This window comes from Salvelinus fontinalis, chromosome 18 (assembly GCF_029448725.1).
Source record: "Salvelinus fontinalis isolate EN_2023a chromosome 18, ASM2944872v1, whole genome shotgun sequence".
Taxonomy (NCBI): Eukaryota; Metazoa; Chordata; class Actinopteri; order Salmoniformes; family Salmonidae; genus Salvelinus; species Salvelinus fontinalis.
In genome coordinates, this window is record NC_074682.1 from 11,465,640 (window position 1) to 11,537,728 (window position 72,089).

General features: G+C 44.4%; 3 protein-coding genes across 8 annotated transcripts in view; all 3 read right to left on the minus strand.

The window, feature by feature from the left end:
- Positions 1-487: 487 nt before the first annotated feature.
- Positions 488-38,024, minus strand: skib (v-ski avian sarcoma viral oncogene homolog b). The gene is made up of 7 exons (XM_055868158.1): positions 36,619-38,024; positions 4,427-4,540; positions 4,232-4,335; positions 3,737-3,996; positions 3,121-3,404; positions 2,751-2,981; positions 488-2,621 (listed from the first exon to the last, which is right to left on the minus strand). The coding sequence occupies exons 1-7, from the start codon at positions 37,516-37,518 to the stop codon at positions 2,409-2,411; spliced, it is 2,106 nt and encodes a 701-aa protein (XP_055724133.1). The 5' UTR covers positions 37,519-38,024; the 3' UTR covers positions 488-2,408.
- A 6,896-nt stretch (positions 38,025-44,920) lies between these two features.
- Positions 44,921-47,744, minus strand: LOC129815953 (transmembrane protein 51-like). The gene is made up of 2 exons (XM_055870164.1): positions 47,296-47,744; positions 44,921-45,944 (listed from the first exon to the last, which is right to left on the minus strand). The coding sequence occupies exons 1-2, from the start codon at positions 47,694-47,696 to the stop codon at positions 45,533-45,535; spliced, it is 813 nt and encodes a 270-aa protein (XP_055726139.1). The 5' UTR covers positions 47,697-47,744; the 3' UTR covers positions 44,921-45,532.
- A 13,370-nt stretch (positions 47,745-61,114) lies between these two features.
- kaznb (kazrin, periplakin interacting protein b) overlaps positions 61,115-72,089 on the minus strand; it is a 158,472-nt gene continuing 147,497 nt past the window's right edge. For 4 of the 6 annotated variants that reach the window (XM_055868160.1, XM_055868159.1, XM_055868161.1 and 1 more), the window contains 11 exons: positions 67,977-68,147; positions 67,191-67,371; positions 66,933-67,066; positions 66,400-66,526; positions 62,995-63,200; positions 62,586-62,704; positions 62,274-62,505; positions 62,008-62,109; positions 61,657-61,823; positions 61,422-61,539; positions 61,115-61,290 (listed from right to left, as the gene is read on the minus strand). In XM_055868160.1, the coding sequence (XP_055724135.1) occupies positions 61,132-61,290; positions 61,422-61,539; positions 61,657-61,823; positions 62,008-62,109; positions 62,274-62,505; positions 62,586-62,704; positions 62,995-63,200; positions 66,400-66,526; positions 66,933-67,066; positions 67,191-67,371; positions 67,977-68,147 (1,716 nt within the window). In that variant the 3' untranslated portion in view covers positions 61,115-61,131. Of the gene's footprint in view, positions 61,291-61,421; positions 61,540-61,656; positions 61,824-62,007; positions 62,110-62,273; positions 62,506-62,585; positions 62,705-62,994; positions 63,201-64,331; positions 66,527-66,904; positions 67,067-67,190; positions 67,372-67,976; positions 68,148-72,089 lie in introns of those variants that run through there. The other 2 variants (XM_055868163.1, XM_055868164.1) reach the window with 2 other exon arrangements.

The window sequence follows — 72,089 nt, forward strand, 5'->3', positions numbered from 1 at the left end:
GACAAGGCACACCTGTTAATTGAAATGCATTCCAGGTGACTACATCATGAAGCTGGTTGAGAGAATGCCAACAGTGTGCAAAGCTGTCATCAAGGCAAAGGGTGGCTATTTTGAAGAATCTCAAATATAAAATATATTTTGATTTGTTTAACACTTTTTTGGTTACTACATCATTGCATATGTCTTCACTACGTAAACTTCCGACTTCAACTGTATTTCATAGTTTTGATGTCTTCACTACTATTCTAGAATGTAGAAAAGAGTAAAAAAAAAAAAAAAAAACTTGAATGAGCAGGTGTCTAAACTTTTGACTGGTACTGTATATAGTTTTAATTCATTTGAATTCAGGCTGAAAAACAACCGTGTGGAATAAGTCAAAGGATATGAATACTTGCTGAAGGCACAGTACATACAACTAACACAACTTGAAACGTGATAACAGTGTTACACTTTGTGACTGTAATAAAATATAAAACACACTCATGAATATGGTTGATTTGATTTTAATGGCTATTATACAGTTTTTCCAAAGAAAAAAGAAACATTGAAACAAGCGGCAAAAACAAACCCCACTTCCAAACCAAAACTACAATAAAGAGCATAAACACAATGTATATTGCTAGTACATTGTACCCAACAGGTATTCAGTGGGAGAGAAAAAACGGAACTGATACATAAGACATAAAAGTATTTTCTTCTACAATACATAAGAGGGCACCTAGGAATGAAACCCAAAGAAGGGGTAATATTTATCCTAATAGGAGCTTTAGCATTGTCTGATAAGTCGGATAAAGAGGTTGATGGTGAGAAATTGTCTTCAGGTAAAATTTTTGGTCTGGGTTTTGGGAGACACCTTACAATACATCAAATAAGATAACCATAATCCATTCTATTAAATGCCCATTGATTTCAGATGATATCGAAGGGAAACAATAATGAAACTATAATATTAACATTTCAAATATAGAGTTTCTATTGGTTTCAAGTAAGAGCCAAAATAATATTCTTATGCAAGTTAAGTGTGAAGCAAGCAAACGTATTGACAAATATCTTATTTACAATATCATCCTTGAACATTGTATTTACATAAGAGTTCATTGAATGAAAGTGTTCTATGTTCATGTTCATTTGTGAGTTGAAAAACATGAGGGAGTTAAATGCACAATGCACATTTTATTTTTAAAAAGTGCAATTCCTTTTCGTAAAGTACAAAAATATATATCCATATTTTGTATATATATGTAGAAATGTTGTTCATTGAAACTGCACATGTTGCTTTTTCAAAGAGCCCGAAAACCAGTGACTAAAAATGTATGCTTATAGTTGACAAGCAGCAAATTATTTCGGAATATAAATTATTTTACTGTACTCGATACAAAATCGGAAATACCTCAATTCACCAAAGAGAAAGCGATATCAAAGGTGTTTTATGTGGGTAACATTAGATTTACCGGGCAGAACTCCATTCTAGCATGGGCAAGCACATTTAAACATTTGTCACATAGTTTGGTTTCATACACAATATACTGTATCTCAAAAAACTCTTTTCAAAAAGACTAATTAAGTGTAAGGAATACGAATTGTAAAAAGTAGCACTTTCATAAAAGATTTAAGATGGGAACAAAAGGTGGGTGGAACTGATTCCAGGCCACACAATCCCCAATACTTCAGGCTTTAAATACAAGAACACAAATACACACGGTAGAGAAGCTGGCGCATACATGTATATGTTGGTATGTGAATGTGTAAATATGTACGTATGTGAGCGTTGCCTGAAGGATAGCAGTGCTGCTGATGCAACATGTCCTGTACATCCTCAAAAGAAAAGAGAAAACATTTGAATTAAGCAAACTGACTGATTGAAAAAAAAGCCAATAGTGGTATACTGGTGTCCGTTGTTTCCAGTGGCTTTGTAATACCTTAAAGTGTACCGAGATTCCGTGGCACTAGCAAGAGTTACACCTGCTACTGTCATTTCATGAAAACAAGCACTTCTCTTTCCCCTACATATTCAAGTAACACTATGTAGCTATATTCGTACATTTTAAATAGCTTATACCAAAATACAATCCTTGAACAGCTTCAGGGATCTGACTGAGGGCTCTAGTCACTTGCGAGGTGTCTTCCATAGACTTTCTTTCTTAGCTTCTGTAGGCTGTACAACAATGTGTATTCATGCTTCTATCCAGTTCCATTTTATAAAGGTCATATATTATTATAATAACGTCCATCATATCAGTAACCGGAAGATGTATTTTAAATTCTATGAAAACCTCGTCTTTGTCTCCCACAAACATCTTTCAATTTGGTGAATTTCGTTTCCTTAACAAGAGGCGCAGTGCATTCTGGGTCCGCCCTCTTGCATTAAGTCTCTAGTTCCAACCACACACTGTCTAGCGCACGCATCTTTAGGATCCATTGGGATGTTGTGTCTGTCTGTGTGTCTCTGCGTTAGTGTGTTGGGGGGTCATGGGGGTGTCCTGTGGGCCTCCCAGCTGAGCCTGCAGGTCCTTCACCACCCTCTCCAGGCTCTGCCGCGCCTCCCTCTCCTGCTGTAGCTCCTCTCTCAGCTGCTCTCGGTCCGCCTCCGCCTGCTGCAGCTGAACCTGCAGCTCCTCAATCTGGAAAGGTACACATCAGTCAGGATGCACATGCTGTGATTCAACTATTCTTGATTAGGTATGTGTGTATGTGATTCTTTCTGTATGATAACCTGTGTGCAGGCTATATCAGAAGGATCTTGGTCCTACCTGTGTGGAGTACTTGGCTCGCAGGCGTTCAGCCTCACAGCCTTTGTCGCAGACTCGTGTCTGTCTCTCTCTCTCCAGCTCTTTTTTCAGATGGCCACGAGACTCGTCCGCCTCCCTCATCTTCCTGTCCCACTCCATGCTCAGGCGTTCTATCTCTTTCCTCAGGTTGCGCTTGGCCTCGATGGCCTCTCGAAGACGCCCTTTCTTGGACACCCTCACAAAATCCAACTCCTGTGGGTGAAAAAAAAGAGGTGTATATTCTGTTGTGTCCTGAAGATTGTGTCACAAAAAACACATTGTACACATGAAGAAACGGTAAAAAATGTTGTGCCAAAAGGCGGCCATTTTGGATCGTGAGTGGGAGGTTTACCTGCTGAAGGCTGCGTTTGGCCTGCAGCGCTGCCCCCAGTTTCTCCTCCTGCTTCACTCTCATCTTAACAATCTCCTGCAGGAACTTCTCCCTGGCCTCCTTGGAGTCAAGACCTCCATACAGGGTCTGTCTCAGTGTGTCCAGCTCTGGACATGAAGGTGCCCCTGGTAACACCAGCCGGACTGGGCCCTCCAGGGGCCTCATGGTGGTCTGGGGCGTCAGGGTCCAGGTCATACTGGAGCAGGCAGATGGAGGGGATGCCAAGGATGGGACCGATGGTGGGTCTGAAAGACAGAAAAATAAAACAGTATGTTTATAGGGTGAAGCCTAAAAAAGTATTGGAACAGCAGTGACATCTGCTGCTGAGTAAAATCTTCTGACTTGAGACTGCCCTGTGTGCTCTGTGCTGCACAGACCAGCCACTAGATGGCACCCTCTCACAAGGATCAGGCAAACTAACCATAGCCTACTTCCAGTATGGTAAAGACTCTCATTTCCACAGAAAGTCTTACTACCGTATTAGCTCGGGTTAGGTTGCCTGTCCTTGAGTATTGGAGTGTGTCCTAGTGCCCTATTTCTCTTACAGAATGTCTGAACAATAGTGTGTCATACTCACAGTCATCATAGTCATCCACCTCAATCTCCCCGTCAGTCTCCATTTCCTCCACACCGTTGGCTGTGTTGGTGTTGATGTGAACAAGTCTGGGCACAGGCTGTGAGTCTCCACACTGTGATGCTGGTCCGGAGCTGATGTGCTGGTCTCCCCTGCCTGGAGCCTGGCTGTGGCCCACTGGGGCCTGCTCCCCACCTTGGTAGGCCAGCGGAGCTGGGGCCACATTGGGCACCACAGACGTGTCCACATTTTTGTGGTTTGATCTGTTATGATAAGAAAATCCAAGTTAGTTCAACAATATACAGTAAGACATCCTAGCAATGGGTTAAAAATGTGTTTATCATTGTTATATGATAATTCCATAGGAATGTGGTTATCATTGTTATATGATAATTCCTTAGGAATGTTACCTCAATGTGTTAAAGGCTGACAATCCATTACCGTGGTGTGGTGAAAAGGATGAGAGAAACCATGACAGCATGACTGTCTCTGACTCACCTCTCGTTGTGACTGGTAGACTTCTGCCTCTCAGCAGATGTACTTCTGGGGGACCAGGGGCGGAAGGCTGACGGCCTCTGTTTCAGCTGGACCGGTTTCAGATCCTGGAAACAGATAGGATTCTTAATGGCCCTGACCCTTAACCTTACAGCAAATCACATGTATCCCAATCAAGAGAGAACATGAGCTACAAACCTTGTTCCCTGACTTTGATAGAGATTGTAGCCAATCGGGTTGCTTCTCTTTGTCAGCAGATGGAGAGTTTATTTTCTCCAGTTTGAACTTCTTGGCTGGAACTGGGCTGTGCGGCTAAAGAGAGAAGAGAAAGAGATACGGAAGAGACTATTAATGATCACCATCTTCGTCTACCGGAGTAGTCTGTAACACACTTGTACTGCACAAGTCGTAGATAGATAGTTTAAATATCTTTACACAACGTCCCCTTCAGAGGTGTTCCATACTGTAATTGGCATCATTCACCTTGAGGTGTATTTCAGAGAAACATTCATGTGTCCAAATAGTCTCATTAATAAAAAAATCAGCTAGCGGCCCTAATCCAGTGTGTGAGGGGAACGGTAGACGTTTCTATCAGGGTGAGGTCTGGCTGTGAGCTGGGGGCTTGAGTACGGGAGGCGCCAGCAGGTACAGTGGAGCTACTCTCTGTTCTGTGTGGGAGAGAGGGCTGAGAATAGTGTTTCTGTAATCTGACGGACAACTGGAGTGAAACGTTCTGCCGGTGTCGCTGTACCTCGGCACGGACCGTAGAGTCACGCAACGTTTCGCCCAACTCGCTCCGCTGAGCAAGATTACGTTGAATTCTTTCGGCGTTTGAGTCATTTAGCAGACGCTCTTATCCAGAGCGAGTGAATACGTTTTCAGATGAAGACACGACTAGCTAACCTAACATCTCGCTCTCCTTTTCCTCACTGAGCTTCACATAGCAGCAGGTTTGGCCATGTAACAGTGATCCAGGAAGTGACGGTGTGTGCAGCTCTTCTGGCTTCAGTGGTGAGACAGAGCAATCTAGCCACTGCCCTCAGGTCTGCACTTGTCAGGATGCGCATAAGTTTACCTAGGCAGTGGGAGAGGCCTGCCCGGACCTGTGAGTTATCTTACTTATCTCACTACTATGACATTCTCCCTCAAAGAGTCCTCTTTTCAATGGATGATTCAATTGAAATCATGACTGAATATACTGTGGATGTATCATTTACATTTGAGTCATTTCGCAGATACTCTTATTCAGAGCGACTTAGAGGAGCATTTAGGGTTAAGTGCCTTGCTCAAGGGCATATCGTCAGATATTCAAACCGGCGCCCTTTCAGTTACTGGCCCAACAGTCTTAACCGCTAGGCTACCTGCCGCCCCATAAAAGTAACACAAAAGTATATACTAGACAGGTGTGAATGGAAAATATACTCCACTAAATCCTTCTGAAAGGTGTATCACTTGACATTGTAATAATGTTAAGGAGAGAAAGATAAATTGCCTTTGGTACTGACTGACACCCTTGGTGTAAATGAATCCTGTCTTACGGTTCTGATTAGCTTAGAAGCAGTGTGTGGTTCTGGCAATGTATCACAAGGGGGAGGTGTCAGTCAGTCAGGTCTCACACTGCACTGCCAGCCTCGGTCTGCCGTACGATGGCGCTCAGACTAAAACATGCCACGCAACCTTGTCATTTCTGCTGCGCCTCTGGCCCACAAAGCTACAATCAGACGAGGCCCTAGTGCAGAGGGCATGACTGTGGTTGTCTGGACACTCCTCTCATGTCTCCCTCCCTGACTCAAACATCTGTCTCCTCTCTAAGTGTCTAACCACACACACACAAACAGACACACACGCAGTTAGGCAGCAGACTGTGAGGTTAGTGCTCGGGACATTTAACCCCGACCTCCAGCTGACTCTACGATGACTCGAACACTCACCTGCCCCACTCAAGGCCAGAGTTTTTCTAAAAAGCGGAGAGTGGTCGAAACCCGGAGTCTGTAATTACTGCCATGCTGTTGTTTTCCCAACAAAGTCTGTCTGTCTGGTACTATTCCTACCCTGAGGTTTGCAGCTCCAGGAAAACGTGGAGCCCTAGACATAACAGAGTTGGAAAACAGAGCCTCCCAGACACCACAAGGGACCTGCTGGCTAAATCTGACACTGATCTCACAGGAGAGGAGCCACACGGGTTTTACTCAGCACCACATCACAGCCATAACAAGGCCACACAGACACAGCATCAGAGACATAACAGCCTCCTCCTGGATGCACACCACATCCCATGACTGCAATCCTCACTGCAATCCCCACTGCAATCCTAGCCCAAACTACCCGACATGGCCCCTCTAAGGATGGAGTGAGTGAGTGAAGGGAGAGAGAGGAGGGAAAGAGGGAGGTAGAGAAAAAGGGAGGGGGAGACTTCCTCGCAGGAGTTTGCTTTGGCCAGGGCCCCTGTGGGAACGGAGTGGTGAGTGCGAGGGAGGGGGCGGGCTGTGGGGGGGAGCGGGACCACAGAGGAAGCACTGAGCTGGAGGAATGTATACTTGAAGGCCAAGTACAGCCTCCTCTTAAAGAGTCCATTCAAGCAATGTCCTTTTCAACTCGCTATTGTAGGACATTTCTTTGAGGAGCCATAAAGGGGGGACCATTTCAAAGTAAACCTGTAGGCTAAACAGGAGCTAACAGTGCAGACATGCTTTGTCTGGAAACGACGGTCCTATAATAGTGTGGTAATACAGTGATAAGCAAATATCCACATGGCAAATCGTCCTAACACCACTATAACTGTCAACAGACACATAAACACCATCTATTCCAAGTGGACTATCTAACAGTTAGAATGGTCTTTCGCCAATAGATGCCAATTGGAGCGTGATAGAAGATGGGAATGTTGTTTTACTTCATTTGACATGATAAACAATGACTGACTGAGTTTATTGATCCATCTACAGGCCCAATCAACAAATTAGTATCATAGTCAAACGCAAACTGCTGGGTGAGAACTGCAAAATGCTAAATATACAGTGCATTCGGAAAGCATTCAGACCCCTTGACTTTTTCCAAATGTTGTTACGTTACAGCCTTCTTCTAAAATGGATGAAATTGTTAAATAACTGAAATATCACATTTACAGAAGTATTCAGACCCTTAACTCAGTACTTTGTTGAAGCATCTTTTAAACGTTTACAGCCTCAAGTCTTCTTGGGTAGGACGCTACAAGCTTGGCACACCAGTATTTGAGGAGTTTCTCCCATTTTTCTCTGCAGATCCTCTCAAGCTCTGTCAGGTTGGATGGGCGCGTCGCTGCACAGCTATTTTCAGGTCTCTCCAGAGATGTTTGATCGGATTCAGGTCCAGGCTCTGGCTGGGCCACTCAAGGACATTCAATAACTTGTCATGAAGCCACTCCTGCGTTGTCTTGGCTGTGTGCTTAGGGTCATTGTCCTGTTGGAAGGTGAACCTTCGCCCCAGTCTGAGGTCCTGAGCGCTCTGGAGCAGGTTTTCATCAAGGATCTCTCTGTACTTTGCTCCGTTCATCTTTTCCTCGATCCTGACTAGTCTTGCAGTCCCTTCCGCTGAAAAACATCCCCACAGCATGATGCTGCGATCACCATGCTTCACCGTAGGGATGGTGCCAGGTTTCCTCCAGACGTGATGCTTGGCGCTCAGGCTAAAAAGTTCAATCTTGGCTTCATCAGACCAGAGAATCTTGTTTCTCATGGTCGGAGAGTCCTTTCGGTGCCTTTTGACAAACTCCATGCGGGCTGTCATGTGCCTTTTACTGAGGATTTGCTTCCATCTGGCCACTCTACCATAAAGGCCTGATTGGTGGAGTGCTGCAGAGATGGTTGTCCTTCTGGAAGGTTCTCCCATCTCCACAGAGGAACTCTGGAGCTTTGTCAGAGTGACCATTGGGTGCTGTAGAAATGTTTTGGTACCCTTCCCCTGATCTGTGCCTCGCACAATCCTGTCTCGGAGCTCTACGAACAATTCCTTCAACCTCATGGCTTGGTTTTTGCTCTGACACGTACTGTCAACTGTGGGACGTTATATAGACAGGTGTGTGCCTTTCCAAATCATGTCCAATCAATAGAATTTACCACAGGTGGACTCCAATCAAGTTGTAGAAATATTTCAAGGATGATTAATGGAAACAGGATGCACCTGAGCTCAAAAGGCTCTGAATAGTTATGTAAATAAGGTATTATTTTGCAAAAAAATTATAAAAACCTGTTTTCGCTTTGTCATTATGGGGTATTGTGTGTAGATTGATGAGGGGGAAAAATTATTTAATACATTTTAGAATAAGGCTGTAACGTAACACAATTTAGAAAAAGTCAAGGGGTCTAAATACTTTCTGAATGCACTGTGTATCTAGGTTAAATTTAAAGTACAACGCGGGTACGATCAATTTAATTGAATCAGTCCCAGCTGCTCGTTGTTTGAATGTTTCATGTCTGTCACGCTATTGGCTGTGAAAGCAGTGCTAAAACGTCTAATCCTTTAGCATTTGCTGAAGCACAAACTAAAAACTCAAATGGAACGATCGAAAAACAAAACACAGGAGTGCACTCAGAAACGGACAAAAATAGTTTCCCCAGCTGAACTTCACCGGGCTTCCGTCACACAATACCACAGCATGCTGCATGATTGCATGGCATTAAATACACAGCAACAAGACACAACAGTTTCACATTTCAGACTCCTTCCCCCTACTAAAACCCGCACTGTAATCCCTAGATCTGAGTGTGCTTAGAAGGGCTCTGCCTCGCTCAAGGGCACACCAACTGGCAGAGCTCACCCGGGAAACAGCCTTAGTGGGACGTATGAGAGTGGGCAGAAGCCGAGATCTCTATTATAATATCCACAAGCTCATGTGTCCACCCTGGAGTCGTTGTCCCAAAGGCGGGAAGGCGGGCGACAAGCTCACGTCCAAAATAAGCCCATAGAAACGCATTGGATTTATTTTGGACAGATTTTGGCGAGAGTGGAACCTCTCGCATCCCCCCTTCCTCTCTGGCAGAGAGGTCTGAGGCAGGGCTGGGGTGGGCTGGGATGTCAGGGGGAAAGTCTATAGGCCTCTATTCAGTGCTCATGGCATCTGTGTGTAGGAAGGACAGTCCCATGATTCAGATTAAGCCTGGTGGTCACCTCCTAAATGACAGCTGGGCTGGGATTAACTGATTGGTGTCAGGCTTACATGTGCATGCACAACGCCTAAATACAATGCACTATGCTACCAAACCTCTGAGTGTCCTTTACAATTCTCCAATGTCTAGGCTACTTTCCTTCCTGATTCACACTGTCTGAGCTAAAGTGTGTCAGGGTGACACGGCTATGGAAGCGTGACAATAATAGGGGATCCTGGGAGAAGGTAACCTGAGCTGCAACAGCATGATAACACTGCGACATACGACATGGCCACGCCGTCAACGTGCCATAGAGACACAGAGAAAGGGATAAGGGCTGTCGTGAGAAGAGAACAGCACGGCAGCAAAGCGACCTTGATTTGTTTGTCCTAATTGTCTTTGGGATTTGAGACTCAGATAGGTCTGAGCTGCAGACTGGACAGACCGAGACCTGGTCTGTCCATTACATATCTGACATACTGTATCCAACAGCAGCAAGTGTGACACGTATAGCCAAGTTGGAGGATGAAAGGTTCTATCATATCCCCCAGCCTTTCCACACTCCCTAAGTGAGCTGCAGTTGACCCATCAACGCTGCCGAGTGTCTAGGTCTATAAACAGAGGAACCAGTCAGACTTCAGTATTTTATTAGGATCCCCATTAGCTGCTGCATTCGCAGCAGCTACTCTTCCTGGGGTTCACACAACACATGACAAAATACAGAGCATTAATAGACAAGAACAGCTCAAGGACTGAACTACACAAATGTAAAAACAATAGATGGGGGAAAAAAGATCACACTGACACCACGGAGAGAAGTAGAGAGAACAATTACTCTTACATCCAAATACATTCATATATCACATTTCCACGTTGATCAGGAATGAGCCGGACAACAGTGGACTCCTCTAATATCCCAGGCAGGCAACAGACAGTGTAACTAGGAGGAAGCAAATGCAATTCAGCTCAAATATAGCAACCAAAACAACATCACATGTCTGTACCCGCTTTCTCATTATGGCTAAAACAGCTGTCCTGCTAGATAAAACAGAGGGATTTGACTAAAGGAAGCGGGCTGGTTCATAATTCCACGTGCTGTAGGCCTCATCCAAACATGGCTAAAAATGACATGACAAAGATATCCTCACAGATGCCATGTTATTACTATGAGCATGTTTGGTATGGTTCTGAGTCCCAGATATCTTTGGACATGAAACGTGTTCTGTGCGTGGTGTATATTTAGACAGACATAGTGTCAAATTCCCAGAATGCCTGTTCGGAGCAGTCCATATGGACTGTGTCTGTTGCATTGGAAAATTAAACAGTACACTATTGGTTTGATGTGCTAGAACATACAGTACCGTGCTTGTGTGCAACTGAGAGCACGCGCGCGCACACACACACACGCGCGCGCGCGCGTTTATGCTTCTATTCACAGCTGCTGCAGTGCTAACCAGGAAGCCAAAGGGGATGATGGTTGGTTAATGAGATGAAGAAAGATGACCAACCCTTTATAACATTCATTTATAATACGCCATTAAGGCTCCTATAGGGCAAAAATGCACACAGTCAATGCAGACCTACTGAAAACGATGCATTGATGTTAGGATTGTGTTAGGATTCAACCCATACTATGCACGAACAACGATTTCTTAAAGCGCTACTGGCACATTTACTCCTACTTTGCAGACGATTTTAAAATCAGTCCAATATATCATATTGTATTTTATGCATATGATTAGCAGTCCAGATTAGTGAGCTCTTCTACCTATGACAATAATGCACATTCAGTCAGAGTAATATCTTTTCCATTGGTGATAATAATCCCACCCAGTTCTAGTGAGAAACTAGGCTAAATGATGCACATAAAGAACCCATCACCCCTCCCATCCCCTAACGTGTCCTGCCTGAGAACCTGCATTTCCACAGATTAGTCAATCTGGCCATTCAACATGAAAGACTGTAGCGGCAATAAGCACACAGCCACCATCATGAGCCAGTAAATCCAGTGTTGGACTGCCTAAATTTGAATCCCACAGATTAGTACTAATATCAACACGATTAAAATAGCACTGGATAACCAATCAAAAACGCATCTTTTTTTTTTACCAATGGGTAAAATAAATACTCCTCTAAGAAAACCAATGTCCCAAACCTCATGTCTCTATCATAATCCGTTCCAAAGTGATTGGTGTTTTTACCCTTGTAGGATGTCCAAAACTAGGGTGAATAATTACATCTGGTTAAAAATCGGGAAAATAGCGTGGCGTCAGCTAGGCTGGATACTATGCGAAGATTAAGATTTAAGGCTAATTGACCGTTGAACTCGTCATCTTTCTTCTCGAATCCGGAGAACATAAAACATGACATGTAGTGTTTTCATATTTTAGTATACGCTTTTCATATTAATGCGAAATCTTTTCTTTTTCGACGATTTCTCACAAAAACAAGCGTATCTCTGTGATAATAATAATATGTTCATTTGACTTTTTGCGACCCGCGGAAACAACTTTGCAGACGACCACCACAACATGTCAAATCCTCGAAAATCGCTGCGAGAAAGCGGTCGCCACTCTCTCACCAGAACTCGCCGCTTATTACCGGATGTATTAGCTTACGAAATCAAACTTCTTGGATATAATGTTTAATGATATGTTAGAGAAAGACCCCACCGAACGATTCAGAACACAAATAATCATATTTGCCTTGGTAAACTGTATTTTAATACATAAGGAAGAGGCATTTCACCACCGAAGCGTGTTTTCACCCACTCTAGGCAGAGTGGGTGGACACCCTACTGACTAACCTCTCCGCGAACCAAATAGTTACTGCTCGGAATACACAGACCATTATATCACATACCAGGTACCAGGCAATTCCATTAGGGAGTTAGAACTCCACCAAGCAGAGAGGCTACACTGGTTACACACTACAGTACAGTGTTTCAAGTGGAGGGCTGGATGATTGATGATAGGGAGACTGCTACTTAGTGGGGATTGGCCCTCTGTTGTCTGAGTGGTTGACAGGCCAAATGGACAGGCACAGAGTTAAGTGTGATAGTGGCACCCCTGTCTGACATCATCTGGCTGTTGGACTGAGGCGATGGGTTCTGCACTCACTCAAAATGAACTAAAACTCACTCTGACGACAACGGGAAAGGGACGGAGACGTTACATTGCGAGTGTCGAGTACGCCTCTTATATTGAATTTGTCTTGCCGAATTCATCACTCTTGTGTCAAGTCCCCGCTGTGAATGTTATGTGCGGACAAAGAGTCAACATGGGAAGCAACCTGCTTCCCAGAATCCATTGTGTCTGAAAAAGTCTGAAGGATTGCTTGTGCCCTACCCTCAGTCTCTATTTATCCTGCCATAATCTGGCTGTCTCCCCACCCAGTCGCCCATCGATCAGTCTAGTCTAGAGAGTAGACTCCAGAGCACTCTGCACAGATAGCTCCTGCAATTGGCCAACTGGCTGCTGGTGCAATCTATTAGATGTCCAAAATGTGCTATGCCATTTTATAGTAAATCATCGTTGTTACTGTCATCTAGCAAGTAGCTGTAATTCATCAAATGCCTGGATTAGAATTGGCCAACAAATGAAATCAACAAAATACAAATAGTAAACAGTGGTGAAACATGCGTTAGAGAAGGTAGAGAGAACAGTACTGGGACAGCTGACTTGAGGTTTGGCCTGAGCTGGTAAGCTGAGCCCCATGACCACATGGTCCCTGGCAGGCCAATGGGGAGCTGGGCAGGTGGCAGGTTTATTTGGGAGGATGAAAAAGGGGATGAATGCCAGAGAGAGGTTAAGAGGTATGAGGGGACGGGACAGGACGGGGGGATGGGGTAGAGGAGGTCATAAAAAACATGTAAGAGGGTGGGGTGAAGTTAGCGTCACTGCTCAGTGTCCCATATGATGTCATGTTTACTCCATGTGTAACTCTGTGTTGTTGTCTGTTCACACTGCTATGCTTCATCTTGGCCAGGTCGCAGTTGCAAATGAGAACTTGTTCTCAACTAGCCTACCTGGTTAAATAAAGGTGAAATAAAAAAATAAAAATAAAAATTTCACTGACACAGTGTCTGCACTGGGTACTGGGCTTGAGGTAATTGGCTGAACCAAGGTGATAAATCTTATTGAAATGTATAGAAGCCATTCAGGCTGTTCTGTTCCAGTGTCGGCTCCCCAACGGGTCCAAATACATGATATGCACTCTAGTGATGGTGGAAAAAATAGACAGTTACATATCGGTTTATTATTTATGACGATATGTATCGTATCGACAATATCGCAATATTATTTTTTGCGCTAGTTGGCTGTACCTTTACCAAAACTCCAGTATTTTTCCTCAAAGCTTGTTCTCCATCTTCTTTTTAAATAGGGAGCCAATTTGTTTAAAACACTTTTATTTCCATGACTGATCAAAACTCCTTTTCTCATGACTCTTGTCTCTCTGCAGCAGCCATATAGTGAGCATTATGTTAGGAACATCGAATCGCAATACATATAGAATCGTGATAATCACAATACATATCGTATCAGCCCAGAAGTATCGTGATAATACACTTTTGTGAGGTGCCTGGCAATTCCCTGCCCTAATGCACTCCAATGAGTTCTTAGTCTCTAATGTTGTGACTTTACAAGATGGGGCTGTATTTGTGTGATTGGCGACAGAGATGTGAGGGGGGACTTGGAAAACAGGAGCGGAATTGCTTAATTATTTTGTGCTTTGAGTATAACCTCTTAATCATTGTTTCCAGAAAACAAACAAAAGTGTGGAAGGGGTGCTAATGGCCCCATGCAGAATGACAGGAAACATTCTAAATGTGAAGGTCTCCACTTAGAGAACTAAGGAGCCCCAGCATGTGGCTGTGAGGCTGAGTGCCAGGAAAAAAATACTACTCCAAAATCACTGGGTTTATGTGTGTGTGTGTGTGTGTGTGTGTGTGTGTGTGTGTGTGTGTGTGTGTGTGTGTGTGTGTGTGTGTGTGTGTGTGTGTGTGTGTGTGTGTGTGTGTGTGTGCGTGTGTGTATGCGTGCACGTGCGTGCGAGCGCGTGCGTGTGTGTGTGTGTGCTACCAAGTAATTGCTGACCAATTTTCCAAAATACATGAAGGTTTCTAGTCTGTGTATGTCCTCCTCATTTATGCTCGACTTGCAGGATGACTTAAACGTAATAGGACAAACGCAGTGCTTCTTTGTGTGTATAGTAACATTCGACAGAGATCAAATAGCATTTCACTTGTTTCCACTTGCTCAAGGAATTGTCTCGGAGGGAAATAGGGGACAAAAACACCCACAACATCCGTTCCTCAGATGGCACATTCCATACTTAAACATTTGGCTTATCTCCCTCCTCCCCCCATTAACAGGAAGGCAAGATCTGCTTACAAGAAATGTGGGTGAGAGGGCCCGGTCTCGGAGCCTCCATAAAATAAATACGAGTGTTCTAAAATGGAAGGCTAGGGGAAGTGGGGGGAACGGACGGACCACAGCATCGCTCAATTCATAGTAATGCTTCGTCTGCTTCATGACCCTGAAAATACTTGGACATTTCTTTTTCCTGGATCATTTTATTACACTCTTCTGAATCTGGGGCCAGTGTTTTTCTCCATAGCAACCACAAAACAGTGGAGCCCAGCTAAACTCTGAGTTAACAAACAGAACTCGACAAAATCCCCATTTTCAACGCCAGGGTTTTCCCCAAGCAGAGCAGCAAACACTCCCAGACCCTGAATGAAGACAGCTTTAAAAAGCGGACTGTATGATTGCAGAAAGCATGAATAGAAACACATGTTGAGTAAACACATGCACATGGATACACTGGTACGTACTGCATATGAGATGGGGGAGGGGGGTAAATGTCGTCATATTGTTCCTGTGAGCCTCAGGTGCGTGATGTGATGTGGTGCAGTCTGCATTCAGTCTGTATTCCTGCCAACAGCACTGAACAGTAGGTCGGGGAGGGTCGGGGGCGGGAGGCAGCAGCTGGTCACTACAGCTGACCCTAGGGAACCTGGTCACTCAGACAGGCTAGCTGGAGCTTAGAGCTGCCCGGTCGGGCCTGGCCAGCAGGAGAACAGACAGGCCAGTACAGTCACAGCGTTATATAAATGTCTCCTGTCTCTCAGCTCAGCCCTGAGCCGTAGGGACACAGGCGCTTTGTGGCCTAATGCTGCCTGCAACCCAGCATGGGGATTACAGGCAACCAGCTAGGCAGGCACAGTCTGAGGAGAGGCCACGGTGTAAGTATGTCATCCCTCCACGGCCTCCCCGGGTCCTGGCCCCAAACTCTCTCGCAGCAAATCCACTCTGACCTCGTGGCTGAGCTCTGACCAGTGACCATAGACGGCTGCCAAGCGCCTGCAAACTCTATCACCACACAGCTACTACAGCTCTCACTGGTGTTAAGTACAAGGCAGAGGGAGAGAGACTGCTTGGTTTATTCTGTCGGTGATTTCTAAAAACACCCAGTTTACAATTTATTGGATTGAAAAAACATCGATACATTTTTGACTGCAAATTGAAATCTACCTTTTTGAATTTCTTAAGCCCTATTCGTTAAGCGCCCTGAATAGGAGGCGTTTTTGAAAACCGCTGTAAAAGACCGGAGAGTTTCTGTGCTGTCAGTACAGTGTTCCTCTTACTACCTAGCCATGAATCATACTCATCATTTAGCAAGCCAGCCAGCAGAGGATTTAGCTGAATGCTGATTGATGAGCAGTCAGCCTCCGTGTTCTTCTTGTCTTGACTGGTTAAGGCTGTTCCCAATGACAACAGGACAGGTCTACTACACTGTAACCCAAGACTGTAGTATGCTGGGCTGGGATTTTCAGCTGCTGCCCGGGCTGTAGGAGCAGCTGTGAGGCAGTTCATCTATTGTGTGGAGTTTTGGGACACTCACTTTTTTAGACTTTACAACACATAGTATCAAACTAAATTAATGCTTTATTTGCATGTTGGCCAAGGCCATTGCCATAATAAGCTTTTTCTTTCTTTCTTTCTTTCTTTCTTTCTTTCTTTCTTTCTTTCTTTCGTTCTTTCTTTCTTTCTGTCTGTCTGTCTGTCTGTCTGTCTCTCTCTAGTAGCGAGCAAAGAGGAGTATGCCACAGGGAGGGGAGGCCCAGCACAGGAACTCAATAATAACTTTCAGCAGTCTAGCCAAGAGGCTGGAGGCCCAGACTGCGGCTGTTCCCTCTTGCTCCTCTCCCTCCCTCCGCTGGACCCCACGCTCCTCCCTTCCACCCCCCTCTTCCTGGCCTGTGTCTGCTCCACAGGACTGATGCATTCTGCAGACAGGCCAGCGCTCTTAAAGAGACACAGGACACATTTTTCTCCCCTGATTCACTGCAGTGGATACACCCACTAACTCAGAGCAGAGCCCATTATTTCCAGACTCTTTTCTTTTCTCTCAATCTTTTGCTTGGAACTCAAGAGATCTCAACAAGACACAGAAAGTGAGGGAGAAACAGACTGAAATATGTTAAGAGGCTCTAAGTGGATCTCAGGCAGAATTATTTCACTGCAGCAGCTTGTGAGAGACCCTTTGATGCTTTTCTTTAAAAAGAAGGAGAAGGGCTTGTCGAGTGCAATCAACGGTCTTGGCCATGAAAGTGTATTTGAAGCCATTATTATGATAATCATTAGGGACAATCCAATAAACTTCATCAGACGGACCTCAAAGAGCAACTGCTGCCACCCTGGGGTTGGCTATAAGAGGTAGCTCGGCCCTCTCGTGAATCAACACAGATTACATTACTGCTGCCTGGCTATACAGGAAGAGCAGAATGTATCTCGTATTAAATGCAGTTACAGTCCACCATACAAAGTTTCACTCTGTATTAGAGGTCTTCTCGGGTCAAAATGTTGGACCCGAAGACAATCAGACCCGGACCCGAATGGACCCGATCATTTAAAAAAGGGGGGACCCGGACCTGAGAACAATCAGACCCGAACCCGAATTGACACAATGACAACCAGACCTAGACCAGACCCGATTGTACCCAAGTGACAAAAAAATTATGTTTATCAGTTATCAGCTCTTCTGGTTAACAAATAGGTATTTATATGTTGGCTAGGCCTTCTATACATTATTAGTGTAAAATGAATATGCTTTAGGCTATGCAGAGCTGTGGTTGGGTCCATTCGGGTCCACTCGGGTCTATCAGCTGATGACAATCAAGCAGGACCCAACCCGGACCCAAGGGAAAAAGTTGGACCCTGCTCGGGTCCCGGGTCTTGTCTAGGATAGACCCGTGAAGACCTCTACTATGCATCCAAAGTGGTGGGGTGAAGATCTGGCTACCACAGGAAATGCATCACTGCAGTACGGACAGAAGACACACGCAACTCATCAGACATACCCTATGCCTGCCTCAAATAGGTATGGTAGAACTTCGGTTTGAATGAGTTAAAAATGAACCGCATCAGTTTTATTAGCTAACTGTGTAAACCAGGGCACTACATATGTTGTATAAGCAGTGTGACTCTGTGGAGTGCTGTATGTAGAGATGTAAACGATCAAACATTTCATGTGGTCGAGTGAAACAAAAACCTACAAGGGTGTGCCTGCCAAACACAGTTTCATTATTTTGCTGTCAGCACTTTTCTTCTCTGGATAAACTGTGTGGGAAGTCATGGGTCTGAAAACTCAACCCATGACAGACAAGGAAAGAGGTCAACCTGCCTACTAACTAATTCAAATAACATCAATGTTGACTTAAATTTTTTCAATTTTCCTGTGAGGAGGACTGACTGGAGGACATATGTGAATTTATTTTGAAACATAAATCTGGAAATACAGGAAACCTCATCGCCATCCCATTTTTTTTTTACTAGAATAGCAGAAAGAACCAGCATCCCGACATGAACTGAATAGGTTGTGCTTCGATATAAGCCACATGTCTTGGAGGGGCTAAGGGATTGACATATCTGAGCTGCAGCGTTACAAAAGATGAAGTCTCTATGGGAGGTATCAGTACCAGAGTCAGCACAGAACCCCAGCATTCTGAAACGATAACCCCAATCTGGGAAACCAATAAGCAAAGCATCCAGCTACGGACGGGCCAAAGAGTTCCACTTCAGTCTCTTAAAGAGACATCCAGGAGCACATAACTGAGAATCTCAAGATGGTCCTCGTCTCAGAAAAATATCGATGGGAGAATCTCACCGACCCGTTTTCACGTTCAACCAAGCTGTGATTTCATCTCAGGCTGATGTTTCAAGAAAACAGCTGGACATCTATTACATTGTCTTTATGATAAAGATGACTGGACCCGGGAGCCCATAGTCTGCTGAAAGAAAGCCGTTCATTACTCAATGGAATACAGAGAGCCTTGCGAAGGTGACACATGGCCAGACAACACTAAGCCATTGAATCACCAGTGTTTACGCATCCACATCATTCTGCACCATCTGTGATACTCAGCGCTGGTGCTCTGCCTGATTTAACAAGCTAATAGCAACAGCACAATGACAAGCAACGCGCAGCGCTAAAACATTAAGCACCACAGGCACTAATGAAACAAAGTCTCTCAGGTAGAACAACATTTGGCGAAAACATTGACAGCAGCAACAAAAGACTCTCCTCTCATTTCCATTTACACTCCAGCTGACTGCAGACTCAGTTGCCACCTCCCTTCACCTTCCGACAAGGAATTGAAGAACGGAATAGAAAAAAAAGGCGATGAACTTCTGACCTGTCATACAGACTATGGAGCAAGCTCTGAAGCTTTGGGGGCAACTAGAGTCCACCATCCACTCTGTCTCTCTTCCCCTCCATGTCTCACCCTGCCGTCCTATAAAACCCTCCTGCTCCCCATTTTATGGCTGCCAGATGGTAGGGAAGCTTTCTGCCTCTGGACTTGCCTCTCCAGTCTAGTAAAACCAGTTGACCTCGGCAACATAAAAACAGGCATTTATGAAAAGGGCTTGGAACAAAACACACAAACATCCTGCCACTGAAACAATCAACACCATTTAGTCTCCCAGAAAGAGGCACAAAGGTGGAAATCTGCCTCTCGCACATGAACACTGATGGTATATGTTTCCATCAGATGTAGAGGCTACACCCAGGTACGGCTTTATATGCGAGAGGTTTTCTTTGCGTGCCTTGGGTGTGAATACAAGTCCTTGGCAGCCTCTAACGTTCTCCCTGAGAAACTGAGAAACAAAACAAACGCAAGGGTCTATATTCAGGTTGGTATCCCACAGTCCGGCTCATGGTTCACTACATTCTGTTCCAGTGCTGAGATCACCTCTCTAACAAACAAACATTCCCATCCACAATATCCACCGGGGCTAGAGGGATTTAAATGAGCAGTCTGGAGGAAATGTAGCACATTTCAGCTCTCTTAACAGTGTTTCATAAGCAGGTCATTTGATAAAGTCAAGTTTTGGTCAAAAGTTGAATTAAAAATGACAAACAAATATAGAGGAAGTCGACTAAACCGTTCCAATGTTTCTGCAACTACCTCCCCCTAACAAACAAGCTTTGGAATATGTTATACCCTCTAGTGGGTTTTCAGTCAGTGACTCTTATCACCGAGTCACATTTTAAAAAGCAGGACACAACTTCATTCCCATCCCTGGTTAGAGGCTGTGTTGAATGAAGAGCAGTCTGAGAGGGTTAAAAGAGCACGGATAACTCTATATAAAATGCCAGGTTCAATCAATGGCTTCCTTTTACTGCAAATCAACTGAAGTGATTATCTGCTCTTCCAATAACAACTGCTTTCCCCCTCCTCACCTCAGATGCCCCTCCTTCTCTCTCCTTTATTTGTTCTACCAGTTGGAAACTAGCATGTATATACTTCAATTCAACCTGACCTCCAGGCAACCCCTGGTCCTGCCCCTGCCACGGCTGCCTAAGCCATTAGAGTTGGATGTGACTTCAAGCTATTAGCGTGATAAAAGTTTACTGTCTCTCCAGCCACTCCACAAGGCTGCTGTTAAAGCGCCTGCTGGATTCTCAACTAGTCTAAGGAACATCTCTCTCACGCTATTAGCCCAAAGACATCCAGGTAGATAGTTTGTTGGGGTGGCATTTGGTCAAGACACACATATTTTAAATGAGTACAATTGGGCTCATTTCAAAACAAAAATTGATGCTGATTGCACTTAAACGTTGTTGTTTTCTACCGCAATGGTTCACAAACGCTCAAGTACCTTCCAAGAAGAAGAAAAAACGTAAAAGCGGTAAAAACACATAAACATAACACAAGTGGTTGTGGCTCTAGTCTAGCGTGATTTGACTGTATCTTGGCGTTGCTGTGTATGTATAAAGGGGGACTGAGGTGGGGGTATGTGCTGTGGTGCTGTGTTTCTCGTGTACTGTCTGAGTTGTGGGCAGCCAGGCTATATAACTGCAGCCTCAGCACTTCTCGCCATATTCTCCAGTTTCAAGCCAAGTGAGAGAACAAAGGCAGTGAGCTACACTGCTGCAGAGGGAATGAGGACAGACAGACAGACAGACAGACAGACAGACAGACAGTGGCATATAGAAGAGAAGAGGGTGCCCTCAATAACGAGCCCTGCCTGGTACAGTCAGTCTATGACAGAGTCCTCCTAGCTGTCGGACAACAGAAATAGAACTCATGCATCGGTTTTCCAGTAAGACTTCAGTTCTGCCCTGGGTGCTGGAGCTCACTGCTTACTTGATACTTTTGCAGAGCAGCACTTTTTTTTTTACACGATAAAAGGAAACTGCAGCATGCCTGGAATCTTCACCGTCACATCTTTTGATACTGCAAATGACCTTGAACATAATTATATTGGTACTAATGCGTTCACTCGACGAGACTTATCTTTTTAGAAAACTTGAGAAAACGTACATTCAAAGTCTCTAATTGCGCCGTTTGGGACTTGCCTTAGTTAGAAAGGCTGTACTGGGCAGCTGTTGGTAGATTTAATGCGTGCCTGTGTCCGTGTTGGTCCATGCCAGCCCTGCCCCATCAAGGCCCAACCCAGTACATCATGTGTTTCCACTTTACCGATAGGGTGGAAATGACCTCAGCGCAGTAAAAGATGACAGGGGCGCTAGCACTGCTCCCCAGATGTGAGGAGAAAGAGAGGAGGAAGGAGAGAGAAAACCATTCGCCTGAAGAATTTACTGCAAACCCCTGAGGAGCCCTGTGATTGAGGGTTCAAGTCCAGTTCCAGAGGTTCCTGGTCTATCTCAGCAGCACTCAGCCACAGGGAAGACAGCCTGCTGGCCTGCTGAAGCACATACACACACTCACTCACACAGACAAACACACACACACACTCACTCACTCACATACACACACTTACTCAGAGACACACAAACAAAGACACACACACATACACACACAACCAAAAACCCCACCGTCACTCCATCCACACTCCACTGCACCTGCCAGACACACAAAAGCCACTTCCTCCCACTGTGTCCGGCCAAGGTCCTTTATCCCATTTAGTGCAGTCTGAACCACAACAAAGGAAGAGAAATTAGGGAACTGGGCTGACGATAGGGTGACTAATCCCTTTGGAGAGACTCATTCGATCAACAGCCTGTACAGTTGAGCAGCTGAAAGGCCTGAATTAAATATGGACATGCAGAGATGGGCCCCAACAAGGCCCTGTCATAGACATGGAATAATTCATACATTCCATTGTGGACACAGACCGACTTACTCTATCGTTGTCTCTGTCAAGGGTCATTTCACTACTGTAACTGTATAGCATTGTATTAACAATTTCCCCAACCTTTATTCGTGAAATCAGAACGTTCCATAACATAAAGGTAACCTATCTCTTAATCCCTATTCCATCTCCTTATTCACCTTGTCCCTCTCAGGAGACCTTCCTTCATCTTCCCCATTGCCAAATGGCACATTACATCCAGAAAGGTCATGTCACTGCACCTTCAATAGCAGTTGGATACGTTTGTCTCTCCTCCTCACTATGCAGCAGATTAAGCTGTTGGTGCCAAAAGGAGAGGTGATTACCCAGTTTATATGATGATCATCTGAAAAGCAGCTTGGAGATTTTTAAGATGATGTGTAAGCTAACCTCTCCCCTGATACCGTCCCATTCCCTGCATTAAGAAACGGGGCTTATAAGAGACACCACACTGGGCTTATAATAGAGTCCTCGTTATGGGATAAAGGGCAAGCCTGCATCCAAGCTCTGTTTCAGGCTGAGCCAGTCTGTGTCTCTCTGCCGTGCCTGGCCAGGCCCGGTGACCTGCTTGAAATGAAGCCAGCCAGACACCCGTCAACGCCAGCTAAGGGCCCCACCCTGGTAGGGTCACCGCCTCATCTCAGGCCCCTGCAGAGGGAGGAAGCTCTCTCTCTCTCTCGCTCCCTCTCTCTCTCTGAGCCTATAGCATCCCCCATCTGCGCGCCTGTCTCTCTAAACACGAGCGCCGCCATGCCAGCGAGGGAACGAGGAAGTGTGTGGGGGGATTAAAGGAGAGAGACAGGGCCCTGTTCCGGTGAGTAATCGGAAATGGCATGTCTGCAACGACACACCATGGCTTTTGAATAAGGGCACTTCCTGTGAGAAACAGTAGGAACAAAAGAGAGAGAAAGGTCCGACTGGGCAGAGGCTTTAAGGGTAAAGGACACAGTAACAGGGGTGACCATGACGGACCCAGAGGGCCTGCAATACTGAATAAACGAGTCTAACTCAGACTAGTACAGACCAGTAGAATACAGACAGCTGTGCTGAATTCATTTGATATGGGGAGCCTGCCTGTCAACAGCACTGCACTGCCCCGGCACTGTAACTGACCAGAGACAATAGCCGCTCTGCGGATCCCAAAGCTGTGGCCCAGACAAAAGTAGCACAGGGGAGATACTAGATTGCCTAGCCATGTCGTGAGGTGGTTAATAGGACTGGTTCTCTATGAATTTGCAGGCGGGGCAGATGTGCAAAGACACCACACTATAAGATATGAAATGCACTGCCTTCAAGGCAGAGCCGATACACAAGATGGTAGCCTATCCTGATAGGATATAACAGAGTAGAAAGAGAGTGAAAATGACTATCCCACTCCTTCATTCAGCTAGCGGGGAGATGGAGGCTGGGTACTGGGTCACCCTGACATCATCGTCACCCTTTCTCTTCATTTACAGAGGGAAAGGCGGGACGACAGCAAAATGGATGGTGGTGGGCTCTCATCCCTCCTAAGTGAAACACTCCCTACTCGCCGGCCTGTGTAGTCCAGACTGAGAGAATTGGGAAAAGCTTTGTGGGCTAGGGTAGAGAAGGTTGCTTTCTATGTTCTATACGGTAGAAGAGGAGCTGTACGGAGAAGGAGGAGTTCTGTGCTGTACGGAGAAGGAGAAGGTGGGAGGAGGTCCACTGTATGTGTTGTAGGAGGAGGATGTGTGTATTCTATATGGAATAGGAAGATGTATCTGTGGTGGAGGAGGGTAGCCTACAGTCTCTCTGCTCTGCTGTGAGTAAGTCTATGTGGGGAGGTCTGCCTGCCTGCTTGTCTGACTGTGTGTGCTGTGCTCTGCAGCTCAGCTCTGGCACACTCTTGTCAGCCCACCAGCCAGAGAGAGAGTATGAAGTTCTTATTTAGCACAGGAAGAGCAGCTCTGCTTAGCAACCACATCGGCCCTCCAATCACAGGCCTACTGTATGGAGGAGACTCCAGCCTGTGTGTGTGTGTGTGTGTGTGTGTGTGTGTGTGTGTGTGTGTGTGTGTGTGTGTGTGTGTGTGTGTGTGTGTGTGTGTGTGTGTGTGTGTGTGTGTGTGTGTGTGTTCTGTGAGAACTCTGAATGCTGCACTCAGTTATAAAACAACATTTTAGGCAAACCAGGCTTTCTAACTTAGTGATTTCTGCTATAACGTTGGCTGCTAACAGATGCTTTCCTGTCCGTCACGGTCTGTTTGAATTCTGTACTGAACCCCACAGTGAGTTCAACGTTAATCTGTGCCAATTAATCCTAAAATAAATTATGTATATCCTGGAGTGCAGTGGTAAATCCTTAAAACATTCACTACTTTTCCTTTCAGAATCCAATTACCGTAGCGTAGCCTACAATTGACAACAGCTACAACTGGAATGAATGCATGATTCGTGAGCTACTATCCATCAAACCAGAGGCATGTACAAGATTTGGAACAAATGTTGTCAGAACATTGAGCAGTCTGTTTGGTTTAGCTGCGCGAGCTAATCCTCCTGATAGCTTTGGAGGTGGTTGGTGGGTGGAATGTAGGCGAGAGCAGAACGCCGATTTGTCATATGGCACCGGCAGGCCCTGGCTTTGCTCCGTTCTGACTGGAGCTACACTAGCACAGCACCAATGTGGTCTGACAGATCCAAAACACAGACTAGCACTGCAGCCCAGTTCAAATACAGGCAAACCAAGATGGATATAATAAGTGAAAAATAGATTCTACTGTCTGTGGCTTCAAAAAAAATGTAGAAACTTGAATCACTTTGAATCATCCTAATACGACTAAGCCTGTGTGTGTCGCTGGCAGCAAGCCAGTCCGTTAGACATTTTCTTATATTTTTAATTCCTGTTCTCTAATAAGCAAATAAGCAAAATTCTAGATAGAGTCAGCAGCAGTAACTCTTACAGAACATGTGAGTGGATCAGGGTCAGACAGAGGGAAGTGGAACAGTACAGTTTCCCCAAACCCCATCCAGGCATCTGTTCTCAGCATGACTACATAATCTACTCCTCCTCTACACCTCCGCCATACCTTCTCCTCCTCCCTAATCTCCTTCTTCTCTGACTGACTAGCACACCACCTTAAGAGAACTTACACTCCATCAAAAAACCCTGTCTCATCAATTTTTCATAGTCTGTGAAAAATGGGAATAATGCTGTGAGCTCTGCTTGTTGCTATAGTTTCAGGTTAGTGTGTATGCTTTTGCAGCAGACTGACCAGTCAGTGGCGTCTGGCTGCCCAACATGGAACAGGGTGCCATTGGCACAGATGGACACAGCAAAGCGTTAAGTCATAGGTTCTCTTTCAATTATTTGTTTCGATATCTCACATGTGGGGTTCGCCTACTCTCGGAAGTACCTATTAAAGGCGTCTGTTGGAGAGACAGGTAGGGTGGCGAATGAGGTGAGCCCCTCACCTACCTTAAAAGGAGCACTCTCCCGCCCTCTGGTTATTCGCGCTTCTCTTCTCCTCAGATCTTCTGGATACCTGTTTTCCTGCTTAACTGCTCACAAGGGAACCGAGAAGGATATCGCAGGTCTTGTCAAGAGGTTGAGTACTAACCGGAAGGCTTTTGTTTTGTGTAGAAATTCCTTTCTACTTATCAGTCTCCGTTGGTAGCTAGCGTCATGGCTAGCTATTGAGACTCAGTTAGCCCACTTTGCAAGGCTAACTTGGCTAGCTCGCTGAGAGGCAAGCTAACCTCATTAGCACGGTAGCATTGATAGCTCCCATCTCTCATCTAGCTTAACCTACATTCGCCTGTTGTGTTAACTAGACCGACCATCCCAGCCTTCACAACGCCGACGGTCACGGGAACACTCTATCTGAAGGCTAACTTTGCCCCCACGCGGTTTCCTTCAGCTAGCACTGAGCTAGCTAACGCCCCACTTGCCTCGCGGCTATAGTGTTATATGGTGCTCATTATGGCTAGCTGTTAGCCGCAAGGCTTTTAACTAGCTAGCTTAGTACACCATTTACACAAGCTACGATTTGCTAGCCACCAGCCACAAGGTACTACCTAGCTTGCGCCGTTGCTCGGTCCCCCTAGCAAGCCCTGCTCCTGACAATGGCCAATGCTATCCCATCCCAAGACGAGCTTAGCCCAGCGCTCAAACCGTCTCGTTCTTGTGCTTGCGGTTCCATGATTGCGGGGAAAGATTTCCACCCTCTATGCATCAATTTCTTGTGTAAGGAACATGCCCAAGAGATGTTCAAGGACCCTGAGTCCTGTGAGCACTGCAGACTATTGATGGGGGCAGGTCTGAGGAGAGAAGGCTTAATGCTTTTATCTCAATAGCCCCTCTTGCCTTCGAGCCAACAGCAACAGCTGAGGCTCAGCTCTCTGCAACCAAGCCCAGTTGGGGCGAGGTCATGGAAAGCCTCAACTCCCTCGCCTCATTGTCTGACGACGTAGTATCAGGGGAAGGTGAGATAGTCCGCATCTCCTGCGCTGATGACCCCGTTCTCCCGCCCTCTCAGGCCAGCAGACCTAACAGCCCTGAGAGCAGTGGATGTGCCCCTCCTCCAGTGGAGTTTGGACTCCTTCATGTCTGCAAGCGGGCCGTGGCCAGACTCGGCAATGAGAGCCCCTACTCCTGTTAAGGGACCTATACGATGGGAAGAGACTCCCGTCCCATACCTGATAAGGGAACTGCTCCCCGCAGTACCAGCTTGCCCCAGGGAAGCTAAGAGCTCATGGGAAAAACCCTGCACTAGCAAGAGTCTTGCAAGGGCTACCCCGAGCCTGGACAATATGGAGGAATCTGCGTTTGGCAACCCTTCCACGGTGGAGCCGTCACTGGCTTACCACCTCAGCCCCTTACACCGTATTACTAACGAAACCAGCACCTCTTTCCATGTGAAGGCGGAGCACTTTACCTCAGCCCAAGCAAATAGAGCTCTCAATGTGACCTCTTTATTGTTGGCGTATCATGTTCAGTTACTGGAGGAAGTGTGGAAGTAACTGGAATCGAACACCCTAGACCCAGATGCTTGGGAGGAGTTCTGTATGATGACAGACCTAAACCTCCATGCCTTTCGTAGTGCCATTCGAGGCTGTGGTAGTACTATGAGCCTTGCAGTGGTGAGAGAAGGGGCACTTTGGCTGAGCTTATCCAGCTTAGACAAATAAAAAGTGGACCTCCTTGATGCCCCAGTGATCCAATGAGTTGTTCGGGCCCACTTTTGTGACAGAAATGTGACATGCGCAAAAAATAAGGTGAAGCCTTCAACTTCTGCCTGCCCCACAGATCTGGGCCCCATGGCAGCATGTTGGTTCCTGCATCTCGCCCCAGTCTTACAGCTGAGAAGGGGCAACAAGCTGGCCTTGGGGGACAGAGGTCCCCAGCAATGTACCAGTCTGCCAAAACTCAGGCTCCTGAACCAAAGCAAACTTGTAGAGAAGGAGTCTTATGCTGCAGCGGCAGCAAGGATCCTCCCCGCTAACCCTCCTAAAGGAGGTAAGAAGGGTCAGCCAGCCTAGGGTGCAGTCCTGGCAGCTGAAGATGATAGTGTGCAGGGCCTACGGCTCTCTGCCCTACCCCTCTGTCTTCGGATTTAACAGTTTCTACAGTTTCGCAGAAGTGGGAAGGCAGGCCTGCGTTAAGACAAAATCCTATTCTCTGTGCAGCAGCTCACTTTTGTGACCATTCTCACATGAGAAAATGGAGGAGACTCACTTTTTGTTCCCACCCGAGTTTGTTCCCCCCGAGTGCCTCCCTCGCTCAGGCTTTCCCCCCGGTGTCTTCTCAGGTTTTCAGCCAGGGGTAGAAGTCAGCATTTCAGCCGCCCATCCGGTCTCACTGACACACGGAGCAGGACGGCAATCTGTCTTTCGCCATCCACTGTTCCCCTTTTTTCCCGTGCCTTTGGCCTTTTGCCTCTGATTGCTACGACGCGAGCTATCACAGTCAAACCAGTTCCGGTATGTGCCGCTCCGGTTTTCCCACCAGAGGGTGCTGCCACTCTGTACGTCAAGGTAGGGAACCCTAAATATTCTGCTCTCCTGTTCTAAGGGAAGACAGGTTTCCAGAGCTCACTGAGAAACCCTCATAGGCCTTTATAGGATTCTGAGGGGCGTTTTTTCTCTCTCTACACTCTTTGAAAAAAAAGGTGCTTCCACAGATGGTTCTACATGGAACCCAAAACAGTTCTACCTGGAACACCTTTTTTTGTAAATGGCAAAGACCACTTGGCTCTGTTAAGGAGAATTCTCTCCATTGACCTAGAGATCAGTCAGAGCCCCAGACAGCTATCTGGTACTCCCGAGTCCACAAAGCTTTGGCTTTTCCTCGTCCCGTTTCTTTTTTTATAGATGGGGCTAGAAGGGCCCCACGAGCTTGAGGAAGAGAAGCACGCTTGAGAATACCCTCAGGGCGCGAGAGTGCTCCTTTTAAAGGGAGGTGAGAGTCCCACTCTACCTATCTGTCCCCAACCTTTTACCCATGCACCACCCAAATAAACAAGACATTAACAAAGAGAAATAGCTGCACTTCACAGCCTCTGAATGGCAGGGCTCTGGAACAAAGGAGGGGGCAGGTCTTTAGCACCCCTCACAGAATTCCAGCTGACGCCCTTTTAACATGGGGTCAGCCCCTGGAGAATGGAGGGCAAGACCCCTGTGAGCTCCTCACACCTTCTTTCTGACACACTGAACCCCACTCGCCTTCAATCACAGAAGAGATGGCATGATGCACTTCTCTGGGGAGCTGGTGGTCAGTGGGCCATGTTTTCAAAAGGATTTAGAAAAGAGGCAAATGACCAGAGCTCCAAACAATGAATTCTACCAACACTCTGGACTGGATTTGCTATCCGCTGCATTATCTGTCTGTTTAGGGACTAGGTCTATGGATTAGGTTGGACTGGAGGCAGGGGTTGGAGATACTGAGTCTTGGTCGGACTTGGCTATTCCGTTTCGGGGAGGTGCTGGTCAGTGAGGAGTTGTGTTGGGTCAGTGGTGGTCAGACGGGGCTGACCAGGGGCCGGGCCAGGGGCAGGGGGGATGCACCATGTGTGCCCTCAGGGCTTCCCAGAGGTCAGCAAACAGATGGGAATGGAAATGAGCAGTCAGTGAGCTCATTTTAAACTTCCAGTCCAGCTGATCCAGGCATAATACATGCCAATTTACACGCACATACTGCACACACCGGTCCCCTGTTCAAATGTTTAAGATGAGAGTGCATTGGTGCGCGGGAGCCCAAGCCGATCCAAATTAAGCATGCATCGTTTTTTTTTTTTAAAGCATTCAACCTTTACAAATCGCCGGTTCACTAAAGTTTTTTACTCCTATTTTATTTTCTGCTTTATTCCTCTTTTCTGTTGTGACTGAATTGATGCGCCCTCTCCTTCAGCCTATCGAACTTTTATGCATGTAACAGCGTATGACGTTGATCTCAAAGTCAGATAACTGTGTGCACAGTGCGGCAGACGCAACTGCTCGTGCCAACGATATATAGGCCTACCCTTTCCCTGTTCTAATATTGGTCGGCTATATCTGCGCGGCACCTTCAGCATTCAGATGTTTGTAAATGGCTGTCGCAATCTTAAATCATAGGCTTTATTAACTGAGGAACAACCACTTTATTTTGCTGGGTCATTGTTGTCAAATGCGCTGTAGAAAATTGAGTTTTAACGGCAGAGCTTTGTAGGCTACCAGAATGGACACAACTCACATCTTGATGATCTATCTGCTGAATGGGGCTTTTGGATTCCCAGGTTCACCGTACGAAATATTTTGGGTAGTTCTGATTTAAACAGTCAATGCATCTGGCCATTTTCACATGAACAGGGTAAAGGTGTAATTGTATAACAAGGACAGCAATCATTTTTGCAAGCCTCATGGGTTGGAACAGGAGAAGAGAGCAACTCTCCTCCATAAAGTACAAAATGGTCAAAACCATTCGCTTTTGAGACGGGTGAAATCCAAAACGGTGTTAAATTAATCGTCTTTGTATGTCATAGCTAATTTCTAATAACAAATATTGACGTATTACTAGCTCAAAACATTTTAATCTGCTATATGACAAGTTAATCGGTGGGTGATGAGGATTTCAGATAAAAAGTCACGGCGCAAAAACATAAATTGAACCCCCTAATCTGATAGTGGTAAATGGTAAATCTTCTCCCTATGGCTCAACCCACACACCACATCACTCACTCACACACACGCACACATACTGTACACAGGCCCACTCGGCTCAGAGATGTCAGCTCAGACAGATCCAGCTCGTGGGCTCCATCAGTATCAGATATTCATTTAGAATGGGGTCATACAACAATTGTTAGCGCATCGATTCGAATCGTTTCAAACTAAAAGTATCGTTCCTGTATCGTATTGGAGTCTATGTATCTAGATGCGTATCGAATCCCGCTTGTAAGGAAAAATGCACATCCCTAGTGAACAAAGACACGCTCATACACAAATCACGAAACAGACACACTGTCTCGCTAGCCCTGAGTTGCACACACCCGTACAAAAGCACACAGATACAACACACACCATTCCTCACCACCCAGAGACTACTCAGTTGATTGTTTTGGTCCCAGGTTTGAGGCGAATTTGATGGAGTGAGCAGAACAATGGGATGAGAAATGTCATAAATTGGCCTCGCATGAAGAGGTTTAATTTGATTAAGTAAGGACTACATGGTCCTCCAGAGTCCGCTTCCTCTCTCCACTCAGTCACGAGATTAATGTTGTTGCCTCTTAAACATATACTGAGAAATATTGGAAAATGATAGGGGGGCAAAAACATTTTTTGTAATTCCTCACAAAACCCTATTTTATGTACTTTTCTTGCCAAATAGAAGAACAGACTGAAGGAATTCTATTTTGTATACTGATAATATTTGGTGTATCATATAGGTTTATATTGTATGCTGGTGTACTAACTCTCATTGTTTGGTGTATCATATAGGTTTATATTGTATGCTGGTGTACTAACTCTCATTATTTGGTGTATCATATAGGTTTATATTCTATGCTGGTGTACTAACTCTCATTGTTTGGTGTATCATATAGGTGTATATTATTCTGGTGTACTAACTCTCATTATTTGGTGTATCATATAGGTTTATATTGTATGCTGGTGTACTAACTCTCATTGTTTGGTGTATCATATAGGTTTATATTATTCTGGTGTACTAACTCTCATTGTTTGGTGTATCATATAGGTTTATATTATTCTGGTGTACTAACTCTCATTGTTTGGTGTATCATATAGGTTTATATTATTCTGGTGTACTAATTCTCATTGTTTGGTGTATCATATAGGTTTATATTATTCTGGTGTACTAATTCTCATTGTTTGGTGTATCATAGGTTTATATTATTCTGGTGTACTAATTCTCATTGTTTGGTGTATCGTATAGGTTTATATTGTTCTGGTGTACTAACTCTCATTGTTTGGTGTATCGTATAGGTTTATATTATTCTGGTGTACTAACTCTCATTGTTTGGTGTATCATATAGGTTTATATTGTATGCTGGTGTACTAACTCTCATTGTTTGGTGTATCGTATATGTCACGTTCCTGACCTGTTTTGTATGTGTTAGTTGGTCAGGATGTGAGTTTGGGTGGGCAGTCTATGTTTTGTGTTTTTATGTTGGTTTAATAGGGTGACCTGATATGGCTCTCAATTAGAGGCAGGTGGTTTTCATTTCCTCTGATTGAGAGCCATATTAAGGTAGGTGTTTTCACATTGTTTGTTATGGGTGGTTGTCTCCTGTGTCAGTGTCTGTGTATGTTACACCACACGGGACTGTTTCGGATTGTTTGTTTGTTCGTTCGGTTTATGTAGTCTCTTCCTGTTTCATGCGTTCTTCGTGTCATGTAAGTTCTTATGTTCAGGTGCGTCTACGTCGTTTGTTGTTTTGTAGTTTGTTAAAGTGTTTTCGTGTTTTTTCGTCTTTACTTTAATAAATCATGTCATATCACAACGCTGCATTTTGGTTCAATCCATGCTCCTCCTCTTCGGATGAAGAGGAGGAACACCGTTACAGTATAGGTTTATATTATTCTGGTGTACTAACTCTCATTGTTTGGTGTATCATATAGGTTTATATTATTCTGGTGTACTAATTCTCATTGTTTGGTGTATCATATAGGTTTATATTATTCTGGTGTACTAATTCTCATTGTTTGGTGTATCATATAGGTTTATATTATTCTGGTGTACTAATTCTCATTGTTTGGTGTATCGTATAGGTTTATATTATTCTGGTGTACTAACTCTCATTGTTTGGTGTATCATATAGGTTTATATTGTATGCTGGTGTACTATCTCTCATGACTTATTTCCTGTATGATGGAGACTGGTGGACTGTGTTTTTGTTTTGTTTGCATGGTTGGTAGTGTAGTTGGGAATAACGTTTGTTATTTGTATTTAAACATTTGCTGTGTCTCTCGGTCCTTTATCAGACAGCCATCTGGCCAGTGGACTGGACACAAGGGCATCTGATTGAATGCTGTGAATACAGTGGGGGTGGGTGGGGTCGCTCTCTGTGGATAGAGGTCAGGTGTCACGGCCCTTTGACAACACATGTCAAGGCCCTGCCCCACTGGGCCCGCATCTCCTCAATCAGAGCCTACAGCCTCTTCTCTTCCAATCTGCCCCCATATGTACGCTAGGCAACGGCTTAATGACCAAATGCAGGATTTGATTCAAAACAGACACAACGGTCCTCTGGTGTTATCCCCCTCTGATCCCTGTCTGCTTTGTACTCGAACAGTGATATTCAACTAAATATAATGCCGTCTTTAGCTATGTGGAAACCCTGTTCAATTTCCCACAGTACTTGAGTTAAATCATTTGATTAATTATTATCTATTATATCACTAGACTTTCTTTTTAGTCAAAGAGAATACTCAAAAATAGCAAAAAAGGTGTTTCTCAACTGAGGCTAGTTTACAGTGCTACATGTACAGTAGTGTAGCTGAAGGCCCAGACAGACAGACAGACAGTGGATCCTGGACTGATTGATAAAACACCCCAACATCAGTGTTGGTCTGAGGCAGGGCAATAATATTGAGTTCTTGTTTCATGGGTAAGCGAGCCAAGGCCGGCTGCTGGTGGCTGTCCGGCCTCTCAGCAGCTTCCCCTGTCAGAGTGATGTATGGGAGCACTGGTGTGCAGCTCCCTAAGGACCAGGCCTGACTGTCTGCTAACTGGGACACTACTGACAGTGAATCATGGCAGGCAGGCAAACACACACACACACACAGAGACCACTCCCCCTGATGCTGCCTGCCTCAGCTCAGTCTGTATATATTTCATCAGACACTCCAAGGCTGTCAGCAGAGACCTCACCGTTTGGAAAATATGAAACACACTGAACATATATCATGACATGATGGCTACAGTTGGGAGGGCAGCTATAAGCCACAGGTGGTGGAGATTTTTCCTCAGACATTTTTTCTTTAGGTCCGCGACTCTGTAGTCTAGTTTCCTTTGTCCATTTCTTAAATCGAAATGACACAGATTATGTTCACTTATTATTGAATGGCCATTTGCTGTGAGATTCGGTGCCATTTTACAAAGCAACTTATAAATTAAGAATTTATGTAGAATAAAAAATAGAGGACAATGTATGCATGGAATCTGCAATGCAATGTAGTTTGCTAGGAACGAATTCACGATGTTTTTGATCGGAGCCATAACAGAAGGGACGAGTACAGTGGATCTCTGTTTTCTCAACAACAAAAGGTTCTTACATCTTTCTGTAGCTAATCATTAAATAATACATCGCAAACTGTCTCTGAGATACCTCGTCTGAACATCCACCATCACAACGGAACTGCAGCAATATTCAACCAAGCCTCTCTTGGTCGAGTAAGACCTCCATTCATTTATAACTGCACAATAAAAATGCCACAAATTTCGTGAGTAGCACTGATAGTGAAATTGAAAGTCACTGGGAGGGAGGTTTACGAGAAATGCCCTGTCTCCTGTTCAGAGTGGAGTTATTACACCATGGTGATACATAGTGTCCAGTCATTAGCAGAGTCCCACTCAACAGCTGCTGTGAGCTGAGGGAAACAGCCACCATGTCGCCCCGTCCTTTGTCCGCTCCAAACGTCTGTGACCCTCGCGTGGAGCCAGAACAGGCAAGTGGTCAACCTGAAAACCTTCCACCACCACATCCGTCAACGTGCACACACACACCAGGCGGCTGGTGGCACAGAATGAATGGAAAGGTATCAAACACATGGTTTTCACGTTTGATATCATTCCATTCCCTCTATACCAGTCATTATGAAGAGGCCGTCCTGCTATATCTCCACCCACCAGTCTCCTCTGAGACACTATCCTGTTCAACACAGCCCTTTCTCACAGACATCTTGATAACCCAAAGCTCATTAAACTCTAATAACCTAACCCCAAAAATTTATTCCCCAGCCCCCCTCCCCTCTTGGACTAATACAATATATAATTGAGGCTCCATTTGTCATATGCAGATGCCCTTGAGTTACCCTGGGGGGATCTGGTCCGGTTAACTCCCCCGAGGGGAGTGGATTGGAGGGCCACTCAAGGGTGTGATAGTTTGAGATTCTGTTGATTTTAATGTTCTATTTTAAAACAAACCTTTTAAATGTGAATTTAAACCAATATACGTGCATGTGCAAAAGATCAGCCAGGGGAAAAAAGGAAATAAATAATGTGTGTGTATATACCGTACCAGTCAAAAGTTTGGACACACCTACTCATTCGAGGGTTTTTCTTTATTTTTACTATTTTCTACATTGTAGAATAATAGTGAAGACATCGAAACTATGAAATAACACATGTGGAATCATGTCGTAACCAAAAAGGTGTTCAACAAATCAAAATATATTTTATATTTGAGATTCTTCAAAGTAGCCACCCTCTGCCTTGATGACAGTTTTGCACACTCTTGGCATTCTCTCAACCAGCTTCACGAGGTAATCACCTGTAATGCATTTCAATGAACAGGTGTGCATTGTTAAAAGTTAATTTGTGGAATTTCTTTCCTTCTTAATGTGTTTGAGCCAATCAGTACAAAGTAGGGGTGGTATACAGAAGACAGCCCTATTTGGTCAAAAGTTCATATTATGACATGAACAGCTCAAATAAACAAAGAGAAACGACAGTCCATCATTACTTTAAGACATGAAGATCAGTCAATATGGAAAATGTAAAGAACTTCAAGTGCAGTCACAAAAACCATCAAGCGCTATGATGAAACCGCCACAGGAAAGGAAGACCCAGAGTTACATCTACTGCAGAGGATAAGTTCATTAGTTACCAGCCTCAGAAATTGCAGCCCAAATAAATGCTTCACAGAGGTCAAGTAACAGACACATCTCAACATCAACTGTTCAGAGGAAACTGCATGAATCAGGCCTTCATGGTCGAATGGCTGCAAAGAAATCACTATTAAAGGACACCAAGAAGAAGAAGACTTGATTGGGCCAAGAAACATGAGCAATGGACATTAGACCGGTGGAAATCTGTCCTTTGGTCTGATGAGTCCAAATTAAGATTTTTGGGTCCAACCGCCGTGTCTTTGTGAGACGAAGAGTAGGTGAACGGATTATCTCTGCAATGTGTGGTTCCCACCGTGAAGCATGGAGAAGGAGGTGTGATGGTGTGGGGGTGCTTTGCTGGTGACACAGTCTGTGATTTACTTAGAATTTAAGGCACACTTAATCAGCATGTCTACCACAGCATTCTGCAGCGATACGCCATCCCATCTCATCTGCGCTTAGTGGGACTATCAGTTGTCTTTCAACAGGACAATGACCCAACACACCTCCAGGCTGTGTACGGGCTATTTGACCAAGGAAAGTGATGGAGTGCTGCATCAGATGACCTGTCCTCCACAATCACCTGACCTCAACCCAATTGATATAGTTTGGGATGAGTTGGACCGCAGAGTGAAGGAAAAGCAGCCAACAAGGGCTCAGCATATGTGGGAACTCCTTCAAGACTGTTGGAAAAGCCTTCCAGGTGAAGCTGGTTGAGAGAATGCCAAGAGTGTGAAAAGCTGTCATCAAGGCAAAGGGTGGCTACTTTGAAGAATCTCAAATATAAAATATATTTTGATTCCATATGTGTTATTTAATAGTTTTGATGTCTTCACTATTAGTCTACATTGTAGAAAATATTAAAAATAAATAAAAACCCTTGAATGAGTAGATGTGACCAAGCTTTTGGTACTGATTATGTATATATTGTGTGTGTGTGTGTGTGTGTGTGTGTGTGTGTGTGTGTGTGTGTGTGTGTGTGTGTGTGTGTGTGTGTGTGTGTGTGTGTGTGTGTGTGTGTGTGTGTGTGAGAGAGAGAGAGAGAGAGAGAGAGAGAGAGAGAGAGAGAGAGAGAGAGAGAGAGAGAGAGAGAGAGAGAGAGAGAGAGAGAGAGAGAGAGAGAGAGAGAGAGAGAGAGAGAGAGAGAGAGAGAGAGAGAGAGAGAGAGAGAGAGAGAGAGAGAACAGGGGGTGTCCAATAGAATAGGACCATTATTTAAATCTTGGAATCACTGCCAATAATGAATGAATAATAAATGAATAAATAATATTACAATCAAATAAAATTTCAGTCAACACGTTTAGGCACTTTATACACACTTTAATAAATTTGATCAGACTTACCCTGCATGATTTGTTTGAGAGCTTGTTTACGAAGTCAAATTTGCCTTTGATTTCTTTGAGGTGCTGCTCCAGGAGAGCCTTCTCTTCTTTCCCCGTATAGTCCGGGTCCAGGAGAACATAGGCCCGCCAGTTAGCTGAGTCGAACCCCCAGTGAACTGTCCGGTTCTCTAGTCTTTTGTGACTATGGACCACAAACTTGTGAGTGGGGTACATTAGCCTGCAGTCCATGCATTGGATACAGGCGGCACTGGGACTAGTATACAGTTCTGGGACAAATAACCCCTTACACCTACCAAAACATTCGTGGTATATTTTAAAACTTTTTTCCGTCCTCTCCAACTCCATGGAGCTAGACAGCTCTTTGTTGCAGTGAGGAAGGTAGGAACCACTGTAAACGAGGGCATTGCAGAGGCGCTCAGCATCCGTCTGGGTGATCAGTCCGCATGATGGGGCAGAGAAGGGTAGGATACCCACTACTTTGAGGATCTCCAGCTGGTCCGCGGTGCACCGGGAGCAGTAGATGTGCAGGTCGTCGCACACCGAGTTGATCTGCTGGAGCGAGAAATCCCGCAGGACACTGTTGAGAATCTGCGGCAGACACAGACGTTTTTCGCCGCCTACCACGAAACACGAAATTGGCTCACGCTCCAGGACAGTTTCGGACCTTTCGGTGGTGTGGTCGGATGGAATGAATAACGGCCCCGACATAACCGGTGGTGTCTGGACAGGCATGGCCAGCATCAGTTCAGCTGTTTTTCCATCTTTGTTGAACAGAATTTCCTGGTGCCACCGAGCAGAGAACGCCGCCGGTCCACCAAGAGAGCTCATGGAACTCAAATGAAACTGCTTCAGAGTTTGCTGAAGTCCGGGATGAGGCTGAAAGCTTGACGGGGCCTCCATGTTTTCACCACTATATAGAGAAAATAGTCCAAATGTAGGCGATCTATTTTAATCAGTTGTCTTCAAAATCCAGCAAAAGACTCAGTAAATCCACCGCGGCGCATTTCCATGTCAATAGAGAAGGTTACCACCGGGGCGTTATCCATTTAAAAAGGAGTATAAGACACTATTGAGTTCTAATACCCTGAAACAAATTTTCCAGTTCACATATACGTAAGAGAAATCCTTCGGACCACTCACAAAAAGAGCGTCAAAATGAAACACATTTTCTCTTCTCCACTGCAGTCTAGTCCGCACGATGTGATCCTCAAATATGCCCAGTCTGCGCAGTCTGGCGCTCTCGCTCTCTAGCTCTAAACGAATGTGTGAAGTGAGTTAGCTGTACCATCTCTCTCCCTCTCTCGCTCTCTCTCTCTCTCTCTCTCTCTGTTTGTTTGTGTCTGGTTCAGTCATTGAATCCCGGCCAGGAATGTGACTGACTCGCCGAGCTGGCTGTTCCCTCAAAGTGTTGTTCCTCCCCCTGCTACCATGGCAGCTGCAGCAGCAGCCACAAAAACCTAGTAGCCTAGAGCAGACAGTTTAGAAAATCTATGATCCCTCTGAAATGGACTGGAGAGGAAGGGTGGAGTCTGACCTCAATGGGAAAAATACATTAATCTAATTTGTGACTATCAAAACTAGGTCTACGGAGGCTTTATAAGGCTGTGCTGATGAGACCAGGCTCCAACAATGCATGTAACACCTTTATTGATTCCAAATGACAGTGGATTAATTCATAAATCTAGGCCTACAATAACTTTATTAGACCAAAGAGTAGCCTAAAAAGATCTCTTTCCTCTGCAGTGTTAAACAAATAATACATTTAGTCATTAAACCTAATTCCAACATAATACTTCACACAAAATAAATTCCAAATAGGCCTACATTTCAGTGTTTTTACAAATGTAAATAGTCACATTAGGCTACATTATTTAAATTGGGTATTTTAGTAGCTTACAGACACCTGCAAGTTGTGATACAGCTGGATTTGAACCAGGGTGCCTGTATAGAGAGAGAAAAAAGTCCAGAAAATATTGTCATCGAACTGGGGTGCGTTCAGGGTGACGTAGCGTTTATTGACGCGTCTAGCACAGATATGCAGTGTCTTAGATCGCTGCGCCACTCGGGAGCGATTACTTATTACACATGTTTGTTCTTTATAGCATATACCGTTCAATAAACGCTACGTCAGGCTGAACGCACCCCAGTTCGATGACAATATTTTATGGACTTTTTTCCCTCTCTATACAGGCCGTATCCAGGTCCCAGACTTTCCCCTAGTCTGGTCGCATGGTCAGGAATTAACCATACCAGCCCTTCACTTTCCATTGATTCATTTTGAGGCGGTTTTGTACCACTAGTGGGTGCTAAAATATCAGTTAATAAGAGCTGGAAAAGTAGGACACCAAAGGGATTGTATGGTAATGTAAAAAATGACATGACAGGAGACCAATGAACATTCTAAGTGACATATTGTTTGTTAAGACATGCAACATATGAATTAATGTGAGATGTTCGAGTTTCAAATATTAAATGTTTTATTTTATTTTATTTAACCTTTATTTAACTAGGCAAGTCAGTTAAGAACAAATTCTTATTTACAATGACGGCCTACCAAAAGTCAAAAGGCACAGGGTCTGGGATATAATTTTTTTATATATATATAATAATAATTAAAATAAAAAATAAATGTATATATAAATACATGTAAATATAGGACAAAACACACATCACAACAAGACAGACAACACTACATAAAGAGAGACCTAATACAACAACATAGCAAGGCAGCAACACATGACAACACAGCATGGTAGAAACACAACATAACATCAACATGGTAGCAGCACAAAACATGGTACACATTATTGGGCACAGAGAACAGCACAACGGGCAATAAGGTAGAGACAATAATACTTCACACAAAGCAGCCACAACTGTCAGTAAGAGTGTCCATGATTGAGTCTTTGAATGAAGAGATGGAGATAAAACTGTCCAGTTTGAGTGTTTTTTTGCAGCTCGTTCCAGTCGCTAGCTGCAGTGAACTGAAAAGAGGAGCGACCCAGGGATGTGTGTGCTTTGGGGACCTTTAACAGAATGTGACTGGCAAAACGGGTGATGTATGTAAATGTTCAGCGTAGGATTGTTGATCCATCTTTGATCGATAAATGACAAAGCAAACAATTCAGTTATTCAACTTTATTTGTCATAAAACCCCCAAATAATCACTGTGACAATAGAATTATTCATAAATACAAATATTATTTGCTTTGTAAATGTTTTTAAAGGAAATAAATGATGTCACTTTTTTTTTTACAGACATATAGACAATTACCCCAATACCTGTCAAGACAGAAACAAACACATAAACCATTCTACAGACCACAGGTCATTCATACAATGCTATTGATTTAGTTTGGTTCACTACACTAGGTACATACAGTATGCCTCCCTCATATTTTCTCATAATCACAAGAACCACAAGAACAAATCTTCAATAAATAAAATTATGTTAAATTCTAAGAACATTATGCTTCTCCAATGATACTCCAAACACAGCTGTATTCAGGTGAAATGGGTCAGCACTGGAAAGTTACGTTCATTCAAGGTCCACATTTAAAATCCTTGAAGAAATCTTACCAAAACATACTGTAAATAACACTTTTTTCCTTTTATTGTAGTGGCAGTGGAAACCATGTTACTGGATCTTACTAGTAGCCTAGCATACCCTACATGTAACGGCGGTCCTCCTCCTCTTCAACCGAAAAGGAGGAGTATTGAGGGAACCAAGGCGCAGCGGAGTTTGAACACATAATTTATTAAAGAAAACACGAACTTGACTAAACTAACAAAAACAACAAACGGTGTAGACAGACCTAGACGACGAACTTACATAAAACAAGAACGCACGAATAGGAAACATAGGCTACACAACTGAACGAGGAACAAACAAACCGAAAACAGTCCCGCGTGGTGTACAGACACAGACAGGGAAGAAAACCACCCACAAAGAACACTGTGAAAACGCCTACCTAAATATGACTCTTAATTAGAGGAACGCCAAACACCTGCCTCTAATTAAGAGCCATACCAGGCAACCCATAAACCAACATAGAAACAGAAAACATAGAATGCCCACCCAACCTCACGTCCTGACCAACTAACACACATAACAAACTAACAGAAATAGGTCAGGAACGTGACACTACAGCCGTCTTCATGATTCACATTCAATGCTCTCCAAATACCAACATCAGCACAGAAACAGAGCAGACAGCAGTCAAATCAACATAAAGCTATTCTAGTGATTCCTTGCTTCAGCGTGTCCTCTACAGACAGTAGTAGAGTTACAAAACACATTCTAAACAATGTCTTTGTCTAAAACTCACATGAAACAACCATTTCCACAGGCAACATGTTTAGTGGTTCACGACCAATCACCGCGGGAGGCAATACACTGATGACATCGATTGTTTCCTAATCTGCTGATACAATACAATTACAAAGGCACTGTTATGATAACCTTTCATATGGAACACATGAAATGGTAAGGCTATTTTCTGGATATCAAAGGTATTTGTGCACGAGATAAGAATGTCACTGCGTAAAATGGCCTGCTTCTGAGTGTGTACGTACGTGTAAGTCAGAATATCTTTAATGATAAGAAGTAGAAGCTCAGTATTGAGAAGTCAGAATAAAAACAGAGCTTAGCCAGTGTTGATTGGTTGGTTCTGGAAGGTCATGCATGGATCTTTACACATGCTAATAGCCTCTAACAACAACTCGTATCACACCCCAGTTGCCCATTAGGCAATCTACTCCAAATATTTATTTAGTAGGCCTAAAACCTAGTTCATACATTTTAAAAACATCTTAAGATTGACACTATAAAGTGAATGGAGTCTATATTCATAGAATCATCCATTAAAGATCCAATATCAAATCAAACTTTATTTGAAGTGCATTTAAAACAGTAACACACTTAAAACAATAAAATTAAGAAACAAGCACGGCAATAAAAGAGATCATATGTTATCAAATAACATAAAACAAAAGCGTAATTGATTAAAGGCCAAGATAAAAAGACTGGTTGACAAATGGGATTTTAACACAGTACAACAATGCACATTTTTTCACAGTACAATGCAAAGTTCCATATACAAAACAGATAATAAAACGTATAAAAAGTATGATACACTTTTTAAAATAAACACAAACAATGACTAATATATATATTTTTAAATACCGCTACAAATGAATAAATAAACAGTAGCTCTGCTCTTAAAATTCCCACTGGTAGGCCCCTTGATGTCTTATAGTTGCACTTCCAAGTAGCCAAATAAGAATTTGTTCTTAATAACAGACTTGCCTAATTAAAGGTTAAATAAAAAATATGTAATGCCTCAAAAGCAGCCCTGCTTGAAACAGGTACTACCACAGCCACTGTCTCTGTAGTCCTGGCAAAATGCACTTTATACTGGCAATATGCACAACTCTTCATAATTCTCTGAACTGGAATAAACTATGCCTCTGATACAGATTCCAATGCCTTGTCCCAAACCTCAACACGGGGCTTAAAATTATATTGATTCAGATGTTTCTGGAACCAATTTACACAAGCCATGACATGAGAAATGTGTGTTTTCATATGCTGGACCAACAAGCACACATCACAAGAGAACAACTGTGTTACTATGCCCGGTGTTAGCTCTACATCTGGTTGAAAGCATGGTAGGCCCGTCTGTCAGCAGTGAACCACTTTGCAAGTAAGTACACGATGAGCGGAAAAACTTCTACTTTGATCAGTGCTCATAACCTCTCCCAGCATGTCTACCTTATCACGCTGTTCTGTAAGCTGTACAATGGTGAGATAGATCCTTGTTTAGATACATTAATGTGAAGACAATATACAGATCATTCCCATCGTCACTTGATATGACAAACAGCAGGGATCAGCCATTATTGATGGCGACCCTGGAGCAATTAGGGTTAAGTGCCTTGCTCAAGGGCACAGACGCATTTTTCACCTTGTCGGCTCGGGGATTCAAACCAGCAACCTTTTCCGTTACTGGCCCATCGCTCTTAACTGCTAGGCTATCTGCTGTCTTTCAAGTCCCTTCAGAGTGAATAAGAAGTAAACGCATGTCCAATTTTTCCATTCTTGTGCATTGAAATGAGAAAACCCTGAGGAGATTTGAGATTTTAGCAGGTAGTTGGCCCATGTCTCCAGGTGCATCAACTTTAAGCTGAATATTTCTTAGTATTACATCATTCAGCACACCAATATTCCCCAGTAAAACATTATGCATATGGTCCACTACAGCCATGTCTATGGGCATGAAATTTGTCAATTTAAGTAGCTCTGGCCCCAGTTTCAGTCTTTATTGCTTTCCTCTCTGCCTTGGTCATCGCCTGTGTCCAAATACTCCCTTGCATTTTGTTAACTTCATTCTGACATTGCAGTACATGGTTGTCCGTCCGGTGTGTGATGGAGTAATATGCTTTTCACTGCTTTCCAAATACTACCACTGCACCATCGAGAGCCTCCTGACTGGTTTCATCACGGACTGGTATGGGAATTGCTCCGTCCACAAGCGCAAGGCCCTCCAGCCGGTAAAGACGGCACAGTACATCACTAGGACCGTGCTCCCACCCATACAGGACATCTACTTGAAACAGTGCCTAAGGAAGGCACGCAGCATCATCTAGGACCCCATACAACCCAGCCATGAGCGTTTATCTCCCTTACTGTCGGCGGATGGTATCGGAGCATGAGGGCGGATACCAACAGCCGCAGAGACAGTTTCTGAACTGTATTATACTTATGCTCAGGGGCGTACTGGGGACATTCCGAAATGCATTCTTGTCCCCCACAGTTTTATCATTGGAATGGGATACAAAATGAGGCAATGCTGTGCTTTAGGATCATGCGGAAGCCTCCGGGCGGTCGGGTAGACCGTTTGGAGTGTGAAAAAAACGAAGTTGCGCCCGTTTATGCAAAATATTTATTATATTCTACTGCCATTTACTTTATGTTCGTATTCTTATCTTTTATTATTTCTTATTGTTGTTGCATTGTCGAGAAGGAACCTGCAAGTAGTAAAATACAGCAAAGGAGACAAGCGGCTATTGATAAAAAAACGCTATTGATACAATTCGTTTTTGGGACCTGCCGGAAGTCTCTTTGTGCAAGGGAATGATGCATCACCAAATGAGGGCATGGATTTCCAACAACTCATGTCATAGCCAGGCTGAATCAGATGCCGGTCTACAACACGGTGGATGATATGGACGAAAGACTGATGACACAAGTAGCTCAACTAGCTAATCCAACAACAACATCTACAACAGCAGCAGCAGCTACAGCTAAGCACTTCTGCAGCGACTGCACCTGAAAGGATGATGGGCGTTCGTCAGGCAAAAAGGAATGAGCTATCCGTAAGTTCAATGTTTACTTTTGCAACTTGCACACTGGTGGTAGCTAACATTGAATATTTGAATCATGTTAATTTACTAATGATGCTCTTTTCTGTTTTAATAGCGGGCAGTAAGGGATCTACACATTAATGCTGGCGAGGAGGACAAATATAGTATAAGCCGCAAGAAAAGTGAAGACAAATGTGATCACTTATGACTTGGAATTTGACAATAGTTTTTTGGGGAAAAAGTCCAACCAAGCAATCAGGGTAGGTTCTTGTATGATGGTTATTTTAGCATTCTCAAATATGTTACATTAAGTGTTAGTGCAAATATGCATGAACCTTTCTTTGTCAACTAATGTCTCAGGAACAACAGTCCACACAACACCTGTGTACTGTCTGCTGGTCAGTCAGCTGAGATGAAGGTACACAGATGGAGAGAGGTGCATGGCAGAATTTGAAGGCGAGTAGTCCTATGAAGACATGGACTGACTGCAATAATATTCTACATTTGATCCTTTTTTCAACGATTTTGAAGCATATAACCATTGCTAAAAGACCACACTGTCACCTCAGATGCAGCTGCAAATCGGTGTTGGACTGAAAGAGATGCATAAGTCGTCAGACACCGCAGACAGAGCAAAGGAATGGAACATACAAAAGAGAAGACTGCGTCGCCAGAGACGGGTTAGATTAGAAATGTAAACCGATCCATACATTTTAAATACAGTACTGAGTTTTTAAAAGTTGAGACGTGTGCTTTTGTTTTTTAGCTTTGAGATTCAAGTGTTCAAGACAGTCGGTCAAAAGAACTCTGCCGAAAAGAAGCAGCGATTTGTAGGGGCAACTGAAGGCATCATGTCTAATGTGGAGACAGACCCAGAGGACCCCGATGCATTTTTAATAACCCCCCCACCCTGGCGCTCCCCTGAGTTTGAGGACCTGATTGCATCAGCAGACCGAAGAAGAACAACCAAGTGCGCTTATGGAGAGAAAAAGGAGAGGGTCACACTGGCGGTCAGAATCTCTAGTCTCCACAGAGTGTTAACACCCAATTATTCCCCTTATCCAAAACTTGGTGGAAAAACAGCTTTTGAGAGCTCAGAGATAAGTTATTTCGACTGGTATGGAAGTGGCTTCAGAGGTGTAAGGCTCATTAGGAGTCTGAAACTAGGGTATTTGGTGCAGTGTGTCCTGTAGGGCAGGGTTGTGCGGTATCCAGGTTCTTACCTTCACACCATTCCTGTACCATACCGTGATATACAGTATTACCGGCAGTGCACACAAGGGGTGCTAGTTCTTTCCAAACATAAAAAAGTAATTTGAAATCCTAGAAATTTGATGCACAAAACAAATGTAGGTAGCAGGGTTAGGTAGGTAACAGGGATCTTGATCCAGGAGGGGATTGACTGTCTGCTATAACCAAGAAGCTTGATCTTGCAAGCTAGCCACTTAGCAAGTTAGCAAACAAAATGAATAGCTGGCTCTCTGAGCTGGATAATTTAATTTGGCACATCTTCGATAGTTAACTTGTAGTTATAAGCAGCGGCGTGCTGTCAGAACTCAGGCATCTTGTCGTCATACTGTGGTGGCGGAGTGATTGGTTCAATGGTCACCTTTGCATCAGTAGGGTTGCGAATGTTAAAACGAAAGTCCTTCAGATGGAGTTTCTCAGACTCGATTCTGCGTACCCTGTTGGGCCGTAGTATCCGGCCGGCTCGGCTGCTGCTGTGGGGGTTGGCTGCAGCGGCGGGCTGGAGCTCAGGAGTGGGACTGCTAGGATGAGCCTCCTTAACTGGGGCAGCACTTGGCCCCTCAGCCTCGTTTTCCACAGCACTAATGAGGTCCTCGTAGGAAGGCAGCTGGGAGTTGCTCTGGCGTAAGTTGCTCTGGCGAATGGGGAACTGGCCACTGGTGACCGCCTCCTCATAGCTGGGCACGTTGTAGACTGGGACTGGCTCATCTAAACTGCAAAACAATGTACAGGGACACCGGTTTAAAATAAGTAACATTTCACATTTGTGCCATCATTTACATTTCATGTTTTTTTAAGGATACTAGAAATGCCTAAAATAGCTAAGTACTGCTTCTTACCTGATCATAATCCCCAAAACATCCGTAGCAAGGACATTAAGACGTTTTGTATTGCCATGTTTTTGCTATTGTTAGCCTCACGAATGAGAGCCAATTGTAATGCAGGAAGTTGTACATACACAACAACAACTAGTCAAACTGGCCCGTTGTGGTAAAAAGCTTTGCAGCATCTCAGAGATCAATGTTTGTTTGTTTCTCTCATGGATATTCCTTTATTACTACTGGTATGTGATGACATTTGGTGCTAGTTTTGCAGGTGAAAAGCTCCTTTAACTAGCTTGGATTGGGAGAGACTAGATAACTGGTGCTTTAATGGAACTGTGTCAATCAAAAGGGACAATTATAGGACATACAGTTATACAGGAACATTATCAGGAACATATTCATTTCCAGGCATCATCCTGGGAACTACAGTGAGCTCCAAAAGGGAACTACAGTGAGCTCCAAAAGGGAACTACAGTGAGCTCCAAAAGGGAACTACAGTGAGCTCCAAAAGGGAACTACAGTGAGCTCCAAAAGGGAACTACAGTGAGCTCCAAAAGGGAACTACAGTGAGCTCCAAAAGGGAACTACAGTGAGCTCCAAAAGGGAACTACAGTGAGCTCCAAAAGTATTGGGACAGTGAATTTATGTTGTTTTGGCTCTGTACTCCAGCACTATGGATCTGACATGATACCATGGCTGAGGTTAAAGTGCAGACTGACAGCTTTAATTTGAGGGTATTTTCATCCATATCGGGTGAACCGTTTAGATATTACACCACTTTTTGTACATAGTCCCCCCCCGTGTGTTTTAAAGTAGTCAAAAGTTTCATATTTGGTCCCATATTCCTAGCACACAATGATTACATCAAGTCATGTATGGCGTCATGTTGGAAGTGTTTAGAAACACATTCTATTCTTATTTACAATAAAAGGTGACTGCAAAATGACACAATACATTATTTACCATTCATTTCTATTGGGCACAAAATAATCTCAATCACAACAAAAACAAAAAGCAAATGCATCCAACAAGTTTGTTGTCACAAGCTTGATGTATTCATTGTGTGCTATGAAAGATGAAACCAAATACTTCACTTTTTACTACAATTCCCAATAATTTTGGAGCTCACTGTAAGTCATATATGGGTTTATAGTGAAAACAAAGCCTCTGAATCCCTTCTTGGATGATTCAAATCAATCACTGTTAGACAGTGATTATCTAAATCAATTGAAGCACTCACTTCTGTCCTGCCTCCCCAGCCACATGGTCCACGAAGCGGACTCCTATGGCCCGTGTCTCCTGTCTTCTCTGGTGCTTCCTCCGCTTGTTCCTCACCCCCAGGCAGATAGACAGTAGCAGCATGGCCACCCCTGCCCCCACCAGCACATAGGCTATTGATAAGGTCTTTGCTGCTTCCTTGTCCTCCTCGCCATCGCCATCCTCACCATGGTCTGCTGGCTCTGTTATACTGGAGTTGCCTAGAGTCTTGGTTGTCTGGGTAGCATCCCCGGGAACCATTGTCCACACAATCATGACAATGCCCAGGGCTATGAGCCCCACCCCAAGGGCACACAGGGCATACGAGGAGCCCAACCGGCTGACCCCATGGCTGGAGCTGGCTGGAACACCACTGGTACACATCCCCCCACCGAGTCCCACCACCCGACACTGTAGACTGGGGAGAGGAGACTTGTCCTAACCTGCAGTGTGGGAGAAAGGGGGGTGGTTCTCGCATTTAGTCAGGAGCAGGGGTATAGCAGTACAATAAAACCGGCAAAGGGCTAGACTAGCTGAAATCAGATGACAATGAACAACTTCCTGGGATAGACACAATGTGGCTGGGAAGGGGGCCAAAGACAAAGCAGTTCAAGGAGGTTTACATGAACCCGTGTTTTCGTTCTTCACAAACACATTTGACATAATGAAGAGCTGCTGGAATAGTGCCAACCAAAGAAAGCTGAATGAGTATGTGAATGAGCCAATCACTGACCAAAAAGCACCTGGACAAATGTAGGTTAATAGTGATATACCTCCATATCATGCTATGAATCATTGTTAACGTGGCAAATACAGACTTTTTTCCCCTGCCCGCACCACCGGAAACCTCTTTCTCAAAGCTAAGGATCTTGATCACGTTCTGCGCACGTGTTATTCTACTCACACTCCCCCTCCCTTCAAAAGTCTCTCTTTACTCACCCTCTTCTGAACCATGATAATGTAACCTATGTAGCTGACTCATTTTTTCCGAACAACTGAAATAAAAACCCTGTAGCGATTTCAACCAACATTCCCCCAAAAATATATTATGAAGGCTATACCACCTTCGCGGTCTATTGTAACGTATATTGCAGTTGCACAAGCAGGACGCAGTATCTACACATGATTGGAGCAACAAAAAATCCCGTGTCTTTATAGTTGCTGCCATATCTTAGCCACTAGCCAGAGTTCCTGAAAAAAGAACACTACTAATTTGACTGCCTGTATGACGACTGCTTAGCCAATGCTTGCAATGATGATGAAAAAATAACATTACTTCGCTAATTAGACTGCATGTCTGTGTCTTGCTTGTGCTTGATATGGGCAATTGCATAACGGAATTGAGCTGAGACCTAAGATTTTTCAGTTAAAACGTATGCCCAACAAAAACCATTGATTTCAAAGTTTAACAAACCATACAACTCTGTGCACAGTGACTGCTTTTAACAATTTACAGTGAACATTTGACAAAAACACGTTTCCTGGAAGAACTGTGCAGATGCGAAGTTTAATAGCATGAACTTCTGTAAAAATTTCCCTTAGTTTACAGTATGTGTACACCTTTTAATTAAGATTATAAAAATGTCCGCAGAAAGAATGGTGTGTTAGCTACGACATGACACATTGACTTTGAAAAAAATCTCTTTTGGTTGTTCAACTACAGTAAGTGAAGTGAATTTACACCAGGTAACGGAATTGCGGTAAAGGAATTTCATCATGGGTCCCTGATCTGTACCACACAGAAATGCATAATTATGAATATGGTGGTGTATCCTAAATGGGTACACAAAAAGGTATACACATGCAATATCCTCTTTGCATATTTGGGTATTATTCTACACACTGGCTATTATTTTAATGAGTTCTGGCCCCAAAACAAGACCAAATTTGGTTGGTGTGGACTGGGCCATATCTGAACCAATCATAGACTATGTTTCACAAGTTTGGACGTCAAAGTACAGCACAGTAGAGCTCAGTAGAGTACAGTACAGCTCAGAAAACTAGAGTTCAGTATAGTACTAAAGTAGAATATACTCTACTTTTCTTGACTGTACTGAACTCTACTGCACAGTGCTGTGCTGTCCAAACTTGTGAACCCAACTGTAGCCAACTAAATTGCATAAATTCCATTACAGATTTTTTATAGTAATGGAATTTAGAGTTTGAATCATTTAATAATTCATAAACAAATTTGAAATAAGTAAAAACACTAACTAATTGGTCTACCTTTACTGGTTACTTCTGTGAACTTTCATAAACCTCCATCATGAGCGAGAGAAATGAAAACATATCTTAAAAATATGTGGGTTTTTGGTATCAGACTTTTAAGGCAATGTTTCTTAAACTTACAGAAGGCAAAACTAAATACAAGTGTTTATCTTATGTAGCTGACAGGGGTCTTTACTTCAACATTGTGTTTTGCTGTTTTCACCATTAACTTTTAATACTTTTTTCTGGTAGATGTTTACTAAGACCCCTTTTCTATCGGTTTGACCAGAAATCAAAGCCTTTGTTTATTCCTCATTTTTAGGATGGAAAATGGTTGGAAAATGTATATATGTTTTAACTTATAGACTATGAACTTCACATGTTGGCGCTCATGAGTCCTTTTACATGGAAATGACCATATGCTGCCTAGATAGCTGCATGTAAGTTTTGGATTGGGGCAAAAAAAAACATCTGTGTTTTAACCACACAGGTCCTACTAACTGCTCAGCTGAAGGTTGGCAGTGGAACATAAGCATGTATCCGGATTAAAGGTTGGTAACCGAGCATGTATCCGGCCGGTAACCAATCTGACAATGGGTGAGTTCGTTTTGCGTCGCCCGGCGCACAATTATTCCTTAAGTTGTTTGTCAAATACTGCTTTAGACTGCTTACTGTTTGTGATGATACTCTTCATAGTTATGCTGCCATATCATGTAGTACTGAGAGTTGCCAATCTTCGCAATGATGACAAAATAACAAATGGCTATTTTGACCTCCCGTCAGTGTTTTGCTTGTGTTTAATATGCTTGCCTAAAAAGCTGCATGTAATTCAGCATATAAGAAGAACATGAAATTGCTAGACTGCTTGTGTCATGCTTATGTTTGCGTCTTTTACAAGAGACAAAGTTTGGACGAACATGTCGTTTGTGTGCAACATGATAGCTGCATGAAGCCTGTCAACTCTTCTGGAAAAAAGAACATAAAAGCGTGCCAGCTAGAGGCATTGAATGCATAGTTCCCATTCTTCCCCCTCACTTCCCCTTCTCCCCCTCTTTCTCCCATCTCCCTTCCCCCCTTGTCCTTCCTTTTCTCCTTCTCCCACTTATAGGTCTTTAATGTACAACATTAAGTTTCCCTTCCATGTCAAGGAGGGGGAAGCAGCAGTGGAGCAATCAGCAGAAGCTATGCAGGCAGCGAAGTGGGCAGCAGCTAAGGCCTCCCAAGTGCCAGTGGCACAGCAGTCTAACGCTTTGATCACACCGGCAATGTCCTAGGGGAAAATAGTACGCAGCATCATCTGGATATGTATGCAACAAAAGTTGAACATTCACCTTCTGTTACCATTTCTGTCAAGCCGTCTATGCATAGTTTGACGCATACGTTCGATAAATCAGAACGCACTGCAACTGCCTCTGCAACACAATGTAATTCTGGTGTACCAAAAAGCAATTACACTGTCGGCATTGCAGTGCTAGAGACGTTACTACAGACCAGGGTTCATTCCCGGGCTGTGCTACAACCGGCCGTCGCAGGGAGTCCCATAGGACGGTGCACAATTGGCCCATCGTCGTCCGGATTATGGGAGGGTTTGGCTCCTCGCGCTCTAGCAACTCCTTGTGGCGGGCCGGGTGCCTGCAGGCTGACCACGGTCGCCAGTTAAACAGTGTTTCCTTCGACACATTGATGCGGCTGGCTTCCGGGTTAAGCTAGCGGGTGATAAGAAGCGCCAATCTAGCTGACAATTGGAAACGTTTCAAGCAGAGATTCAATATCTACCTAAGCGCGTGGTGCAGGGGGAGATGTTGACAAATTGAACATTTCCATTTTTCTGCATGTTATTGGAGAAGATGCATTGGACATTTACAATAGCTTTGTCACAATACAGAGGCGGATGCAAGATGCAAGCAACGATGGTTTAATGAAATAGTTTACAGCATCAACAGGACAGACAGAATATACTCAGACAGAATCCAACCCAGGGCCTAGGGCACATCCTCTGATGATAGCGTGCTGAGAAATCCAAGGGAGTGAGTCCGGCTGGGTAGGAAGGAGCACAGCAGATAATCCCCACAAGGGCTGCGAGAGAAAGAGCACTGACACACGACACAACCTCAGGGAAGAAACAACGATCTGACAACAAGAAACACAGGTTACAGAACATATAAAGGGGAAGATAATTAATTCCAGCTGGCGCAGACAATCAGGCCAAGATTGGAAACCACGCCCACACAAACACAGGAGAGAGAGAGAGAGAGAGAGAGAGAGAGAGAGAGAGAGAGAGAGGCAGTGGATTCATGAACCGTGACACTACCCCCCCCTAGGAACGCCTCTTGGCGTTCCCAGACAAATTTACCTGTCGATTGAAATCATCGATAAGGGAGTGATCCAGAATGTCCCTAGCGGGTACCCAACTTCTCTCCTCCGGACCGTAACCCTCCCAGTCTACCAGGTACTGGAATCCGCGTCCCCTCCTTCTCGAGTTCAAAATCCGATTGACAGAAAAGGTGGTCTCCCCATCAACAAGTCGTGGCGGCGGGGGAACCGGGACCGGCGGGTTAATGCGTGCCTGAAACACCGGTTTTATCTTGGACACATGGAAGGTAGGATGAATTCTCCTATACGCCGGAGGAAGCTTGAGCCGGACCGCCACCGGACTAATGATCCTGGTGACCTTGAACGGCCCGATAAATTTGGGGGCAAGCTTGTTAGAAACGGATCGGAGTGGAATGTTCTTCGTGGAAAGCCACACTCTTTGTCCAACGACGTATACCGGAGGCTTCGACCGGTGGCGATCGGCCTTAGCCTTGGTGCGCGCCCCCACCCGGAGGAGAGTCTCACGGGCTCTGCTCCATACGTGACGGCACCTCTGGATGAAAGCGTGAGCGGAGGCTGAACTGGCCGTGTTCCCGCTGCTGGCATGCCAACCCTCCGTGTTGTTATACGGTCTGTTAGGGTATGCTCGGCGGCCAATACGACTCAGACGAGCGTCGACCCTCAATGCTAGTTCCACTAGTCCATTTAAACTCCTGGGAAGGTCCAGAACATAAATCTCCTTCTGGATCCGGTCCTCCAGCCCATGCAGGAACATGTCCCACTGCGCCTCCTCGTTCCACTGACATTCTACGGCCAGAGTGCGGAATTGAATGGAGTATTCCGATACTGAACGGTCTCCTTGGCGAAGGTCAGCGAGTAGTCTGGCCGCCTCCCTACCCGCCACGGCCCGATCGAAGACCCTTCTCATCTCCTCGGAGAGTGTCTGGAAGGAGGTGCAGCATGGGTCCTGGTTCGCCCACACCGCCGATCCCCAAAGGGCCGCTTGCCTGATAGCAGTGTGAGTACGAATGCTACCTTAGACTGTTCACGGTTGAAGGTCCGTGGTTGCAACGAGAAATGCATGGAACATCTCGTCAGAAAAGCTCTGCAATAGTCAGGATCACCTGAATAACCCTCTGGTGTCGGTAGCCGTGGCTCTAGCTGGGAATCCGGCTCTGGCGGGGCGTGTTGAACTGCCGGTGTAGGTGGCGCAGAGAGACCCCCCAGATGTTGTAATTGTTGGGTCAGCTGGGATACCTGCGTCGCAATGGCTTGTACTGCCCGACCTGTGCTAGAGATGTTCTCCTCTTGTTGGTCCATTCTCGTGATACTGCGGGAAATGAATTCGGTCAGACTCGTTGAACTCGCTGCATCCATGATGTGGTCAGATCGTTCTGTCACAATACAGAGGCGGATGCAAGATGCAAGCAACGATGGTTTAATGAAATAGTTTACAGCATCAACAAGACAGACAGAATATACTCAGACAGAATCCAACCCAGGGCCTAGGGCACATCCTCTGATGATAGCGTGCTGAGAAATCCAAGGGAGTGAGTCCGGCTGGGTAGGAAGGAGCACAGCAGATAATCCCCACAAGGGCTGCGAGAGAAAGAGCACTGACACACGACACAACCTCAGGGAAGAAACAACGATCTGACAACAAGAAACACAGGTTACAGAACATATAAAGGGGAAGATAATTAATTCCAGCTGGCGCAGACAATCAGGCCAAGATTGGAAACCACGCCCACACAAACACAGGAGAGAGAGAGAGAGAGAGAGAGAGAGAGAGAGAGAGAGAGGCAGTGGATTCATGAACCGTGACAAGCTTTCAGCAAGACGAGGCAAACTTGACATTTACTGTGCTAATGGCTAAATTTGAGGAGTACATTGTACCAAGCCAGAACGTCACGTTTGAGAGATATACGTTTTTCTCTCATGATCAGAAACAGGGAGTCCGTTTTGACCAGTGTTTAGCTGAGCTGAACACTGAGCAAAATGTGTGAATTTGAAAATCTGAAAGACTCACTAGTGAAAGACAGGATAGTGTGTGGCATACTTGATAATGGACTCAAGGAGAGATTGCTGTGTGAGAAAGATTTAACTTTGGATAAAGCAGTGAATATGTGTCGAGCTGCTGAAACCACCAGAGCACAAGCTAAAGAGCTGCGCAGGGATGAGACGTCAGAGAGGAGCACCACACACAAGGCCTTACAAAACAAAAACAAGCAAAAGAGAGAAATCAAAACAATATATGTGGAAAATGTGGATTTATCCACAAGCCCAAAAACTGCCCTGCATATGGCAAATCATGTAACAACTGTGGGAAAAATAATAATTTCTCAAAATGCTGCAAAGCTGAGGCTACAAAGAAAAAGGTTCACACAATGAAGGAGGAGATTGAAGAATTCTTTGTTGATTCTGTGGAAATATGCAATGCAGTAAACGCTAAATGGATTGTGCCATTGACTGTGAATGAATGAAACTATAATACCATTCTAGCTTGATACTGGAGCACAGGTAAACCTGTTGTCACTGGTTGACTACAAAACACTGAAAGTGAAGAGCAAAATTCACCCAGTGAAGATTAAGGTTACTGGTTATACTGGGGAGAACGTACCAGTCAAATGAAGCTGCATAGTAACTTTACAGCACAAAGGAAAACAGTTCAGAGCACAGCTGCTGATAATGGAAAAAAGTGTACAGGCTATTCTAGGAATGAATGCATGTGAAAAGCTCAATTTGTTGAAAATAGTGTATGTAGTGACATCACCGACTGAAAATGACCAAGAATCGCTACTGGCTGAGTATGAGGATGTGTTTGAGGGTCTTGGATGTTTACCAGGAGAACACAAAATATGTACTGATGACAAAATTACTCCAGTTGTACATGCATGCAGAAAAGTTCCCTTTGCACTGAGGAAAAAGCTCAAGGAGGAACTCGGACGCATGGAAAAGATGGACGTCATCATAAGAATGGATGAACCTACAGACCGGGTAAGTTCACTGGTTATTGTGGTGAAAAAGAACGGCGATCTCAGGATATGTCTAGACCCGAGAGATCTCAACAAAGCAATCAAGAGAGAGCATTTCAAGTTGCCAACCAGAGAAGAGATAATGTGGCAGTTTGCTGGAGCAAAGTGGTTCAGTAAGCTTGACGCCTCATCGGGATTCTGGCAAATGAAGCTAGACGATGCAAGCTCAAGGCTATGCACATTCAACACACCTGAGGGCAGGTACAGATTTCTTTGTCTACCATATGGGATTCTCTCAGCGCCAGAGGTCTACCACAAGACAATCCACATGATCTTCGAGCACATTCCAGGAGTGGAGACCATGATGGATGACATCATCATTTGGGGGTCCACAAAATAAGAACACAACGCGAGAGTGAGACAAGTGCTGGACCTAACACGGAAAGTCAACCTAAAACTAAACAAAGGACAAATGCGAGTTTGGTGTGAAAACACTTATCTTCGTGGGAGACGTACTTTCAGAGGATGGAGTCAAACCAGACCCGAGGAAAACATCAGCCATCAACAACACGGAGCGCCCAAAGAACAAGAACGACGTGAGACACTTCATGGGCATGATCACCTACCTTGCAAAGTTCATACCTTAACTGTCAGCATAGTCCGCTCCACTCAGATGTCTTCTGGGACAGAAAAATGTATGGGAATGGTCCCATGAACAGGAAAACTGCTTCAAAAACCTGAAGAAGACAATCACAGAAGAACCCGTGCTCAGGTTCTATGATCCAGAGAAAAGCACAAGGATTTCTGCAGATGCGTCACAGTTTGTCCTGGGAGCAGTTCTTCTGCAACAGCATGACGACACATGGCAACCCGTCGCTTATGCGTTCAGAGCCTTGACAGGCACATAGACAAGGTATGCACAAATAGAGAAAGAACTACTGGCAAGCACATATGCTTGCGAAAGGTTTCACCAATACATCTACGGACGAGACTTCGAAGTAGAAACCGACCACAAACCATTGGTGTCAATCATGTCTAAGCCACTGAATGATTGTCTAATGAGAATCCAGAGAATGTTGATCAGACTGCAAAAGTATGATGTGGAGATGATCTATACCCCGGGAAAGTTAATGTTCTCGAGCAGTCGACAAGAAAGAGAGCTTTGACACACAGAAAAACACTGAGATTCAGGCCTACGTCGACATGATCGTAGCATCACTTCCTGTGTCTTCTGAGAGAATGGAGCAGATCCAAAGAGAGACCGCAGCTGACCAAACAATGACAAAGTTGAAAGAAACAACACTGAAAGGATGGCCCACACAGAAAAACAACTGTCTGTCTGATTACTGGATGTGCAGAGCAGAGCTCACCGTTGTGGATGACAGTGTTCAAAGGCAACAAGATTGTCATTCCCATGACACTATGCAAAGAAATGCTACAGAAAATACACGAGGGCCACTTGGGTGAGGAAAAATGCAAATGACGAGCACGAGAAGTAATGTACTGACCAATAATGAACCAGAAAATCAGCCAGACCACTGCTTCATGTGAACTGTGTTTGACCTACAGGCCAAAGCAGCAAGCAGAGCCGCTAATGCCTCATCCAGTACCCAACAGACCCTACTACAAAGTTGGAGTTGACCTTTTTGACTGCAATGGCAAAAGTCTCATTGTTGTTACCGACTACTTCTCAAACTACCCCGAAGTAGCAACACTGCCAACTACCTCCAGCAAAGCTGTAATCACCTACCTGAAATCAGTCTTTGCAAGACATGGGGTTGCGTCTGAACTGTACTCGGACAATGGCCCGCAGTACTCAAGTTCCGAATTCCGATCGTTCGCTAACAACTGGGGATTCCAAAACAACACCTCCAGCCCCAACTACCCAAGGTCCAACGGCTTAGCAGAGAGTTCAGTCACAATTGTCAAAGGTCTGATGAAAAAGACACACGATGGAAAGGAGGATTTCCTAAAAAATCTGATGATCTACAGCAGCGCACAGCTGCAGAACGGACTTTCACCTGCACAAATGTTGATGGGACGTCGCATCAGAACCAACCTACCCATTCATGAGGACTTGCTAACACCCAGAGGTGCTCACAAAGTCAAACTCGCAAAGGAAAAACAGAAAGACAAACAAAAACAGCGACACGACAAAAGTGCAAGACACTTACCTGAACTGAAACCTGGAGATCATGTACGACTCTGAGACATCACTACAGGAACCTGGATGCAGCAAGGGTGTGTGCAGAGAGAAGTTGCACCGCGATCCTATGAGATCCAAACGGAGCATGGATCACAACTGAGACGAAACAGAGTGGATCTAAGGCTTCAGCCATTCACTCAAGGGACTGAGGATCATCAGGAGGATACTGCTGAAGCGTCAAATGCCTTTAGAAATGGACAATTCAGTCAGAACACCCTGACTGACAATGAACGCTGTCCAACTGTTTCAGGAAGCACTTCAGCAGAACGACCTAAAAGGAATGTCAGAGCCCCTGAAAGGCTTATTGAGAATTGCTATAAAAAAAATAAAAAAAAGGGTCACCTGGACTGAATGTTTTGTTTATGTGAAAAGAAATAGAGCCACAATAGAGTATTGTTGGACAGACTATATTTAGTTGAAAAAATAATAATAATACATCAGAATATGTTTATTGCGTCTTGATGAGAGCAATGTAAAAAAAAAAAAAATATTGGGGGAAAGAAATGTGTGTTATTGAAAATTGCGTGTTATGCAGGTTGAGTAAACAAATGTGATGTGACATGTGTAGTTACATAGAAAAGTAGTTTTCTTTTAAAGGAAGGAAGATGTGTTGTTATGTGTTAATAACATTTAGACTATGTTACCCAGCAGGCTATGCGGGGGGCATGTGGTTGAAGAATGCCTTGCATGGCTAAACAAGGAGTTTTCTAGCTGAAGTGTATGTTCATTAAAAGTAGTTAAACCTACGCCCCGGTTTGTCATTATACAAGGAACAAACATAACGCCCAGATCCTCAAAACGTTCTACAGCTGCACCATCGAGAGCATCCTGACCGGTTGCATCACTGCCTGGTATGGCAACTGCTCGGCATCTGACCGCAATGCGCTACAGAGAGTAGTGCGTACGGCCCAGTACATCACTGGGGCCAAGCTTCCTGCAATCCAGAACCAATATAATAGGCGGTGTCAGAGGAAAGCCCAAAAAATTGTCAGACTCCAGTCACCCAAGTCATAGACTGTTTTCTCTGCTACCGCACGGCAAGCGGTACCGGAGCGCCAAGTCTAGGACCAAAAGGCTCCTTAACAGCTTCTACCCCCAAGCCATGAGACTGCTGAACAATTAATCAAATGGCCACCGGACTATTACATTTGTACACTGCTGCTACTCTCTGTTTATTATCTATGCATAGTCACTTTATCCCTACCTACATGTACAAATGACCTCTAACCTCTACCCTGCACACTGACTCACTACCCCCTGTATATAGCCTCGTTATTGTTATGTTATTGTGTTACTTTTTATTATTCTTCACTTTAGTTAATTTGGTAACTCTTCTTGAACTACACTGTTGGTTAAGGGCTTGTAAGTAAGCATTTCACGGTAAGGTCTACACCTGTTGTATTCGGAGCATGTGACAAATAAAGTTTGATTTGATTTACTTTCTGTAATGCAATATGCTTTGTGAACTTCACTGGACAGAGGTTGCTGTCCGGTTTTGTGAAGAAACAAAGGTGTGGTTGAATTTATTCTGCCACTGTCTTCTTATTGTCTGGGCCGTGGGCCTATATATCACTGTGGCACGGCATATGAACTAACAGTTATAGATCAAACAACGCACTAATCACAACACATACAGTATGCCTCTTTTTTCTGGCCTGGCTTCCCCAGTTATTTTACCCACGCGCCTCTACTGAAGTGGGCAGTCAGGAACTTAAAAGGAGGAACTAAAATCATGTTACCAACTCTGTGGCATTATGTCACCTTGACATCTGGTCATTAGAGTCACACTTCTATTTTGTGTTATCAGATAACACTAATACTTTACGTACTTATAATAAAGTTAGTCTGAAGAACACTGCTCCAAATGTCAAGGTGAATTGCAATTTGAGACGATCTTACCTGTTCCAGTCGTGAACGCTCAACGACCAACGACTTCCCTCCAAATCGAATACCTGATATATCGCAGGTGTTTTCAAGATGACGATATTGCTACCCCAATATGCATAATGTAATCCTGAAAACTGTATTAACTAACGTGTGTATTTCGTCCGATGATAGTCGCTATAGAATTCAAGGAATATGTTAAACAGGAACTTTATCAAATTTCCAACCAGAGTGAAACCTCCCCCGGTTGTAAAGTGTTAAGTTAATTAACCCTTTGCTGCCTCCTTGCTATTATGCCGCACGTGTGAACGCGACCATACCGCACATAGACGTACGTTCATAAAGAGCGTTTATGATGGATTTCCCCCATGAACTCAAATAAACGTGGATTGACAATTGTGTTCGCCTAAATAGGCCTGTCTGAAAAGTGTCTGAGCAGACTAAATCCAAATGAAAACGAAACGAATGCAATTAGACCCTTCTCGATTTTCTTAAGTGCTCATAATAAACTGCAATAACGTGCATTTCTGATAGCATTTACATCTTTATTATTGAGTAGGCCTACACAAAACACAAGTAATGTATTGTAGTTCATGTACAGCAGTTTCAACCAGTTTTTTCAGCAGTGGCACATGTACAGTACATAATTACTTCATAAACACCTATTTGAAAACGTACAATATAAACTCTGACCTCTTTCTCATTTCATGGAAATTGCCCCTCTTTTCTGTTGTTAGTAGTCTGACTATATGTATGTGATATGCTTGAGTGAAAGTGGATTGTTTTACGCCAGAACAAATCAACAATTTAGTGTGTGTTTTCTGTAACGCATAAGCCTTTGATATTCAAACCACATTTGACTAGTTTGAACAAGCCTAATGTTCCCACTTTGTATGTCTATCTGACTGACTATGTTCACCACAGTGCTGGGGTTGGTTTTTGTAGGAGATCGCCATAGCTGATATACCTGTTTTCTTCTGGTTCTATGCCCCCTCCAGCTGTTTGAATGTGTGATATGGTTGTGGAATGCTCTGGTGAAATACACTGCTCTACTGTTCTACTGTATACTCATGCACTCTGAGTTAATGATGATAAAACAAATAAGATTTCCCTTGACATCCTGGCCTACGTAAACATTCTACACCATGGCATTAGACCTTCATTATCCGTAATGCAAACTGTACAAATATTTACAATATTGTAATCACTGAGAGACAGCAAAATCTTGACCTTATAATGAATTGAATATTAGAATGTAATATTTTCCCATATTTACAATGAAATTAAAGACTCCTTTGCAAATAACAAACAAAGGAGTTTAATTTAACAATATGAAAAGCTGTGTGGCCTCTGTAGTTTCTAGGAATTTTTCCAGCATGTTTACATGGAATTGTATTATATTTCTGTCAAACATAACAAACTGTAGTCTGTGCCTCTTGGCCATATTTGAGCTATTTGAACAAATTGCAAGCTCTGCCCCCACCTTATTCTCCTGATGGCTGTTGTCTTAACTCGAGGCCAGTTATCTCTCACAATATGGAATGTAATTATAAACGTACATGGAACCCAGGGAATGGCGGGTTCCGAAGATATGGGTTCCAAGTTCCAAGTAGTGGACATCTGCAACTGATTTGAGCCAGGAAACCCAGGCAGGCCGGGCCAAAATCACTTTCCTGCACAGGGAGGAGGCCGGCCAGGCCAGGCAGTGAGATACATGAAACAGGGCATGGTCGTCAAAGGACCGGGACATCAGGCGTACTTCTTCCCTCCAGAGATCCTGACCAAAGTGAATGATCATCCTCCTGGCATGGCAACAGGAACAGACCACTTTCACCCTCCATGAACTTGTGATATGCAGCAACACATTATCACCATAATGTTCATCAATATGTTACAAGAGATGCCTTGGTAAAGAAAAATTGTGATGGTCATTCTTTGAAAGGAAACATGCCACCAGTTTTCCTGCAAAGTGGAGCTTTGAATGTTACAACATGTTTATAGTTTTCTCCTATTCAAACATAAGGCATTAAGTCCACTGATATATTGACATTTACTGTCGAACAATAAATAAAATGTTTCTGAAATTGAAAATAAAATGGTAAATTCCAAAAATTAGGATTTTGATTTATTTTTGATTGTCAAAAAAACAGCAATTCTGTTGATATTGAATGCTTTTCACCTGGAGTCAACCACCTGTATCCCCCCCCCCCCCCCCCCCCCCACAGGGCACAGTTCAGACATTGGTGATCTCAACACTCTTGTAGGTGTGCATGGGACTTCCCTTTGTCCTGGGCACAGCCTGCACCCGTGCCTCTCTGGGCAGAGATCCACAGCTGCCATGGTAACCAAGGCCCCGTCCAATGGCGATCTTTGGGTTAAACCGAAGAGGACTCTGGGAAAATGAGAGGAAGAATAAGTCAAAACAGAACTCATACCCAGTGGAACAGTCCAGCCTAATTGTGATTAACCACCATTTGTCGAGACATCTTCATAAATAAAATTGTGAAAGTAGCTTCTTCTTACCTTGCCTGACCTTCGTCTCATAGACACTATCTCCTCGTTATAGCGGCTAACAGCAGAAGGGGATTGTGGTGGGTCTCCCGTTCCCGGCACTTCACAATCCTGCTCCACACTAGTTTGCCTACAAGGGGTAGGAAGAAGGGAAGAGTCAATTAACTTCACTGCTGTAAATTCAACAAACATTCTACTTATTGCCAAGGAGCTTTAAAAACATAAATGATATAGGGAGACCAATCACCTGGCAGGGATGGAGAGAGCCTTCATCTCCTCATACATGTGCCGATAAAGCATGTGTTTGTGGCTGGGGATTCCCAGGGCCTTGGCCATGGCATCTGCATCAAATGAGGGGTCCAGAGCCAACACAGCACCATGGACTCCCCTGCCATGAAGACTGTCAGCATACTCCTGACCAGTGAGACATAGGGACATAATGTTATCCAACAAGAACAATGGCAAACAAACAACTTGGCTATATTTGCCTCAATCTTCCCTAACAGGATCTATACACCAGTCTATTGGCCCAAAATGGAGACAGTCTGAATGGAATCCAGGTGCATTCTGATGTTTCTCTACTAGGAAAATGACCCACTTTTAGGTCTATGTCTCTGATCCACTTTATAACTCTGTGGCAAGTCCAAACCACTGGGTCCTGGTCCTTGTGCTCACTCTGGGCTCGGCGAGCCTCCAGGACCTGCGCACCAACAACACACACATACTAAACTGTTAATGTACAGTTATAATACAGGAAGGTTACAAAAGTACGGTTACTACTGTAATCACTCCACAAACACACCGGGAGGAGAGGCTGAGAGTTCACTCTAATGTCACAGTATTGATAATGAACACAGGTCTGACCTCTTTGTCGAAGTTGAGCAATTGCAGGAGCTGGATGGCCAGGAGCAGGCTGGTTTGGTGGGACTGGGTGGTGATGTTCAGGAGTCTCTCCAGGTCTCGTCGGCTGAGGGAGTTGAGCACCCGGCCGTCCACCAGTTGGCTTTGGAAGGCTTGGGAATACTGGGGCAACCCGACGTCACTCAACCAAGATTTGGCAACCCAATGATGGTCCATTTCAGCAGCCTTTGATAGCCTAACATTTGAGACGGTCATACTCAGCAATGTGTGTGCATACATGCCTGTTTGTGCGTGTGTGTGGATGTTCCAGCTCACCCCTGGCCAGCCTCTGCCTCCCTGTAGTCCTCGATGGCGAGGCGTAGCTTCCTGCGGTGCATGGGGTTACTGATGCCCAGTCCCAGCTCCAGGTCCTCGTCTGTCAGCCCCAGCAGCACCTGCAGCCAGGGGGCACCCACCCAGAGCATTCTTTTCATCAATCTACACCTCCACTGCACAGCACTCACAGACTAAAGCACAAACATGCAAGCAAGCATGGACGAGGAAATACTAGATCTAATGCAGATTCTATGAGGAAGGAAAGCATGCCGAAATCCCGGTTTTCCTGGGAAGATGAGGGATTCTTAGTAACGCTGTTATCGTCATTACAAGCTTTGTAAAAACAAGTCCGGAAATCAGACTTAAAGTGGATGTGTACTTGTTACGTGTTGAAGCGTAGAGACCATACCTTCCCACTTTTGACGTTTTCCGAGCAAGCACGAAGGTACATGGACATTGCCATGACAACCTCCAGCCAGGCTTGTACCGCCCCTGCCTTCCACAGTGACATGGGCATGTTCCGAGTGAGCTCCATCTGCTGGAGGCGGTCCAGCTGCTCCTCTCCGTCTGATAGGCTGGGTTGTTGTGTTGATAGGTTGGAGAGGCTGTCAGAGTCTGTCAGGATTGGTCAGGGGAAGTAGAAGTACAGGACAGGGGAGGGGTTTGGGGTCAAAGGAATTGAGAGGCAAAAATGACTCATCCAACTGAACAGTAGAAAAGGGAGGATATATCACTGTGTACCTAGGATATTACTAACATCCCTCTGTAAAATGTTGACATGCCTACAATATGTACCGTCTACTGAAACACGTGGGATTGTTGGACGACTCCCATCGACCTGTACAATGTCCCCCGGCATCTAACATCAAACAATCCTTTTCATGACAGGATTATTAGCGATTGACTGACAGAGGGTCTCAAACAAGAGACCAGGAGAGTGTAAAAACTGCTTTAGGACTATTATGAACAGTCAGCCACTGCTTTATGTAGCCAGAAGATGGTGCCAGAGTAAATCACAACAGAAGTGTATTATTGAGGTCTCTCTACAGTGTAGAGTACTGATTCGATGCCATAATGAGGACATTAATGAATGGCTCATCACACTACAATTTATATTACAAAGTGAGAACCGGTGCCACAACTGAGCAGGTGACTCAAGCATTGACAAATTACAGGAAAATCTTTTTAAATACAACTATTAGTATGCATTTCCTAAAGTCAGTCTATGGTTTTACTGTTCAGCAAATGCTGCGTGAATTGGGTTAAGGTTTGAGTTTGAATGTCTGAGTTTGAATGATCGGGTGGGGATGGAGTGACTTTTAGTCACTAGGGGCAATTATTAAATATTGAGACACAGTAGAAACACAACACATTATTCATAACTAACATCTGCTGTGAATTTACAACCTGTTTAAACAAGCCTCCAACAAATAAGTACTCTGCAAAATCCAGGATGATTAGCAAGTGTTCCTTCAACCTTGTCAACATGCTGAGAGTGAGGCCTACAGAAGTACAATCTCTATGAATTGTTCAGTAGCACAGGAAGTCATTTCCCTTCAGCATGGTTTTATGAATGATCCCCACAGTGTGGAAACAAACACTTGGTAAATCACAGACGAGGGTATCTTTTCTGGGGAGTGAGGGAAGGAGGGAGTCACCATCCAACATGGCCCAGAGAGGAAGTGTTGAGAGGGGCACCAGGAGACAAGAACAGAATAGACATGGAACAGAAAAACGTCACATGGATACTTGGTTGCTGGTTTTATTTTAAAATAAGCTTTTATTTCAATCATTTATCATGTTCATTTTTTCCCTAGAAGTTACTTATTGTTCTTTAAATAAAATACTTAATAGATTTACTCTTTTATGCAACATCTCCTGAATGACAAAACATTAAAACAGATTATTATCATAATCACAAATGTAAGAAATGAGGGGTTGTATGCTGAAGAGCAAAACAAACAAACAAAAACTTTCATTGCATCCAGAATGATGCAAGAGAATGAAAAATGGGACTGGGTTTTGTTTCGGGGGGTTAGCGAACACGAACAACAGAGAACGCTTGAGGTTGTTATTTTCACTGCTAACTAATAGATTCCTAACCAAAGCAGCGCAGATAATCATGCAGGGTTTTTAGTGCACAGTCCTATGCTTACCGTTGGCACATGTTAGCTAGCTGTCAACTCAATAAGGACAAAAGCGATCTTACAAGGCATTGCTAACAATGACACACACATACTCTGACTCTGTTTTTTGCTTGATCAAAGACCAAACTTGAACCTTTGGCAATTTAAAATGCGTTCAAACAGTGTGTGTGTGTGCATACGAGTCACAAACATTCAATTATTTTGTGTGTTAAAATGTTTTTTTTTGCTTCCTGTTGTAAAACCATTGTTTTGGAACCTTATTTTGGTTTTCAGCATTCAGACTAAGAAACGTATATGGATGGATCAAACACATCTACAGGCTGGGCAGGGTACTGTAAGTCTTTAGCGAATGATGTCTGAAACATTCAGCATGGGTAGAACAGAGCTGGAGGCCTACACAAACAAGCACATATGATTCATCTAGCTAGCTAGCATTCCCATACTCCTAAACCTATCTCTATACAAACACACTATTCAGATCGCACACTCTGCCACTCACAGCATCATCCTATCTAATGCGATCCTATTTGTCAATGCTGCCCAGTGGGCTATTTAAACGTACTGTTCTTCCCCTATTGTCCAATATGACAGAATAAGCAATAAGGCCTTCTCCCCCCAGCTGTAGTAGGTTCTCTTGTTCTACAGTGGCACAACAAAAGGTAGCTCAAAGTCCTTACTGTTGCTGTATAGTGGGACGATTCTGAAACAGCGGACTAACTGGTCCACTGTGAACTACAATATCAAATGTCCTTATGATTGTCATATTATTAATATTTAGTTTCAGTTTCACGGTCAGAAACATGGTTGTTCCATGCACTTCAATGTTTTTTTATTACTAAATGATACCAGTGGTCCAGTATACTTCGGTACGGAGCAGGGTTGTGCTGGTATGTTTAGTCTCCAGTTACAATGTGGAGGGTATTCCTCGTTCATACTTTGATGAGAATGTCAGGAATGGGCCAAATAAGACTGGGATGGGAGAATTCTAAATAAAAAAAGTCCAAAAATATGATTAAAGCAACTCTAAAATAAAATCGTTATCAGACAAAATACATTTACAAACACTAGGTGCAGAATTACTTCTATTTACATATGCACAGCTGTCCTTCAAGTCTCCAGTTATAAAAAAGAAACATATATTAAGACAAATAAAAGATAACACAGCATAAACATGTCAACACATAATAATCCCGTCTATATATTTATATGCATGTAAACATATATACATATGCATACATGTACATCTATAAATATATATTTAATTTACATACATACATTTTTGAGGATAATGTACATTATCTGGGAGCAGCAGTTGTCTCAGGTTTTTCTTTTGGGAACAGGCGGCAACACACACACACGCACACACCCGTACACACACACACCCGCACACAGACAGACACACATGAAGGCACACATACAGACACACATGGAGGAGCACGCACACACACACACACACACACACACACACACACACACACACACACACACACACACACACACACACACACACACACACACACACACACACACACACACACACACACACACACACACACACACACACACACACACACACCTGCATGCACACAACCAGACCCACACAGAAATCCACATACACCATCACCAGTCGGCATCCTCCTCTATGTAATAATCAGGGGTGGATGTACCATCAAACAGGCCCGGGTCCATTGACTTGCGCTGCTTTCCCCGAGCAAACACCCGGGACAGGGAGCCCAGACTCATCTTCTCCTTCTTCTTTGTCTTACGCTTCTGGTCCTCCAGGTCCTCCATAGACTAGGCCAGGGGAAGGAGATGGCAGGAGGAAATAGAGAGAGGGAGGGCAGGAAGAGAGAAAGAGGGGGCAGAGGGGAGTAGGAAAGAGAGAAAGAGAGAGGGCAGAGGGGAGTAGGAAAGAGAGAAAGAGAGAGGGCAGAGGGGAGTAGGAAAGAGAGAAAGAGAGAGGGCAGAGGACACACAGACATTCAGGTTAGTAAATGAACCGGGAGATTCTCTCACAAACAACTTCCAGATGAAATCCCAGAACTACAGTAAACTAATACTTTAACAAAACTAAATCAAGGGAAAGAGCAGGCAGAGAAAAGAAATACAGACAGAACAGAACACAGAGGAGTACAGAAAGGTACTTATAGAGAATTGTGGAGGTGTGATTACTTGGTCGGGGAGGCCAGGCAGCTCTTACATTGCAGAGGGAGTGGGTCCGGTGGCGGGGGGAGTTGATGTCGCTTGGGGTGGACGACCGATCCCCGTCAGCCGCCGACGCGTCCGAGATGATGGAGGGCTGGCGGGAGTGACAGGGACTGACCCTGACCACCGCTAGAGAGGAGAGACACACACACACACACACACACACACACATTAGACACACTGACTCCTCAATACAGTAATGGTTGTGCTGTTTGTGTGTGTGTGAGAGAGAGAGACAGACAGGTGAGCCTACCCTGGCGGTCCACAGTGTGTCCATGGTAGAGGGTCTGTTGGCTCTGGCGGATGGCAGCGGTGAGGGGCAGGTCTCCCTGCATCGCCCACTCCTGACTGCCGTTCACCACCGGCTCTGAGGGCATGGCCAGGGAGTGGCGCTTCGGCACATCCTTAGTCAACGTGGCCAGGGACTGTTTTGCCTAGCATAAATACACACACAGGCTGGTAAGATATAGTGGTACACACACACACACACACACACACACACGTGTTAAAATATGCTAACAGAAGCATTTCGCTACACCCACAATAACATCTGCTAAATACGTGTATGCGACCAATGCAATTTGATTTGATTTGAAATATGCGTTTACGCTTTATGTTTGGCATAGCACAATGTGTTGAAATGTGTGTGGGATTAGATGGGACAGATCACTCCATAAACGTTAGCATAATTCTCTGTCTGTGAGCACTTGACAGTGACAGAGATATAGTCTTTTAGCTTTGGTAAATCTTATCAGCTGCTGCTGAGGGTAGTAAGGAGCTAGGGTAGCCCTACAGAGGAGGTGAGCTGGCTGTTGACTGGCCGCGGAGAGGAATTAAGGACATGGAGTGAATAATGAGGCCATCTCTCAGTCAGACAGACAGACAACAGGCTCTATAAGGAGCTCCGCAACCAGGCAGAAAATGCAAGAATTCCGTTACAGAGCAAAACACAGCATGTGTGTGTCAGTGCATATCAGCGTGTGCGTGTCACATTGCGTGTGTGTGTCTGTGTGTGAGTGCACGTGTGTGTGTGTCTCACCATTGTGAGCTCAGCCTCGAGCTCTTTGATGCGGTTCTCCTTCATGTCCATGTGAGAACGCAGGATGCAGGCCTGCTCTGTAGCTTCCTTGGTCTGCCTCCTCAGATCCCATTTCTCCCTCTCCAGCAGGTCCTTCTCCTTAGCCAGGGCCTTCACAGCATCCTCACTCTCCTACAGTAGAGCACACAGACACTGTCAATCTTCAGAGCATACACTGCAGTACTGCCGTAAACCAGTGTGTGAGCATTTGACTGCTCAATGAATCCCAGTTATATTAAGTCAAAATACTTGGAGTGTATCTGGCTACTATATGTATAGTGATTGTAATGTACCTTTCGGTGCTGGCCATAATTGAGTGTAATGTACCTTTCGGTGCTGGTTGTAGTTGAGTGTAACGTACTTTACTATGCTGGTTGTAGTTGAGTGTAATGTACCTTACGGTGCTGGTTGTAGTTGAGTGTAACGTACTTTACTATGCTGGTTGTAGTTGAGTGTAATGTACCTTTCGGTGCTGGTTGTAGTTGAGTGTAACGTACTTTACTATGCTGGTTGTAGTTGAGTGTAATGTACCTTACGGTGCTGGTTGTAGTTGAGTGTAACGTACTTTACTATGCTGGTTGTAGTTGAGTGTAACGTACTTTACGGTGCTGGTCGTAATTGAGTGTAATGTACCTTACGGTGCTGGTCGTAGTTGAGTGTAATGTACCTTTCGGTGCTGGTTGTAGTTGAGTGTAATGTACCTTACGGTGCTGGTCGTAGTTGAGTGTAATGTACCTTACGGCGCTGGTCGTAGTTGAGTGTAACGTACTTTACGGTGCTGGTCGTAGTTGAGTGTAATGTACCTTACGGTGCTGGTCGTAGTTGAGTGTAATGTACCTTACGGTGCTGGTTGTAGTTGAGTGTATTGTACCTTACGGTGCTGGTCGTAGTTGAGTGTAATGTACTTTACGGTGCTGGTCGTAATTGAGTGTAATGTACCTTACGGTGCTGGTCGTAGTTGAGTGTAATGTACCTTTCGGTGCTGGTTGTAGTTGAGTGTAATGTACCTTACGGTGCTGGTCGTAGTTGAGTGTAATGTACCTTACGGCGCTGGTCGTAGTTGAGTGTAACGTACTTTACGGTGCTGGTCGTAGTTGAGTGTAATGTACCTTACGGTGCTGGTCGTAGTTGAGTGTAATGTACCTTACGGTGCTGGTTGTAGTTGAGTGTATTGTACCTTACGGTGCTGGTTGTAGTTGAGTGTAATGTACCTTTCGGTGCTGGTCGTAGTTGAGTGTAATGTACCTTACGGTGCTGGTCGTAGTTGAGTGTAATGTACCTTACGGTGCTGGTCGTAGTTGAGTGTATTGTACCTTACGGTACTGGTCGTAGTTGAGTGTAATGTACTTTACGGTGCTGGTCGTAGTTGAGTGTAATGTACCTTACGGTGCTGGTCGTAGTTGAGTGTAATGTACCTTACGGTGCTGGTCGTAGTTGAGTGTAATGTACCTTACGGTGCTGGTCGTAGTTGAGTGTATTGTACCTTACGGTGCTGGTCGTAGTTGAGTGTAATGTACTTTACGGTGCTGGTTGTAGTTGAGTGTATTGGACCTTACGGTGCTGGTCGTAGTTGAGTGTATTGGACCTTACGGTGCTGGTCGTAGTTGAGTGTATTGTACCTTACGGTACTGGTCGTAGTTGAGTGTATTGTACCTTACGGTACTGGTCGTAGTTGAGTGTATTGTACCTTACGGTGCTGGTCGTAGTTGAGTGTATTGTACCTTACGGTACTGGTCGTAGTTGAGTGTATTGTACCTTACGGTGCTGGTCGTAGTTGAGTGTAATGTACTTTACGGTGCTGGTCGTAGTTGATTGTATTGTACCTTACGGTACTGGTCGTAGTTGAGTGTATTGGACCTTACGGTGCTGGTCGTAGTTGAGTGTAATGTACTTTACGGCGCTGGTCGTAGTTGAGTGTAATGTACTTTACGGTGCTGGTCGTAGTTGAGTGTATTGTACCTTACGGTGCTGGTCGTAGTTGAGTGTATTGGACCTTACGGTGCTGGTCGTAGTTGAGTGTAATGTACTTTACGGTGCTGGTCGTAGTTGAGTGTATTGTACCTTACGGTGCTGGTCGTAGTTGAGTGTAATGTACCTTACGGTGCTGGTCGTAGTTGAGTGTAACGTACCTTACGCCGCTGGTCGTAGTTGAGTGTATTGTACCTTACGGTGCTGGTCGTAGTTGAGTGTAACGTACCTTACGGTGCTGGTCGTAGTTGAGTGTAATGTACTTTACGGCGCTGGTCGTAGTTGAGTGTAACGTACCTTACGGTGCTGGTCGTAGTTGAGTGTATTGTACCTTACGGTGCTGGTCGTAGTTGAGTGTAATGTACCTTACGGTGCTGGTCATAAATGAGTGTATTGGACCTTACGGTGCTGGTCGTAGTTGAGTGTATTGTACCTTACGGTGCTGGTCATAGTTGAGTGTAATGTACTTTACGGTGCTGGTCGTAAATGAGTGTATTGGACCTTACGGTGCTGGTCATAGTTGAGTGTAATGTACTTTACGGTGCTGGTCGTAAAGGAGTGTATTGGACCTTACGGTGCTGGTCGTAGTTGAGTGTAATGTACCTTACGGTGCTGGTCGTAAATGAGTGTATTGGACCTTACGGTGCTGGTCGTAGTTGAGTGTATTGTACCTTACGGTGCTGGTCATAGTTGAGTGTAATGTACTTTACGGTGCTGGTCGTAAATGATTGTAATGTACTTTACGGTGCTGGTCGTAAATGAGTGTATTGGACCTTACGGTGCTGGTCGTAGTAGAGTGTATTGGACCTTACGGTGCTGGTCGTAGTTGAGTGTAATGTACTTTACGGCGCTGGTCGTAGTTGATTGTAACGTACCTTACGGTGCTGGTCGTAGTTGAGTGTATTGTACCTTACGGTGCTGGTCATAGTTGAGTGTAATGTACCTTACGGTGCTGGTCGTAGTTGAGTGTAACGTACCTTACGGTGCTGGTCGTAGTTGAGTGTAATGTACCTTACGGTGCTGGTCGTAGTTGAGTGTAACGTACCTTACGGTGCTGGTCGTAGTTGAGTGTATTGTACCTTACGGTGCTGGTTGTAGTTGAGTGTAACGTACCTTACGGTGCTGGTCGTAGTTGAGTGTAATGCACTTTACGGCACTGGTCGTAGTTGAGTGTAACGTACCTTACGGTGCTGGTCGTAGTTGAGTGTAATGTACCTTACGGTGCTGGTCGTAAATGAGTGTATTGGACCTTACGGTGCTGGTCGTAGTTGAGTGTATTGTACCTTACGGTGCTGGTCATAGTTGAGTGTAATGTACTTTACGGTGCTGGTCGTAAATGAGTGTATTGGACCTTACGGTGCTGGTCATAGTTGAGTGTAATGTACTTTACGGTGCTGGTCGTAAAGGAGTGTATTGGACCTTACGGTGCTGGTCGTAGTTGAGTGTAATGTACCTTACGGTGCTGGTCGTAAATGAGTGTATTGGACCTTACGGTGCTGGTCGTAGTTGAGTGTATTGTACCTTACGGTGCTGGTCATAGTTGAGTGTAATGTACTTTACGGTGCTGGTCGTAAATGATTGTAATGTACTTTACGGTGCTGGTCGTAAATGAGTGTATTGGACCTTACGGTGCTGGTCGTAGTAGAGTGTATTGGACCTTACGGTGCTGGTCGTAGTTGAGTGTAATGTACTTTACGGCGCTGGTCGTAGTTGATTGTAACGTACCTTACGGTGCTGGTCGTAGTTGAGTGTATTGTACCTTACGGTGCTGGTCATAGTTGAGTGTAATGTACCTTACGGTGCTGGTCGTAGTTGAGTGTAACGTACCTTACGGTGCTGGTCGTAGTTGAGTGTAATGTACCTTACGGTGCTGGTCGTAGTTGAGTGTAACGTACCTTACGGTGCTGGTCGTAGTTGAGTGTATTGTACCTTACGGTGCTGGTTGTAGTTGAGTGTAACGTACCTTACGGTGCTGGTCGTAGTTGAGTGTAATGCACTTTACGGCACTGGTCGTAGTTGAGTGTAACGTACCTTACGGTGCTGGTCGTAGTTGAGTGTAATGTACCTTACGGTGCTGGTCGTAAATGAGTGTATTGGACCTTACGG

What these genes read in the sequence shown, in the direction of transcription:
- LOC129815953 (XM_055870164.1), bottom strand. Translation starts at nt 47,696, where the DNA reads ATGTGTACCAGTGGTGTTCCAGCCAGCTCCAGCCATGGGGTCAGCCGG. An exon ending in GCTGGGGAGGCAGGACAGAA is followed by an intron (nt 45,945 to 47,295) that starts GTGAGTGCTTCA and finishes ATTGTTTTGCAG; the next exon opens with TTTAGATGAGCCAGTCCCAG.
- skib (XM_055868158.1), bottom strand. Translation starts at nt 37,518, where the DNA reads ATGGAGGCCCCGTCAAGCTTTCAGCCTCATCCCGGACTTCAGCAAACT. An exon ending in TCTACCAGTCACAACGAGAG is followed by an intron (nt 3,997 to 4,231) that starts GTGAGTCAGAGA and finishes TTATCATAACAG; the next exon opens with ATCAAACCACAAAAATGTGG. An exon ending in GAGCCAAGTACTCCACACAG is followed by an intron (nt 2,622 to 2,750) that starts GTAGGACCAAGA and finishes GTACCTTTCCAG; the next exon opens with ATTGAGGAGCTGCAGGTTCA.